At 36.5% G+C, this 64,660-nt stretch overlaps 1 protein-coding gene and 1 pseudogene across 1 annotated transcript; both read right to left on the bottom strand.

Annotated features, from left to right (window-relative positions):
• Nucleotides 1–4,378: 4,378 nt before the first annotated feature.
• Nucleotides 4,379–4,936, bottom strand: LOC149190421 (uncharacterized). Its single transcript, XM_089410509.1, has one exon. The coding sequence runs from the start codon at nucleotides 4,934–4,936 to the stop codon at nucleotides 4,379–4,381; it is 558 nt and encodes a 185-aa protein (XP_089266635.1).
• A 23,431-nt stretch (nucleotides 4,937–28,367) lies between these two features.
• LOC149190420 (lysine-specific demethylase JMJ27 pseudogene) lies at nucleotides 28,368–30,286 on the bottom strand (annotated as a pseudogene).
• Nucleotides 30,287–64,660: the final 34,374 nt, after the last annotated feature.

The following is a 64,660-nucleotide window of genomic DNA, read 5'->3' as shown; positions in this document are numbered from 1 at the left end:
AAAAAATGGGAGCTAATGTTAAAACGAGAAGCCGGAGCCCATTTCTCCTTAAGGCCTGCGACCCCGACTCAACTCAAAAAATGGGGAGATTCCGTATTAAAAAAAAGGCCCACGACTATGTTCTTAAGGCCTGGGGCTGCCCACGTCTCTTCTCTTCCTCGCAAATAGTTGGCCTCCATCTAGACCTTCTCATGTTTAGACTCCCTCCTTCTAGACTTCTAATCTTTAGAGCCTTTTGGGTTCCACCTGTGTCTAACCAAAGGAGGGTGCAACGAAGTAATTTTGGTACTCAGAAATCTCAAGCAGAGAACACCGCTTATCCAATTGGCTATGAATGTCATTTGCCAAAAAGTACCCTTGGGTTCAATGTGATTGGACTGAGCAACTGATTATATAATATGGGCCCCATTGTCTATGGCACAGATGGATTGTAGGTCGTGGAAGAGGAAGAGGCCGTGAATTTTCGATCAGATGAACAAATCATGGAGTGCCTGCGGTAAGCCTGATTGTCTGATACAGTTAGCCTTAGAACATATGGATGCCTGCTCTTGGAAGCTTAGAATTTTAACGTAGTATGAATTTTGTGTAGTCTCACTCTTTGACGAATGAATCGATTTGATTGAGTTAAGCATAAGAGTAGTCAATTCATGCTAGTATTTCCAATTTTCTCTCCCAAACAATCTAAGTTTAAATTGATCATGCGGATTCCCCCTGGGATAGGCAGTCTCTGGTCGGGGCAAGGCCATCAAGGTGACAGTGAGTGGTTTTGCCTATTATGCGTCTAGGCTGTCCCATTGAGGTTAGGCTTTTCCTCCTAGTGATAATTTGAGTGGTAACAGTGAGTTTGGGTGATATTTATGATTTAAACTTTAAAGAATAAGTCGGGATGATTCAGATTCAGCTGATTAGACTCTTCTGTTTCCTCTTAAAACATAGTCAAACTCGCGACTGCCACTTGACTGAAGAGTCTGATAACACTGCCAAGAAGCTTCGTATGGCATATGGCATAAATTGCAGAGCATAAAAGCATTAGTGGACTGAAAAGAAATGTCATACAGATCAACTTGGTTAATAATTTACTCAGTCCATCTATATTTAAGAAGCACATCTATAATAATTGAAAAGCCACTGGACCTTGAAGAAGAGGGGATGGTTGAGGTTCTGTTCCTCCATCTGTTGAGGACTGCAAGCCAATCTACTCTTTTGGGCTTCATTATTCTCACCCACTTCATGATTAATTCAGATGGATCATCCTCTTCTGATAAACAAATTATATGTTTCATCAAGCCATTGCTCCTTCCAGACAACTTTGGAGGCAGAGCTTCTATGAGCCTTTTTTGCCCTTATCCAATCCATTGTCGTCTACATCAGCCCACCTCAATCCCTTGCCCTTTACTTGCTGGTTGTCTTTATCTCCCCCAACATCAGAATCTGATTCGTCCTCTGCATTTTCAACCTCAACTCATAATACTTTTTCTTCTTCCGTTGTTGCTGTTGCTGTCGTTAATGGGTGTCCGGGGCAACAAGGTCGGAGTGCAGAGAATCGAGAATGTAATATTCTGGAGGCACGGAAATTGCAAAGCACGTGGAGCATAAACTGCAATGTACAGAACCCTAGAATTGCATTGCACACATAAATCCTAAGATAAGTCAGCTGGCATCAAAATCAGAAAAAGCATAGCACTTGGAGTGCATTTAATTTTGATGTGTGGAACCTTAAATTTGCATTTGTGCACAACATAAATCCTATTCAGCATGGGAAACCTTTCAGGGAAACATCCTATTACATATAACAGAAAGCGCAGCACCTGTAGTAAATTCCAGGGAAGAATAAAGATGACCCTTGCAATTATGTTCAGCTTTCAATTACACAGGCACACACAAAAATAAAAATAGTTCCATTTTAACCCTCAGTAGATTCAAAGTAGCTTGTGAATTTGAATGATGAACCTTGGGGTCCACAAAAGAAGTGAGTTAAATTTTGAAGGAAAATAATGCTAGAAACAAGATGTGACCTGATCATGATTTCTATTCTGTTATGATACCATTGTCAGGCCAGTGCTTTAAATTAAATTTAGATGATATGATTGCAGGGTTAAATTTTCTTTTCTCATTACCATAACACCCCTTATTTTTTGGCCAAGTCAGGGACTGATTTCCCCAATCTGCTGCTAAAATCTATTCATATCAGAACTTGCACTTCTGGGTATATGGCTGAGAATTCTCTTATTTTTCCTAGGAACCAAACCTGGGCCAACAATAGTAAACTCCCACATGTTTACCATGAGACCATAACTCAGCTGACATGGGACTAAACTTGTTACCAACTTATTATTAGATGGATCTCATGGAAAGTGAGTAACTAGAAAATAAATGTGGTGCATATGACCATAACCATGTACATAGGATAGTACTTCCTATTAATAAATACATTCCTAAAAAAATTCAAAGATGAACACTTGTATTTGCATCTAGAGAAATGACTTCTAAATCAAAATTCTATTACATCAGATCATTGTTATAGCTAAGAGACAGAATGACAATTTATTTTATTTGTCAGATCACCACACAATGCATGGACAATGGGCTATTTATATATGTTTCAACCAAACTAACGTATAAGCTATCAAACCTTCTATGATAAAATACAAGTTCATGAGCTATATTATGCATCCTTGATCTAGAAGGTAAATTCATAATTCAGGTGCAGTTATTTCTCATAGCTCAGAGAAAGACATTTTCTCAATTAAACAAAAACATAGACATATATATTTTTTCTTACATAAATGAACAACAACGTCAAAGAACTCCCTCTGGAATCAACTTTACATTAGAAAATACCCACCCAAAAAAATAGTTTTACATTGTAAAACTGCAAAGTAAACTACACCTAAAGCTCCATGGAAAAATCTCAAATTGAATTTTCGTATACAAAATTCTATGTTGAACAATATCAAATTGAATTTTAGCATATACTATTTTATATTGAACCAGGCTTTTTTTTAATCCTTGAGAGAAAACTAACCAATAAATCAATGTTAAACTAATTTTTTAAGGATCAAAAACCTGAGATGCATACCTCTCAACATATAAAACATAATTTATTAAGGATCAAAAACTTGAGATTCCTACCTCTCAACAACTAATAACACAAATATCCTGCCGGGCTAACATTGATCTATGCTAGTTTATTTACAATTGTTATTTAAATATACACCTTGATTGTTATTCAAATATACAGCCCTGTTTAACAGGATCTATGTTAGTTTATTATTATTTAAATATGAAGTAAAATAACTAATTCATCCCTGATATGGCTCTAATTCATCTTATTAAAATATCATCACATCATCCCCAGACTGGCTTAGAGTAGTTTATTGTTATTCAAATATGACAAGTAAAATAAATAATTAATCCCTGCCAAGATATGGTTCTATTCTTCATTTTATTAAAATACCATCACATTATCACCAGACAGGCCTAGATTACCTCCTTTCTCTACGTGCAATAGCAAAATAAGATCTGGGCCTAGAGCACCTCCCTTATCTATATGCAATAACAAATTTAATAAGGAATAATACATCTTGATTAAGACAATACAGGTTCCAATTATTTTTAAAAGAAGCAGCATAAAGAAACTACAATGGAGATAATAAATGAATTATTGTCCATAATCTTCTCTTAATAGAAGAAGCATGCCGAAATCCCTATCTAATATGTAATTTATGGAAATCTTTCAGCTGCTCTCTGCTTATGACAGCATAGCTACAGAGTTTGGTACAGTGAATACATATTATAGCATCCAGACCACTAACCATGCAATTTCAAAACAATATATTTAAATTTTATCAGAGCAGCGTTACAATACCTGGATTTCACACAAATAAAAGGTCCTTTATATTTCACAAAGAACAACATTTTTTGCAGAATTGGATGCAATTGCCGTGTCCAACAACAACATGCACAGGGCATGGAAACCCTGAAGACCTGTTTGGGACCATAAAAAAACTGAATAATTTCCACATCTGAAACAAACCCAAGCACATGACATTTCTGATTTACAAGCACAAATCCCCTTTAAATGCTGCAATTATCTCAAGAGTAATTCAGGACTTCATATTGCAACTACCACCTAACAGTTATTATAGAAAATACTTTAAATGCTGCAATTATCTCAAGAGTAATTCAGGACTTCATATTGCAACTACCACCTACCAGTTATTATAGAAAATACTTTTCCCGAAGTAATAAAGCATTAGCCGACTTACCAGAACCAATCAATGCACATAATTTTTTTGTTTTAAAGGGGGGGGCTTCTTACCAGTAAGTTCGCATAAACCCTAAGCCCAAAAACCCCGGTGATTAACAACGTGCAGCCTTACTTGAAGGACCTGGCGCTCATATTTCTGCACAAAATTCGAGCGTTCATCTCATTGATGGTATCAATAAGCCCTCCTAAGTCCACAGTTCCAGCGGAGGCCTCGTTCTCCTTGTCTTTCTTCTCCTGGGGTTTAGCCGCTCTACGCTTAAACTCAGTTGCCTTCTCGAAGAAATTCTCGTAGATATACTCTGTCGTGTAGCCCTTGTCCTCATCATAGAGCATGATGTGACCGTGCCATTCCCAGACACGGTAGCCGGGCTCTGGGTCCCCGTGGAACCCCACACAAACCTGGTGCTCGCCAATGGTGACGGCCTGGCCAGAGTTTGCCTTCAATTTATCAGTTTCCCTGCTGGATATAATCTGAATGATATTCTTCTCCAGCTTCGCCTCCTCTCTCTCCAATGGGCTCTTGCTCTCGTCCGCGATGATGCGATCATACGAGTTGGATAGGAAGGTATTGGTGTCCAGAAAAGGGCTACGCATATTTAGCTGACTCATCATGGTGCTCACAACCAGGCTTTCAAAAGAGTTTTTGGTGGAATACTGGTTCGCCATTTTCCCTCCGATGGCTGATATCCACTCTCCAAGACTTCCTTCCGGTGGATATCAATATATAAATTGCAATGGCCAGGCATATGTGGGCTCTCAAGGAATTTAACAGCTTGGGGATTGGAGGAAACCAAAGGGAAAAGGGCGAAAGCAATAAATTTCCTTTGCCTTTATCGCCATCAGAGTATCAGTGTTTATCTTCATGCCTGACAGTTAAACCCCAAAATTAGCATCCTTCAAGTTCATATCCTCTGGCAGCATTTAACAGCTTGGGGATTGGAGGAAACCAAAGGGAAAAGGGCGAAAGCAATAAATTACCAAGAAGCGTAGGCATGGCGCAAGATGCCACGGGCTTGGGACTCTTCTTGACCTTGACGAGACACATACGGCAATTTCCGGTGATAGAGAGGCGGGAATGATAGCAGAAGCGAGGGATAGGCGCGAATGATAGCAGAAGTGAGGGATATCGACCCCCGCTAGGGGCCGATAACAAAAATGCCGACCATTCCGCCTGAAGGATGAAGACCATAACAAAAATGCTTGAACAATTTCCTGCTGAATGTGGACGCCAGGTGTCAGTCTCAGAAACAAAAGGACGACAAAAGTTTCTTTCAAAGGAAGGCCTATCGGCCTAATAATAATCGATTCCTTTCTACTCGTGTTTTGAATTTCTGGAATTTTTATATAAGAAGTCCCATTTTAACGAAAGCTCACCTAAGGGGGAGTCTCCCTAAGCACACTAGCATTTCCTCAGCTCTTGTTGTTGCTACTTGAAGTCTTTTTTCAGAAGTAAAATGCAGTGGCATAGATTATCTTGTGTTCTATGTTCCCAATCCCAATTTTCATAAATATTGTTTTTCCATTGTTTGCAGAGTTGGTACCTATGTTCTAACAAGACTGATTTGAACACTTTACGTCAACGTAGAGTGTTACGTTGGTATCAGAGCTCCCCCTACATAAATAAATCTCACAATCTGGAAGATACAAGTGGAATTGGAAAACCATCTCAGTAATTGGCTAGTCCTCTGTGCTTTTATTCAAGTTGCTCTAATATTTTACCTGGTACAATTATGTTTTGTTCTAGCTCCTTGAATCTCTTGGCTGTATTGACTAAGTTGTTATTTGTAGCATCATGGTAGTTCACTGTGCACTTAATTTGAATTCCTCTTACTTAGGATGCAATCTTTCATTCATTTCATTTGCTTTATTGATATAGCCATATCTGGATTAAATCTCAACCACTTAAAGATTAATATCCAAAACTTACCCTTGATATTGACTGTCCATGGACAACCCAAGAGGGATTCCTTTTTGTGCTAATTGTCTTGAGCAACCCAAGAGGGATTCCTTTCTGTGCTAATTGTCTCGGGTAACCCAAGAGGGATTCCTTTCTGTGGTAATCTTTGAAATGCATGGCAGCAGATAGCATTTAGGGACAGAGTGCCCAACGCATCCATGAACCAACGAACACTTAACCAACTTGGAATTGCATCTGTGTCCATTGCTGAAGTCAGTTGTAACCTCTATAAGAGTAGCTTCTGACCATGCTCACTTTATCAGTTGCGCTTCCACTTGCGCCTTTAGTTAAAAGAGACACTTCCACTGAGCCTGCGATAGAACCATTTCAGTGCACCATATAGTGTTACATCTAGTACCGTAGCACTTAATCTAAAGGAACCCTTATCTGCGGTTCATATCTTGGGCCCGCAAAATCAGACCTCGGTATTCTCTATGCCAAGCTCCTCACTATGGTATGTCACCCCCGGTATAAACGAATCAAGGGCGATCTTAGAAGCATACAGTTTAGTAGGATAAATAAATCATGTTTAAAGCCACACTTGGGTATGAACTACCACCACCCTACTGACCCCTTGATATTGTACTAGCACTGAAACTACTAGTACTTCCTCCTACTACTGCACCAGGCTGACTACAACTGCTAGAATAATGATTGTACCAAGGAAAATAGAAAGCAAAACCAGAAAAAGAAAGTACCATATGACTTATGGATGTCAGAGTGGTCAACACTGGGCTAGCTCTGTGGTTTCCTGACATTACCTCTTCGACAACGGGGGTTCATAATCTCAGCTTCCTTCATTATCAAGAAGCAGACAATTTAGTAGGCTAAAGATTCAATCAGGATTGCCTTACAGTTCTCGATGATAGATTTTTACTGATGAAAAGTAGTTTCATGTTCTAACTCTAATCAAGGCACTATGCTTTGCTAATCATAGCACTATGTTTTTATACACCTATAAGGTGTTATAATATATTCTTTTGGTTCTTTGGACTTCTTTGGAGAGAAAATCTCGTCTGAAGTTCTTTAGTGCAGTGCGTTACTATCACTAGTCTACTCTCAACATACGGATGGAAGCTTCCCTCTGTAGATTTGCAACTTAAGGTCACATTGTTCTCCACTATTCTTTATGGGTTTGAGGTGTGAGGGTCTTGCCTTTGAGACAAACTATGCCAAGATATAGAGTGTAGAGACCCATATGCTTCTGCATGATCAAGAGAAATAAAACAATTTCGCATGCCATTGTTCAGGTAGAGTTTGTGACCCATTCACTCTGGCTTGAGACCATTTTTAGATTGGTCTAGCTGTTGCATCATATTTGCTATATCTTTGACACAATATTTAGTAGGGAGTGTTATCCATACTTTGCTTTTTATACCTATTAGGCCATAGCCTCGAATAGAGACCCATTGATTGGCTTCATCGTTGAAAGCAGACTCGAATAGACCCATTGATTAGCTCCATCATTGATGCTTTCAGAGGTTTCAGACCATCGTCAGTCAATTGGCATCTTGTTGGATAGCTTTCACATATACAGGCAGGATGTATAGGCCTGACTTGACCTACCAAGTGGGTTAAAGGGCAAAATGGCCTTTTTTTAGAGATTGTTCCCTCATATGGTATGAGGTATTATTCTCGATTGATCTATCAGTCACAGTGTATGGTCTCTCCATTTGAGCTACAAGGTGTGGGTCTTTGTTCCGTTGGTAGTTCAAGGGCTGCCCTCCAAAGTTCACCATGCCAAAAGGAAGTAGTCAGATAGTTTGTGCCCCTTTTTTCATCGTTTAAAATCCTTGGAGCATCTTTTAAGGGATTGTAGATTTTATAGATCATGCTGGAGGTTGGTGCAGGGCTGGCATTTTGTTCTGCTTCATGTGCAGCTTGATTCGTGCACACAGTTTCATTGGTGTGCAGGTCTTCTTGGGGTTTTTCGGTGCTTGGTTTCATGCTTTCAGGGGTTTGGGACTGTATTTAGATTTCAGCTTTGATCCACAATCTAGAAGCTTCAATGCAAGTATGCTTGAGGTCAATTTTGTCAATTCTTTTTTTCACTTCTGGCGAAAAGAAGTAGGTATGAAATTATTTGTCAAAGGATACCTCCTAATAAAGGATGCCAAAGAGCTTATTGCTATCACGTACTGAGGTTATTGCTGCCTTAGTTTCTCTTAGGAAGAGGATATGATTCATGTATGTATACACTCTTTTCTTTTGGTTGGTTTTTCTGTTTCAAATACTAAGTACAATAGAGAAAAATTTTATCACTCCTTGTGGACTTCCACTAATGAGGCAAGGTAATTTGCCTATTCTCTATTCTATACTACATATTAACAATGTAAAGCCCATTGCACAGCTTGTATAATAAATTTGCAATTTTTGGATTTTACACTACATATTAACAATGTAAATCCCATTGCACAGTGTTTTTAATAAATTTGCAATTTATGTAAAACATACCTCGGTAATTGCAGAGATCTTATAGATAATTTATAAACCTTGAGTGAGTAATGTGAAGTAGCATTAAAGTCATTTTTTTTCAATATAAAAATTGTGTTTTCAATGGCCCAGAACAAATGGGAGGTGCAAGTCATTTAAGCATTCAAATATTACTGTTGTAAAGGCCTTGCAGGGGCTGGGGGTCAATGTTTTATTGCCTGCTTCACTGTTCGACTATATGCAATTGTTTTCCTCTTACTCATATCTTTAATATCCGGGTTTGCTCTCAGAAAGGAAGGTTCTCATCTACATTTACATCGAAACTCTGTTTTCTAGCCCAACCACAATTTGAGGAATGAAAAAAACTCTTGTGAAAACAATACCTATTTGTATACACTTTCATCAATGCTATTTATTTCCATGATTTTCCTATCTTACCTGTAGTATATCCTTTTTTTCTTCAAGATTTTTATTTGAGAAATGAACTGATTGGTTAGTCCTAAACTACCTTTGAACTATATATATATATATATATATATGTGTGTGTGTGTATGTGGGCATTAAAAAGTAGCTTGAGAAAGTTGTGTTGTTCACAAAATCTGAACATGATCCATTGGCAGAGCTTGTAAGTAAATGTTAAGGGATATAATGGCTTTGACTGTGTCAGAAAATTTCAATGAATAAAAATGATGGCTAGTTTGAACATGTTTGAACGTATAAGAAAATGATCTTTGCTTTTGAATACCGAATTATTCTGAGCTGATTTGTCTGGTTTAATAAGATGAGCATATTCACATAGGTTTATTGTATAGAATATCTATAATCTATTAAGAAAATAAATTATTTGTTGGGTAGGTATGCCGTCGCATCACAGCCTTGTTGTTCTATCGAAATCGTTTTCACTCATGGGTTAAACAAATCACACATTTGTTTTATGGTCTGGGGATAAATATTAAGCAACTTGTAAATTAGTTAACCATACCATCGTATTTACTACTGGCTATAATATTTGACTAGTAATTATACCTAGAGTGTGCAGTTTATATATAGCACACTTGATACATATCTTAACTTACAACCTTGAACACTTTCCAATTTTGCAAAGTAAAAACATCCTAGTTGAGTCAGGTCACAAATTTTGGAGGAAGTACTCCATTTTATTATATTTGTCAATCAAGCCATAAAATCCTGTTGGGCACTAGGACTTCTATTGTGGTTTCACACAGTTTAATTAAAAACAATGAACTACATTATATTTAGATGTTAGCGTTCTCAATAATTGATTAAGATTGAAAACTTTCTTTGAATCTTGCACTTGAGACAAATCAGATGGAAGAAAAAAGCAATCATATTACCATATGAATCTAAAGGGTTATGGTAAAATGGGATCCAGTTATATGAGCAAATCACAATAACAAGTACCTAACAAAAATACTTTCAGGAAAATGTTTATAGGGCTTAAAATGCATTGGGAGTAAAAGGGCTAGTTGGCCTCTTTTCTGTGGTGGATACCTTCGAAGTAGTATTCCACATGGTAAGCACATTCTCTGGCCTCTCTGCACTCTGGCCTCTTTGCAATAAGATATACATTTGCTAAAAATCATTAGAACTTCATAAAATCTTCATTTTCCACCCATTAATCCCCACCCTAAATCCATTTCTCTCTCGCTTCTCAAATCAAAATAATTTAAGACCTCGAAAATATGAGTTTTTTCCCTCAGCATAATAATATAGTTCTGAGATGACACACAGGAGTGATCTGAGAACTTCACGTGCAATTCCTTAATGTAGCACCATATACCTTGCCTTGTATCACTCACTACGTTGTACTTTTCCTTATATGACTTACTGCAATGTAATAGACTAAGCCATGCCTATTATTCTAGCTAGACTTAATTTTATGATTTTGGGACCTAAAAGTTCTTTTAAATCTAAGAACCGTTGTGTATATGGAATTGATGTTGTTCATGGTCACAACAATGTCTATGGGGCTACCGTCTTCCCTCACAATGTTGGGCTTGGAGCTGTCAGGGAAGTAGAGTATCAACTCCATTTTTTCTTCACAACATTTCCTTGCAACTAGAAAATTTCATGGCTAATGATTTAAACAAATGAGTAGGTTGAGTGGTCGGCTATATTTCATGAAAACCCTTTATCTATGGACAATACTAGAGAGCCTGGGCCTATATCCGTAGGCATTATTTTTTCATCGTAAGTAGTATTATGATTTGGAAAGTGCCAAGGGCCACTCTGATTGCAATGAGCAAAATGTTAGGAGACAATGATTTGAAAAGTAACTAGGGTTATCTGAATGATTATGGGCAAAATCTTGAGTAACTGAATTGGGATAATAACAGAATCAGGGTGAAAATGTTGATGTTTAATACATCATGGGAACTTTGGCTTCTGATTACTGCCCTCAAAATCAAAATCTTCTAGAAAGTTTGGCTAACAATTTGTATCAACGTTTTATGGACACAGGGATCCCGATCTGGTTAAAAGAATTAGAGCTGCCATAGATCTGGAAGTTCGATCTACTGGCATTCAATACACATTTTCTCCATGTGTTGCTGTAAGACTCTGGCATGGAAGTGCTCGATGGAAGTTCATTCAAAAATGAGAGTCAAGTTTTCACTGTTTAGAATGTCTTGTTTGATGCGAGCAGGTCTGCAGGATCTTTACAAAGAGGGTGCCGTATGTGGCTGGATAGTAAGTTTCAGACTTTTTGTTTTATCCCTACTTAGAACATAAATTTCTTTGATCAATCAATTGTACCACAATTTCCTATATAATTGGACATTAAGCTGCAAACATTTTGCTTTATCCATGCTTAGAATATGAATTTCTTTGATCAATCAATTGTACCACAGTTTCCTGAAATAGTTTTCTAACCATGTGATTTGTTGATGTTTGTCAGGTCAAATATTGTAGCGTGCACTAAGCACTTTGTGGGCGATGGTGGAACAACCCGGGGTGTCGATGAGAATAACACTGTCAGCAATTATAAACAATTAGTCAACATCCACATGACCCCCTATTTCGATGCCATTGCCAAAGGAGTCTCCACCGTTATGGTTTCTTACTCTAGTTGGAATGGACAGAAGATGCACGCTAACCGTTTTCTCATTTCTCATGTTCTAAAAAAGCAACTTAGCTAATAGAATTCCCAAATCTATTTTATATCGTATTGCATATTGTAGATTAGTAGATTGATCTGAAATTTAATTTTCATTACTGGTTAAAATCATGTACATACTTTTATGACAAATCAACTTTCGTCAGAAGCATCAGTTAGTTAAAAAACAAATGGAAGCCATTAGAATTCTCTGTATTTCAAATATCGGACTAAATCAGATTTGGGCGTCTTAATGTATTTGAATTCTATTTTCTATGCTTCAAAAGATTTGTAGGCTTCAGGCTGTGATATATATCTAGTGCTTTAAGCAAAGACCGGTTTTCAGTATACCTGGACTCATTTCTCTTGTTTGAGGCGATGCAATTGGGAGTGGAGTCCCATTAATATTCTATAATTGCACTTCAAATCTAAACTCCTAATGAATTCTGAGTGCAGGCATTGAGGGTGTCTTCAGTCTCATATATCACTGCGTGGTTCATTATATTATTTTCAAATGTTTGTTAGGATCCCCATTCAGCTTAATAACAACGAATGTAAACACATAATTTAGGAAATTTTAAGGTGTAAATTTCAGTCTGAAATTAATTTTGTATTTTCTAAAATGATTTGACTAGGATAAAAATATTTTACATTAAAAATCTCCAAATATTTTTAAAAGCTATATAAAATCCTAAAGAATTCTAATTTTTTTAAAAACTACATGATCAATCATGTTATTATTAGTATTTTAAAAATTAATATCATAAATTTGGAATTAACTTATATATATGCTAATAGACTTGCCATCTTGAAGCATTGGCTTCTTTGAAAGTTGAAATTCAAAGCCTTTCACACATTCATATGATTCCTTAACCAGAAAACCAAATCCAGGTATTTGGCAATGTATCTACCATATACTTTTCATTTCAATGGCTTGTTAACATACTTGCTATAGGGGTGCAGAGCGGGGTATATAAAATATAATTGGATCCTGCTATACGGGTGCAGGGTGGGTTATAGAAAATATGATTGGATCTTGATGTGGTTTTCCTATTTCATAACCATAGAAGGCAAAAACTATAAAGACACTTGTATCTGGTTGATGTATAGAAATTGCATCAGATACATGAATTGTCAGCACTGTGTGCATATATTTGCAGGGCAATGATAAAGGCACTCAGTACAGATCTGGCATATATTACTATTCAGCTGATCAGGAAAGAGCTGCACGGGAATCAATGGAAAGGCACCAAAAGCCACTGCATAAAGAGATCATGATAGAGATCCTGCCAGCGAAGAAGTTTTACAGAGCAGAAGAGTATCATCAACAATACCTGGAAAAGAGATCAACTGGTGCCAAACAATCTAGGGCCAAAGGATGCAATGATCCAATTCGATGTTATGGTTGAATAGTGACTCGATCAAATTAACTGGACTTCTTTCAAAATTAAAGTATTTGTATCTTCTTGTTTAGTTCAGCTAGATATTACAACAGAGTGCTGTATATGGGAATAGGGGAGTATTATGGTGGTGAAAATTTTGCGTCATGCCTCAACCATCCATCTTGGATAGTGTCATCCGATTTCAAGCTCTTAAAGATGATTTTGATTTCAAGCTAGTAAAGCTCAAGGCTCAAGTATAACTCTATACTTATCTTTATTTGTAATCCTGTTGTCAAAATAAGTTTATCTTATCTAGTTAGCTATGTTGTTAAATGTCATTTGGATTTTAGTTGAAAGAAACAGAGGAAGAGATGAATTGTTTCTGTTCTCTACATATTTATTGATATAATTTGATTCTCTTCAAAAGAAACTTTATGAATAATGATAGTTAATAGTTCATAACTTTAGGGCTATTATCTTCTCTCAGGAAATATGGTTTCTAAGAAAGAGTGCAATGTACTTATATTCTACTCTTGTACAGAAGGAATTCCTATTAGACATTGGAAGACTGTTTGTGGGATATGGAGTTAGACTTACTTGTTTTACTGTATGTTTTTTAACTTGATTAAATATGCCATTAGAAGATTGTTTGTGGGATATGGAGTTGGACTGTTTTCATTTTTTGGATGCAAGAATTGACAATATTTTCTCTTGGCATCATGCCCTTGGGCAGGGACTTGTTACTCGCAAACCATCTTGTTAAAATATCAATCCACAGTCCAAGCGTATTTTACCAAAAAGGGTAAAACATAAACAAAACAAGAGACATGACTGCATGGTGAATAGAACAAGAAATAGGACTCAAGGTTTCTGGTGAATTATAAGCGTAAACCACCTCAGTGACAACGTACATTACCACTATAAAATTGAGTTTTGGGGATACAAAACCTACTTTACTAGAAATAGGAAACATAAACATAACTAGAATCGTGACTATAGAATTTTAACAGATAAGCAACTTGAACCCACCCATCTCCCTGAATATATCATGCACTTAAAGAATGGTGGTGTTGTCAAAATGTAATCCCAACAGAGGAATGGAAATGATAATAGGAACAAGAACTGAATGGAAAAGAGGTATACTAGTCACGCCTCTACTGACATTGATCTGAACAATGTTGCATGTCATTAAATGGGTATGTAGCACAGGGTAGAGAAGTCCATCGGTCAGGGGTAGACCTAATCTTCCATTCATTTCCCATCGTAGTTTTAACAAAAATTTACTTGGGAATATCGACATCCAACCTAAACCGTTCTATTGAATGACATGCAAGCTATTAGTTATTTCAAAAGTGAAAAACTCTACATAAGTCACCAATAAGGCATTGGTTCACTAGTGAGGTCAGCAGAGTTTAACCCAACCACCAGGCTTCACTATCACTGTTGTCCATGCCACCTAAATGACATAACAGAAAAGCACCGGGCGATTTTGGTAGAAAAATTACCATCCAGACTTATCACATAAACCAACGGAAGTCACTCATGGGCAAGTTTCTTGCATTAATTCTTATAATTAAACAATAAAAATAAAATGTAGTTACCTACCTCTTGAGTGGGTTTAGTATCCTCTGGAAACCTCTCCTCTGGCACAGAGCCTCGATCCTGCTTGTCTTAGCTCACATCCATTTCCTCGGCATCTGATTTCATTGCTCCGGAACTCTCGGAACCCTGTGGTACAAGCAAATCTGAGGCCTTTTTTGTCATTGACATTTATAGGGAGGACTGGATCATCACAATCCACCTGTGGCAAAGCATCTAGATGGTGACCTCCTACAGTCTTGGGACATTTTATTTCCTCGTCTTAATCAATGCATTTTTGCTCTCTTTTCTGCTTAATTTCTTCACTGATTTCAGGGTCGGAAAGACACCTGTCGCTTCTTTGGCACATAACACATACCTTCAGCTCCATCTTCCTCTGCGGAATATTGTACATACAGCCTCTTGAGTGCCTCTTGCACTTGTCTAGAAGTATTTTAAAGTTGCAAAGAGTGATGGAGGCTTGGGGATGGGCCATCGCACAAAGAGTGTGGGGGAACCCTGTGCAGATCCCTTCGTAGAATGAAACCACCACGATTGGAGGCACCTAGAATCCAATTTTTTGTATTCAACCAAATGTATCAAATCAAACCTGCGACAACATGGCCGCGGCCTTCCTCTTTCTTCCTTGGAAAAACCCTGCAACGTGATGGAAATGAATAAATTTTGATATTTGAGAAACATAATTGGATGATATGGCGACCTTCCTCCCTGGAACGCGAGGGAAATGAAGAAATTTTGATATTTGAAAAACCCTGGAACGCGAGGGAAATGAACAAGTTTTGATATTTGAAAAGCAGAATTGTCGTGAAACGTTGAATGGAACTTAAATGAAAAGCTTTTGTGTTTTTCAATCGGAATTAAATGAAATGTGTAAGTGTTTTTTTTGGCTTAATGGGGAGGTATTGCTTATGGTAAAGAATTCTATGCAAGAAAAATTATTTGACGGGATTTTAATTAAATTGAAATTAAATGAAATGTGTAAGTGTTTTCTTTGGTTTAATGGGGAGGTATTGTTTATGGTAAAAAATTCTATGTAGGAAAAACTATTTGAGGCGATTTTGGTTGATTTTTCAATGTAATCATGTTACATTAAAGGTGAATTATGGTGACATAAAAATAAGTTGTGTATTGTCAAAAAGTGCAATGAAGTCGTAATATTATAAGATTAATGATTATTTCTAATAAAATGTTTGGTTTAGTAAGGTTAACTAATTTATGGAGATGCTCCAATATTAGATAAGAAATTGTAGATAGAACATAAATCAAATGGAAACAAGGAATTTGTCTAGAGAAGATCAGATGGAAGAATCCAAGAGGAATTTCCATGGCGGTCTAACCCTAGGGTTTTTTCTGGTGCGAAGATGGGTTTTCACCTACACTCGGGAGTGATAACAGCGTGAGAGAATGGTCACAACGCTAGCAAACAAGGGTCAATACACCTGGTTTATATTTATCTGCGGCGGTTTGGCAACTTATGGTCTCGCGAGTTTTCTTGGTCAACTAGTAAGGGGATCTAACAGTGGAGGTGAACGTTTTGTTCAGCTGGGCCAATGTCTCTCAGAGGGTCTTTATTTCGCTGGATTTGTCCACAATTTCACTGTCAAACCCTTAGCGTTAGGGTTTTTACTAAATATATTTTCTTTCAATCCTGAGCTTTACCAGGCTTGTTAAGCTGGAGTGGGTATGCAAAGACCAACAAATTATTAGATTTAGTCATAAGTCGTTGTTCCTGGACCCCGTCTTGTTCGAGGTATCCAGTGATGTTTTTTCCTATGGGAGGAAGAGGGCAGCCACAACAGGGGGCTAGTAGCAATAATACTCATCGCAGTAATAGCAATCACAATGCGAAGGTGCATTAGTCTTGGGGATTTCATGGACCAGGCAATCGGTCCATCGAGCAGAGATCCTCAAATATGGGGAGTGAGTGCATGGCCTAGATAGGTCAAAAACAGGACATTACTACTAGTCAATGAGTTTCTTGTCACCCCTTTATGTCTTCATAGTCCTTGTCATGGAGCCACAATAGCTCACAAGACCACTCACCTTTTATGTCCTCTGGTTATTCCTAATAACACTATGGTTCTAGGTTTTCCTTGTTATCATCAATCTTTAGGAGTCTCATAGTTAAAATTTGTATGGCATGGCCCCATCATGGCACACCATATGGTACCTCAACTCCTCTATGAGTTCATGTATGAGAATCCTTTTCTTGTGTCCAAAATAGGCACACATTGACATGATTGTTTTGATTGAGTTGTGATTGTACCTTGTACATAGAAGTGTGTGTGTTGTTTTGTATCCTTTTGGTTTGATGTGTGATGCAAGAACTTTTCTACTATATAATTTTTGACAAAAAATACCAAAAAACTATAGGGAATGAAATATTCTAGAAAAAATATATGGATGTTGGTTACAAATGACTAATCTGATGCTTTGAACACCAAATAATACACTAAGTATGATATTTGGCAAGTTGGGCTCTAAATATTTGGTATTCAACGATTTGGGAAACTTTTGAGCAGAAAGATCAATGTGCTTTGAGGAGTAATAGCCAAGACATGTTTACCAGCTCTGCATTTACTATTATTTTTTCTGTGAGGCCGATCTTCCATAGTTTTTGCCTAAAACAGGTATGTGTTTTAGCTTTCTGTTTGTTTTCTTAAAAAATAGCTCTTTGAAGATGGGGTGTAGAAACTGCAGGCAAAATTTTTATGTATGTTTTAGCTTCTTAGGCCCTTGAACTTTTTTCAAGGATGAAAACTAGTCCCTGAAGGCCTAAAAGAGGTGTAAGATAATGCTCATGGTCCATGTATAAGCTCCCAAGCCACTTCAATACAACACCTACAAAGCAAATATTTTCCCCACGTATGTTGTATGGAAAATGTTTATTTCCCTTTAGTGGTTAATTCCTATTGAAAAGTGTTTGAAATTTTTCATGTTATATGTTGATGCCTATTGCTACACTTTTTATCTTTCAATCTCTATTCTTCTAGCAATATATACTTGTCTCATATACAACCTCAAGCAATATGCTTGGTAACACCCTTGAAATAATATTTACTCATTTATTAAATATTTTGTATTTCCACTTTTCAACTTTAGTCACAAAGAAATAATAAATCTAGTTAACAAGGAGTAAAATCCATCAAAATTGTTGCCATAACAACAAATGGTTGTACAAGATTCTCCACCTCCTCCTATGGGTAATGTGGGGAAATGGTAATATGGTCCTAATAACAATGCATAGGTCCTCATGTTAATTCTCACATTTATTTTACCACGAGAGAAAAATCATATGACCCTCCTAAGTCAAGTTCTACTTCTAAGGACTTGACCACCCCTTTCGCTTCCACTAGATCTCTCAGATCAGATAAGCCTATGGAACTGATATATCACCCACCTAACAGTGTATTCCAAAAGTTAACAAACAATCCCGATGTGCGGGCTTCCCAAAATTATAGTATTATTGAAGAGTTAGTCGAAGCATCATGTGTCATGTCTTCGTTAGAGGATTTTCAGTCCTGCCTCATGTAGCACAAATCCTTATTGACTACTATGAGAGGGGTAGATCCCTTGGAATATGACTAGGATCATTTTACCACATGGGTTGTCACTCTGCCTATTGAACATGACTCCCTAATGACAAATTTCCTATGGAAAAATTCATCATGGAGGTCATGGATTCACCTATTGACAATCCTAGGGAGATTATGCGTCTTGATACCTCTAGTCTCCCCAAATGGGAAAAAGTAGAGATTGGTAAACTAAATCTCGAATTAACCTAGGGGGAATTTTCTCAGCCATCCTTGGAAGTGTCACCCTTGGACCAAGTAACGTTTTTGGTTTCTAATGTTGAACTTTCCAGTGAATTGTCAAACACACATCCATCATTCAGTGAGTTTCTTGTCACCCATTTATGTCTTCATAGTCCTTGTCATGGAGCCACGGTAGCTCACAAGACCACTCACTTTTTATGTCCTCTGGTTATTCCTAATAACACTATGATTCTAGGTTTTCCTTGTTATCATCAATCTTTAGGAGTCTCATAGTTAAAATTTGTATGGCATGGCCCCATCATGGCAGACCATATGGTACCTCAACTCCTCCCTGAGTTCATGTACGGGAATCCTTTTCTTGTGTCCAAAATAGGCACACATTGACATGATTGTTTTGATTGAGTTGTGATTGTACCTTGTACATAGAAGTGTGTGTGTTGTTTTGTATCCTTTTGGTTTGATGTGTGATGTGAGAACTTTTCTACTATATAATTTTTGAGAAAAAATACCAAAAAAATTCCAGGGAATGAAATATTCTAGAAAAAATATATAGATGTTGGTTAGAAATGACTAATCTGATGCTTTGAATGCCAAACAATACACTAAGTATGGATGTTGGTTAGAAATGACTAATATGATGCTTTGAACGCCAAACAATACACTAAGTATGGATGTTGGTTAGAAAAACTAATTTGACGCTCTCAAAGCCAAACAATACACTAAGAATGAATGGAGGAGGCATATTCCTAGTGTTGAACCAATGTTCGTGCTCCAACAAGCTCAAAATGAAGGGCCCAATATATGCAAAAGGGTAAAAAACATAATGATGACTACAAATAAATATAAGGAAGGAAATTGGTTGATAACACTTCATATTATTTTCTTATGCCATACATAATACACTAGGATTATATTTAAATTTTAAATTAATATTAAGTATAAAATTTATTAGATTTGTAGCATGTTGAGAATTGGGAAAGAATAAACTAATCTGCCATGCATTCTAAATTTAGTGATTAGTCAAAAATTGCGTGGAATTTCCTAGAAGTGTTAGTGTTTGCAAGAGTTCGCGGGAGTTTCCATGGAAGCACGCGGGGAGGGAGCTCCACTCCATCCTATAGGCAAGCAGTGGCTAGTCGAGGAAAGAAACCATTAGAGAGTGTCATAGGTCCTTTAGGTGAGGGGACAAGGATTATAGAAGAGGAACAAGATTCAAATAAGACAAAGGAGAATAACATCAACAAGGAAAATGAGCAAGAAGACAAGGAACAAGGAGTGAATAACAACGCACAAAAAGGGCCATGTAAACCCAAAGCTGAGGTCACTCCCAGAGTAGTTTTAAATGATCCTGCTCTGCAGGCGCATAGAGACCACATGAGGACATATGCTATCATTTGTAAATTCATGGCAATATGGCCCACAGAAAAAGCTTTACAGTCATGGATTAAATATAACTAGAAACCAAAAGGAAGCATTGACCTACATCTTGGGTCTAAGGGTTTCTTTACGGTAGTCTTCACAAATATTGAGGACAAAGAAAAAGTGTTTGAAGGAGGGCCCTACTTCTATGCAGCAGCAGGCCTTTATATGCGACTGTGGATGATGAACTTTGTCCCTGAGAGAGAAAAATTCACTTCTGTCCCGATCTGGGTAAGACTCTACTCATTACCCCTTGATTACTGGCAAACAGAATCGTTATCTGCTATAGGAAACAAGTTAGGGCATTTTGTCAAAACTTCTGAAGCCACCAAGAAGGGTAAGTACACTTCCTTCGCAAGAATATGTGTGGAGATGGATCTCTTTGGAGCTCTTCCGGATGAGGTCATTTTAGAAGTTTTGGATGAAGAATGGGTGCAAACAGTTGACTATGAACATATTCCTTTCAGATGCTGAAAATTCCATGAGCATGGGCACCTATTTAGAAACTACCCTCTTAGCAAAATAGAGAACAAAAGTAAGGCGAACACAAAGAAAGATACTGAAGGCTTTCACAAAGTGGTTCATAAAGGAAAAGGGGGCAAGAGGGGGCTAAAGTAGTAGCAGATAGAAGGACCATAGACTAATCTGAATAGGTTCCAAGTTCTGGAAGAAGAAGAAGAGATAAAAAAGATAGATCAGGTAATGGAAGGAAGCCCAGGGGAAAAGGAGAAAGAGGAAGACACAACTCAAACACATGATAGTATCAAACAGAAAGAGACTATGATGAGCGATGCAGAACCGGAGATGGACCAAGAAATGACCCAAAGTGAGATGGAAACAGAAGATCATGAACTGCAGGAGATTCTTGACAGGGAACACCTAGATCTGGAAGGATTCTTGAAACAGGGGACCATGAGTGGGGTAGACTCTTTACCACCAGAAGAATTTAATAGGGTACACAAACTGGTCCTATGGAAAACTCAAGCTATAGGGCTGGACAAACAAGGAAAAAGTGAAAGGCAGGGAAACGAAGATGTGAAAACCATGAAAACACATCGGGATTAGCTCCCAGTATTCCAGGAAAGAAAAGAGGCAGGAAAAAGCATAACGAGTTATTAATGGAATGTGGAAAGCTAATGATAGATTCAGGTAAGATGAAAGATCTAACCAACTACTCCTTTACAAATCTTTAATAATGAAGTTTACATCTTGGATAGGTGCACTTTTCAATTTTCCAATTTCTCCTTAGCATCATTGCCATCCAATATCATGTTTAGCATATTCACCTTCACATTACACTGTTTCTTGTAGAAAAATAAGGACACTTGTAGCAGTTTGAAACCTGACTTCTAAGCTTGCCCAAATTCACATGAAACACATGATTTTCCTTAATGCTCTATACATACTTACTGTCTCAATACTCGACACCTAACATACAGATGAGCTTGTAGATTGAAGCCCTAATTTCTCAATACCCAATATCTTGAAAGGCCAATGGTCGAGCTATCAAGCCACCGGGCCCTCAGGAAGAGGCTAGAGAGTGTCATTGATACTAATTAGTTGATATCTTAACATCCAAAACCCCAACATCCACGTCGTCACTATATGGTTACCACCTATACAACACCTCAGTGCCAAGTCAACCTTCCATTTCCATGTCAACATGCCACATTGGTATGCCATGTCATCTAGACCCACATTGGTGCCACATCATAATGAGACGTTAGCATGTCAAATCAACTGCCACACAATTGACATGCGGTATCCCTAGGTCCACATCCACTCATCACATCATTACTCTATCGTTATCAAGGTTTCTTGTTGGCGACTAGTGTCCTACTTACTAATGTCTACTACCCAATATTGTGACATTTTGATAGGTCGATGTACAAACAACTAATACATTTCATTAGTGTTGGTTGACCTTGAGGTGTCCTTAATACGGTTAGCCCGACATTTGACCTCTTAATGGACTATAGTCCCCAACCATCAAGTGAGAGTCCTTGAACCCTCTATCTCCATGAGCTAATGGATAATGTAGGATAATATGTTAATATCGAGGACATCTAACCTAGACTAGGTTAGTTGGGGCTTTTTGCACAATTAGGTGATGAGGAGCACTATTTGCCAGCATTATAAACCATAGGTATATAAATGTTGTATGGGTGTTAATGTGAGGATTTTCCCAACAAAGATGACTTTTGTTGGGGCCTTGGACATCATCTAAGAAGAAACACCATTATCATCCTAGGGCCTATGAATGGTTTTTAAGGTTTAGCAATAATATAAATTATGCACATTGTACAAAACCACTTCCCGGTGCCTCTAAGGTGAATGGTTTATAGAATGCAAATGTGTGTTTATATAATTTATAAGATGCAAAGGTTAGTTAATATTATATGGTTTGTATTAATAAAATAAATGCGCAAATTAATAGCACTGCTGGCAAATGAACATTTAAAAAATTATTATGATGAAGACTTTTCAAACAATTTTGTGAGAAAATTCAAAATTTTGTGGGAAAATTCAAAATTTTGTGGGAAAATTCAATTAATAGAACTACTGGCAAATGAACCTTTAAAAAAATATTATGAAGTAGACTTTTCAAACATTTCTGTGAGAAAATTTAAAATTTTTTGGGAAAATTTAAAATTTCGCTTATCTCCTTGGCTGGGCTTGATTCGGCTCGAATTGTCTGTTCTTATCTCCTTGGCTCGAAGTCCCACGGCGTGAACATTATCTTCCAACGATTGATTAAGATGTCACTATCATGGTTCACACCCAGTGGGAAAGCTTATTTTCTGAACCAGCTATCTTATATTATTATATGATATTTGGCAAGTTATCTGGTATTCAACGATTTGGGAAACTTTTGAGCAGACAGATCAGTGTGCTTTGAGGAGCAATAGCCAAGACAGGTTTACCAGCTCTGCATTTACTGCTATTTTTTCTGTGAGGCCGATCTTCCATAGTTTTTGCCTAAAACAGGTATGTGTTTTAGCTTTCTCTTTGTTTTCTTAAAAAATAGCTCCTTGAAGATAGGGTGTAGAAACTGCAGGCAAAATTTTCATGTATGTTTTAGCTTCTGGATCCTCTCCAGTGCCATTCCTGCCTCCTCTGTAGCCTCCTCTATATCCACCTCATGCACCTCCTTAGTTGTTCCTGGGGTCACCTCCTCAACTCGAAAATAATTTCTTTTGAATCATTTTTCGATTGTATGGAGGGCGCAACAGTTGTTCCTGGGGTTTTCGATTGTATGGAGGGCACAAAAGTTGTTCCTGGGGTCACCTCTTCAACTCGAAAATAATTTCTTTTGAATCATTTTTCCATTGTATGGAGGGCACAACAGTTTTCATTAGTATTAGTATTTGGAGGGCATTTCTCTGTCGAGGCGTACCATCCCACTTTCTTTGGTTATCAAAGAGTTTTCCCTGATCAGTTCCTGCCCTGCAATCATCTTTGACATTGCTCACATGCCCATCATAACTAAAAATGGGCGGATGAATTCAAAGGCATCTCCACTTCCCCTAAATTACTTTTTTTTTTGCACATCAAATCGAAGGTTTGAGGAGATGATTGATCAAGAGGGGGCACATGTACGCCTAGTGCCGATTTTGGTGGAGATTAAGAAGGGGACCCTCCGCTCTCAGTTTTTTGTAAAGTTATGATTATGCTTAGGGCATATCTTATGAATCATTAGGGGTGATGGATCCTTTGGGTAAAAAACCTTGACAAATTAAATCTCTTTTGTGGAGAGTAGAGTGAAGGTTAGCCATTTCGTCTACGGATGGGGAAGATTTGCGATCGCACACACATAAATTTGAATTGCAGAGACGGAAGTAGAAGAGACAGGGACCATAGCAGAATGAGGAAAGTAGAAAAGACGCACAACAAGCGATATCATAGCAGAACGAGGAAAGTAGAAGCGACAGGGACCATATCAACTTCCTCCCACTCTAGCGAGAATCATTACATCCCGTCGTATACCCTACCAGATTCCCAGTCATTGCAGATTTCATCATAACCTGTCATCTCAAGGTTAAAATTATATTAAAACACCTGTGACTTTTGACCTTCCAAAAAATCATAAAATTTTTGTTCTTGGCACTTCTGCACTTGCTAAGACAACGATGAAGGAAAAAATACTGGTTGTGGCTGAGCAGTATACGGATATCTACACCGCAACCCAAAACTGGGTGAATCTAGCCGATCTTGCATTGCAAAACCTTGATAGGGGTATACCGATTTTATCAATATGATACATATGTTTGTATAGTTTTTTATTTTCTTAATCATATGACGAAAACCAGAATACAAGAATATGGGTTTCAATGCTTCACAACTGTTAAGTTCTTGAGGCTCGGTTGCAACTTGGAGAACTAGGAATATTTTGAGAAGAGTATATATATTTTTTTTAATTCATGTCCTTGCCTTGCAGGACATTGAAAGGGGTATATAGATTCTTCTCAATGGAAAACAATTGTCGTTTGTGTGGTTGTTTATGATCTTTCCATTTATTCACGTATTTTTGTAATATGTAAAAAGTTGCAACCTCATTAAATGACACTTACACAGCTAGAATACACCAGTGCTACCTCTAGAGAGATAAAATCAGCTGCGTTCATCTGATTCCTCAGTGCTCAAGATACTGGCCCATTGTATACACATAATCGAAGGGAATATCCTTCGCTTTGACAAGTGAAATAGCCAGTAAACTCAAGGCAGCAATATCAAGATGAGTCCATATGTGCTACATTATTAGATTGACTTGGTAAACTGATATCTTGTTGTCTGTTCAGATTGTTGGGGCTACCTTTAGATTCTTTCTTTTTTATTGTACAGACTTTAAACACATACCCAACCCATTTCCTTGTAAGCATTACTAAGCATAGGATGATAATATGGGGCATTTTCTTGGATCGGATTCCAGCTTAGTTATTTCCTCTGCTTTTGGGCATATGTAAAGTTAAGTGCATTTTAATGGAATGTGATTGCTTGTTTCTGTGTTAAGATATCTGCAAATTTCCTTGCTGACACTTTCACATCAATGTAGGAGAAGTCCTTATAATCAAATGGGTATTTATCCCAGGAGTTTATTCTTGCGCATTCTCAAACTTTCAAGGCTTGCATATGTGCCATAAATCATAGACAAGTACCCAGACTTGGAAGAAAACTCAAAGTTAGAACCTCTTTTGACAGCGTATAGGTCCTCCTCATAAGACAGTTGTAGAGACTTCTCCCTTCAACACGATTATGCATTTGTTGTAGAGAAAGACTTAGTTACGGATTTGTCTGTCTCAAAAAACAAAGGAGTTTTTTATATCTAAATATGGAGGGAAGTAGGGCCTTTTTTGGGAAAATTTTCTTTCAATCTCATAATATCTGACCACTAGATTTCAATTTTATTCTTCAATATGTTATTTAAAACCTCCCACGACATTTTTCATTTAGTGTAATAGAATTTGGCCTTTGTTCCCAAAAATATTTTCTAAATAGAGTGCCACCATTTACCAGTCCTAAAATTTGAGTGATTTCCTCAATATTATTTCAATTGTAACCTTTAGGATTAGCTTTCTGTTTGCATCATCTTTCATGCCAACATTAGAATTCGATATTTTCCTTTCTAATGCCAGCCAATTGTTCTTAAATATTCCAGCTATTGTCACAGTTATCTTTATGTCATCTTGCATACCTGAAAGATATACTAGGGTTAATTATATGTTGCAACATTACAATTTTCATCAGGCTTAGAATTAATAATATATAAAACAATATAATGATAGCTGGCCAAACCAAAATTTTGGACTCTACCTACATCATCTCCATGTCTGATTTCTCAATATTTCCATGCATTCTACAGGCGTAAAGCAAGGAACTGTAAATACTTGTGAAAGATAGATTTTCAATAACACCATATGCATCATTCATGCACCCACTTAGACTGTAAAGTTTAACCAAGGGCATATTGCATTGCTCTGGGGAAAATTCCATAATATTGACTTATGCATTGAAATAATGTCAGTTCTCATCAAGTAAACCTGAATGGCTACAGGCAGAAAAAGCACCAAGAAAGTGACATGATTGGGCTTGATGTGCTATGCTTAACCTTTTCAGAATGAAAAAGCTGAATATTATTATATGAGGGATATAAAGTTCAAAATTTACATCATATACACTCCCATTTGTAGAGAAAACCAGATGAAATCACCATGGGAGAATTCCAGTGAATAGCTAAGGAAAATTTGACTGAAACATAGTGTTCTGGGAGATCTCCAAAACAAAACATGATCACATAGAGAAACAGGAAACATATGGATGTACAGAAACATCATGTACACCATCCATAAACAAGATGATAAAAGAAACAACCACATAAAGATCAGAGACCCGTCCATGGAAACCTGTGAAGAAAACAGAAATGAAACTAGAAGTCCGGAAAAATAAACTCTTGGATTTGATAGCTTACTCCCTCAGATAGAACCTGCAAAAACCAAAAACCAGTAGCATCCTGTAGACCTGTTTTAGACAGTGAATTTGCCAGATAATTTTTGTCTCTGCGAATATGGTGGATAGAACTACCAACCATGGAATCCCAGAAAAAACTGATCCTCCCCATCCAGCCAATCAAATGTGGAACTGTAATATGGATCTTACCAGAGATGTAATCGACCATAACCTTCGAATCCCCAAAAATGGAAACATGCTGTAGATTAAGGAAGAGGCAAAATTTTAATAACCCTGCGAGAGCCAGGCCTCCGCTTTACTATTAGAACCACTCCCCCTGTTCCAGTGAATGGAGAACTGAGTGCTTTCATCTACCATGATCAAGATGCCACAACCACATGTGCCTTGCTATTCCACACCGTCGAAATACGCCTTTGGGAAGGGAGAGATTTCCAAAGATTGTTCAGTGGATTCGCCCCTTCTTTGGATAATAGCTTTCTATGGAAGGACTTCATAAGTAGCAACGATTTTAACAAAGATTTTTGAGCTAGCCATTTTTGAATCGTTAAAAATGATGTAGTTCCGCCATTTCCAGATGTGCCACAGGGTAGAGATTATTATCCTTCGCCAATTTAACTTATGTACGCTGCACCAGAGGAGCATATCCATTATTGAATCATGTGCCTTGAGTTTAATTCCATAACTCTTCTCCAGAAACTGCCAAATTTGCTGAGAACGATAGCATCTTATGAACAGGTGATCATTATTTTCCCCTTCAGATCTGCACAGAGGACATATGCCTGGACCGATCCATCCGCGCTTCCTCAAATTCTCCCAGGTTGAAATCTTATTATGAAAGGTGAGCCACGCGAAGTGTATCATTTTCGATGGACAGCCATCCTTCCAGTAAATGTGAGGAAATATCGGATTGATCGGGGATTGTTTTGATTGCAAGATGTGCTGATATACTTCTTTGACCCTTATATTATTCATCTCCTTTGAGTGGCTCCATATTAAAAAGTCAGATTCCACATTGCGAAATATTCCACAATTCCTAAGACTCACCCTTATGAGATCCCACTGATTTGCTGTCGAGTGAGGCACCTGAAGTGTGTCTGCGCTTTTCCATAGTGGAATAGGCCCCTGCCATTCATCAATCAGACTATCCCAATAGAAATATCCCCTTCTGTGGAAGAAATTCAAAAGAGATTCAGGAATTTTAGACACCCCGCTGCTTCCCTTAAAATGATCTTTGCCAATAAGAATCTTGCTACCATTTTGAAAATGCCAGATATGATTCTTCAGAAAATAAGATTCAATCTTGCGGAGGCTATTCCAAAAAGATGATCCATATGGCACCCCGATCATTCCTTTTCTGTACCAGAAAATAAAATCCTTCCTTTTTAAATATTTCGCCTGATTCATGTTACACCATGGACCAACACCATGAACAGCTCTCCACAAAGATTTGCATAAAAGGGCCCTTCCAAAAGATTGCATATCAAGTAAGCCCCAACCGCCCATGTTCTTTGGCAAAGAGATGCTGGCTAATTTTGTGAGATGAAACTTCCTCTTGTCTGCTTGGCCTCCCCAGATGAAATTGGCAGACAGTCTATTCAAGATTTTAATAATGCTTACACGAATAGCAAATAAATGAGCCCAGTAGATCGTGAGCTGGTTCAAAACTGATTGTACAAGAACTACTCTTCCCGCCAGTGTTAGACACTTGAATTCCCATGCTGATATCCTTCTGTGGAATCTGTCAAGGATCCAACTCCAATCGGATTTTGTGTAGCCATTTGCTTTGATCTGGAAACCCAAATACTTCATACCACAGCTGATAGGTTGCGCTTTGATTCCAAATAGTTTTGATAACCATTCTATAGCTTCTTGATTATTTTCATTGTGATAAATTGCAGATTTCTCATTGTTGACTATCAAGCCCGTAGCCATCTGAAAGTTTTTAATAATTTCATAGTAACATGTCCAGGTAACCCTTCAAGTTTCTAACTTGATGAGGACATCCAGCTGGAATAAAAACTGCCTCACCAAGGTGTTGTTCAAATGTCCATGGCTCTACTTGGTATTCCTCTTTCAATTTCTTTTTATGACCTTCATTCAAGCAAAAAGTTTGATCATGAATGGGGTGGACAACCGAATCAACCGATACATTTCTGCTATGTCTGAAGTCTTGACAGTGCTTTAATAAATAATCCTGTAACTTTGGTATGTCCTCTCTCCGAAAAATGTCCCAAAGAGCCCCACCACGTGTGACATCTAAACTATTCTCTCTATTGGCAATCCTTCCTTCCACCTTTGTTGGTATTGTACCAAGATCCTTTTGTTCACTACTATGAGCTTTCCACTTTTCTGAAGCATCATATTTTGCTCCATCTATATCCCAATTTTGCTCTTCCATATAATCAAGAGACTTTGCCCTCAAACTAGATTCAATGTCATTATCATTAAGGCATTCATCAATAGTTTGACTTGAAGAAACTTTTCTGTTGCTTTGAGACACAGAAACATCAAATGACGATGCCTCAATTTTAGTTGTTTTTCCTCTCTCTTCTTCACCAAAGGAATTTCCAATCCTATCTGAGTCTTCATAAAGTTCTTCCGAGTCTAATGCTCTTAATGATCTTTGAATTTTATCTATCTTAAGTTGCTGCCACCCTGGGAACTTGACTTCAGCTGTATGAGTCAATACATTTACCACATCATACATATCACAGTGCAGCTTAGTAACAGAATCACCTCGGCCAAGTTCTTCACTTGTCCCATAAGCAATGTAAGTTCTGGGTCCTATATCAGGCTTTAAGCAATTATCAGGAAGCTTTGCTGCCAGATTAAGAAGGCCCCATTCAGGATGTGTGTACTCATGAAAGGGCAATGCATTAATGAATTCAGCTCTATGGCGTCGTAAACGTTCTTCAAAGAAATTTCGTGGTGGCCAATCCTTCAGCTTCAACATCAAAGGCCAACCATTTTTATGCATTTGACCATCTGCGTACGTTGACGCTGATTTCAATTTCACACCAATTTAAGCAATCAATGGCCTTTATCTTTGTCTCCTCATTAAACTTGCCATTCATAGTCTCTCGAACAGGCCGCAACATGACCAATGGGTCCCAGCTCAGACTGGAAGTGCCTTCAAGAACATTCTGCACAATGACCGGTTGACCTCTAATCCAGTGTTTCTGGAAATGCTCAAGGCCTTCTTCTTTAGTATCCTGTACAGTTGGACAGTACAAATAATTGTCACTGTTGTCCTTCCTATGAGCTGCTTGGCGTAAATTCCTTTCAGAATATCCATTTTTCCCATAAGAACCAGACTTGAAGCATGAGGTACAGGAGTGAGAAATTTTCAAGCCCTCTGCGACTTTGCAGCTGCTGGCCATTTCCTCTGCCTCTTTGTCAAGTTTTGCAATCATATTCATTCTATAAATGCGTTTTAATTCTAATAAATGACAACCACAGCCACCATATTCGGCATGGAATGCTACCATCACTATTAGCCTTCCAATCTGGTAATCTGTCTGTAGGGTCTACAGTGCTATTGCTAGTAACCTGGGAGTGAAGCTCCCAACCTGATCTTCCGCCCGACACCTTTGTTTGCTTATTTCTTGGTAATCCCTCTCTAGAATAACCTCTATCTGTAGACTGCTGTTGGGCCAATTCTGCTTTACCACCACCTGGTTGACAACCTTCTCGAAGCCCCCGACAACAACTGAGACAAAGATCATATGAACAATATGGGCATTTCCGATGGTAATCAACAATTGATGTCTTGCAGTTGTCACAGAACAGATGCTCATCTGCATTAAGTTTGGCTTTAGGAATCTCCGGCTTTATTGTTGGTTCACCTAATGCCTTATTATTATATTCCATAACAGACATCCAAGAATATATGTGTGACATCAATTTGCTTGATTGCACATCAATTCTATCTTTAGCGGAAGAATGTGCTTTTAGCATTGAGAAGACGTGATCGTTCAATGTTCTCGACTTCTTTGCATTTTCCAGATCCTACCCATAATTCGTTGGTTTTGATGTTTCTCTTGATGTCAAATATGTTATTACTACATTATCCACTTCTACAGCATTAATATTTGTATACACAAAGTCAAATAGGTCAAAGTGAAGTTGTTCAAAGTGAAGTTGTTGACAAAGCAAGTATATTATTGTACAACCTCCCCAAGCTACTAAATCACCAAATCGTTGTTGATTTCCTATTAAATCTTCAATCATCTCTCCACAAAATACAAATTGAAGGCTGCTATAAATCCAATAGAAATCTCTTGAGGAAGTAATGTCGATGAAACCTTTCTTTAGAGTTGGATCCCATTTATCACGCACCATGTCCAAGGCTACACTCATGAAAGCAAGAGTGTAGTCTAAAACACTTCCTATCTGTATATTGCTGATATAGAATGAATAAGTTGCTTCAACTTGCTTGGACATGGTATGAATGATGATGGCTAGAAGCAAAGTGGATGTGACAAAACTTCATTTGTTGCAGCATTAAAAATAGTTACAATAGAATTTTTACCACCTTCCAGAATTATTTTCTATTTTCATATGGAGCATATAGATTAAGGATACGAAATCTTGTCAAATAAGCCCGACAATATCCCGATAAAATGATGCCAACGAAGGATTTGTAAGCCAAAGGGAGAAAATTTTGGGATTCCATATAGCGGAAAGACCTCCAGAATTCCTTAGTGGATTGGTTGTGTAGACCGCCCAATTTGGGCATAAAATCAAGAGGATATTCTGAACTTTGTCCCTATCTACCATTGTTTTCTGTAACAACACCAAAGCAGGCTTTCTGGTTTGAATTATATTATGCAGTGTTCGACAAGACTGTAGTGATCCAAAACTTCTGATATTTAATGACATGATCCTCAATTAGATTGGGTTGCTACGGGATAGTCTTCTATAAGGACCTGTGAATATGAGGTCTTTGTTTCTTCGTATTAGTAATAAGAAGTTCCTAGATCAATGTTTGGATAGAGAGTTGCTTCATTGGTTTCAAAAAAGTAAGTGTTGAGCTTTGACCCAACTCCATTACATGAGGATATATTTTTGTATTTAGTATCCTTTTTCTTCTTAGTTGATCCATTTCTAGGGAAATCCATATTATTAAAAGACTTTGTCTCCTGAAAAAGGTCTTCTTAACTGATAACGATTCAAGGCCCAATGATTCATCCATTTTTAGATTTTCCACATCAACATCAATTAAGACAGGGGAAGTATTTGCTTGTATATTATCATGTTGAGAAGGATATGTTGCATAAGGCCTCAATTTTGGATGTCAACTGGGTTCATTTCCTTTTGTAATATATCGAATTTGGCCAACCTCCGGAGTGAAATTTTTTATCTTCATTATTCACCGAGTTTCCCCGTCCATATGGCCTATCTTGGGAATCTATTTCTTGAGTATTAATTCTTGGAGTCGACATACTGTTATCCTTTCTACTACTATTGTTTATAGGAACTTATTCTAGCGCAGGCACCTACACTTCATTTGGCAGCTCCCAAGGGGCATGTTCTTTCTTGGGAAAAGTATGATTTTGATTTATGCCTATAGCCTTACCATACATTTTGATGTCATCCCAACCAAGTCTATGTAGGAATTTCGCTATTAGATGTATGGTATTATGGCATCCCAAACATCTAAAAGGGGTTCCCCAGTAATCCACTCGTTTTATGATAGATTGTGTACTCTAATAGATATCAAGGGTAGCCGGGAGACCTTCTATGGAATCTGGTTCAATGAAAAACCATGCTGCTCATTTTTCTAGAAGGCCAGCACACCCTTCATCGACATAATAGAATTTTCCTATCTTGTTGGCAATTTCCATGATTTCCTTCTTGGTCCATAGTTCCAAAGGAAGGCCAGGGAGTTTAACCCATATGTATTTTCGCTGGGGATCTTCTTTAATAGGATTAAATCTGACCGTCTAATTCTACAAGCATAAATATCCCCTACCTTTCACGCATGAGATTGAGCCAATCCTATCTGCATCTTCCATTGTCATGAAGTGGAATCCAAACCAACTATTGAGGAGCATGCTTACCTTCGGTCTATTTCCAACAATATAGAACCAACATTCTGCACCCATTCTTTCATTTGTCTGCTAGACATCCTAATGTGTTCCCAGTGGTCCACCAATACCTTATGCTTCATCTTTACCACATTATCCCAATATATATCAATACCCATAATGAGTTTTTGTATCTGTTCTTGGGTCTTGATCGATTTCTTTTACGTTTGTCTATTTTTTTTTGGATCGGGTTCCATTTGAAGATTCCTTTCCAAGATATGTATCTGAGTCCTCATGTTGGGATGTTTTCAACAGGCCAATGGATGTGGGAACTTGATTTGGTCTTCCCAGTCTCTCGCAAATTCATTTTCTATGACTATCGATACTTCTATAATTTTCCTGTCATCATAAATCTATTCCATAGAAAAAGATTGACCAACCATGTCAATATTGACTATTAGAACTGCATTACTTTTTAAAGCCAATGTATTGGTCAGCACAATGCTACTACATATGGGTTAAAATCAAATCCAAATAAAATATGAAAGTGTGACCGATTTTATTTGTACTATAGAACAAAGGCTAGTGGGTTAATCTCCTAAAACAAGGTGTTAACATAGTCTGTTGAGAGGTACATTTTGCATCAGGATAACCCCTAGATTGCTATCTTTTTATGAGAAAGCAAAAACATGGAAAATGTTTGGTTAGGTAGGAATACAACTTGTCAATTTGGTCTAGCTTGAGTGATTAAAAGAGAAGGTTGTCAGGCTCTCCACCATTTCATGGATTGATATAGTGATGAGACAAAAGAGGCTCTCTCTTGAGACTTGACTAGGTGATTCATAACAGTTGTGGTGTTGGTGCCTTAACTTAGCCAGAAAATGCCAAAACTCTATTGATGCACAAAATTTATTACTGAATCTACCTTAGAGTATGCCATAGTCACTGAATATGACATGCATGGTTTTACCAACGAGGCCCTAAACTTTTGAACAATGAAACTTTACATTGGTATCCTGGCAGTAGCTGCATTGGTCTTATTAGCATTACACCACTTTTAATATGGGTCTTCACAACAAAGAATCACCATTACACTTTTTTGATTTGTGTTAAAAAGAAACATAACACGCAATAGATTTCTTTTGGCATGCAATGTTGTTGTTGGTAGTTTTCTTGTATTTGTGCCACATGTAAAGCTAACATGCATTAAATTTCTTTCACCTTGCAATATTTTTATTGGAAACGTGCTTGTGTTTGGGCTATAAACTATGCTAGATTTCTTTTTCTTTTCAATATTGTTGTTTTCAATTTGATTGTTTATGATAAAAGGAAATCTAGCAAGTGTTAGATTTCCTTCACCTTGGCAATGTTATTGGAAATGTTGTGCTTGTGTTTGGGCTAGAAGTTGTGCTAGATTTCTTTTGCTATGCAATATTGTTGTTTTCAATTTGGTTGTTTATTATAGAAGGAAATCTAACACGTGTTAGATTTCCTTCACCTTGGTAATGTGCTTTTGTTTGTGTTAGAAGGAAATATAGCATGCACTAGATTTCTTCTGGCATGAAATGTTGTTTTTGGTAGTATGCTTGTATTCATGCTACATGTAAAGCTAGCACGCGTGAAATTTATTTTACCTTGCGCGTTGTTATTGGAAATGTGATTGTGTTTTTGATAGAAGTTGTTGGATTTGGTTTTCCATACAATGTTATTGTTCACAATGTGCTTTTGTTTGTGCTAGAAGTAAATCAAGCGTATGCTAGATATCTTTCACATTGCAATGTTGCTTTTGGCAATGTCATTGTGTTTGTGCTAGAATAAACTTTAGAATGTGTAAGATTTCTTTTACTTTGAAATGTTTTTGTGAGTAATATGCTTCTATTTACGTTAGAAGGAAATTTAGCATGTGGTGGATTTCCTTCGCCTTAGAATATTCTTATTGACAATGTGCTTGTTTGTCCTAGAAGGAAATCTAGCACCTGCTAGATTTATTTGACCATGTAATGTTGCTTCTAGCAATATGCTTATGTTTGTAGTAGAAGGAATGATATTGATTGTTAGCTCTCATTTGAGGAAACAATGTTTCATTACATACAATATTACTACCATACTATTTTAATTTTTGCATCTATATTACTTTTTTCGTAAGTTGTGTGTTTTTGTGAAAATATAAAGTCACACTTTACACGGTTCAACCTTTTAATTACAAGTTACAATTTAATTGTTGTTACAGAATTGATACAAGCTACAATGGAAAATATAATTTTGGCAAAAGGGGACTATGTTGATCTCCTTATTAATGATCAAGTCATTGGGCTAGGAAGGGTTGAATTTGCAGAGTCTGGAACTTATTATGTTGGAGAAAGGGTTAATGTTGGTTATGTTACAATTTTGATAATTGATGTATCTCAACCACATTTGATTGATGAGGATGTTAATGAAGGGGACATACATCCATGGAAGATCATGGGTTTGAGACACAACATAGGTAAATCAAAATATTGAAGCATGTACTATATATTATTGATAGCATAATAAATGTTTTTTTCGAGTAAATACTAACCTTATTTACATTCGTTTATAGGTGCAAATGTTTCTTCCACATTTTCTATTGGAGCCAGGGTAGATCTTCTACAACATGGAGTGAAGGTGGGCGAGGGCTACATATTCAATACAGAGCTTGGGCATAAAGTGCATGGAAAGATGGTAAAGGAAGGATGCATAGTGGTTAAAATCGAGAAGGTGTTAAAACATAATGCTCCTCTACCAGGATTTGAGCATACACTTGGGGGTGCATTAGAATCTTATGAAATTTGGCCAGAATCAGATTTGGAGCCTCACTGTCATGATCATGCCACAAATATTCCCCAAGATAGGGTTAGATTCATATGTACAAAGGTTTCTCTTACACATGAATGCATGGGAACAAGCATGTGCATTGCCAAAGGAATGCTAGTTAATGTCCGCGAGGATGACATTGTTGAGGGTGAAACACTAGGTGAAATGGATTTTGGTGTTTTTCTAAAAGAGATAGATGGAAATTGTGAGATATGTAGAATTGGGGATAAGTCTATATAATGTCTGGTTAGATGGCCAATAAATAAGTTGGTGGACAACAAAGGTGTGATATTAAGGGTTAAGGAAAAGTTCAAGGAGCCACCCAAGGAAATGGTGATATGGGATGTTATAGAGGACACAAATCCCTTAAACAATTGGGATGGGTACTTTTGTAATGAAAAAGATAGAAACTCAATTGATATGCATGTAAAAAGGCCATATAAAAGGATTAAACGAGTTATGGCTACAAAAAAAATTGCAAAATGTCAAACAAAAATAGATGAAGAGAAAGAAATTCGAGTTTTGGCAGCAGATGTATGTTGTAGAAAAGATTGTCTTCAACATGTGGATAGGAAGGCCATTGCAGGTGCTAGAAGGGATATGAGACAAATAAATAAAAATGGTACTAAAGAATTTGTCTTGAATTCACTCATGTCAAACACAGTCATGTCAAAGGGCCATGGCCATGGCCATGGCTTACCACCTATTGCTAGAAATGTAAAGGACATGAGATTTAATGGGAATATTATTTGTACGAAAGCATGGTATAAGATACATAAAATTCCTCAAAGAACATTCTATAACTACCAGCATTATTTCCAACATGGACAGATCAAAGCTATTCATGGTAAAACCAACACATGCAAAGCAAGAACTCACACAGTGGCAGCCATAAAAATATTGCACAAAATTGTAATGGATAATTCAGATTTTTCACCAAACCAAACACGTCAAGTTGAAGAAGATGGAACATCTGCTCCTTTAATATTGCTTCCTTCGACTTACACACAAAATTCTTTGTTAAAAGAGATCAATGAGGCTCTTCAAAAGCTCAGTTACCCATCAATATCACAGTCAACAATGAGCAAGATTTGGAATACTAAGTTTTGAGATGTGGCATTTTCAAAGAACACCAACTTCAATAAATGCAGTGAATGTATTGTGTTGAAAGCACAAATGAAGTCAGCAACTACAAAAGAGTTGGAAGAAAAGGCACGAGGTAGGTTGAAGAAACATAACAAGATTGTTATGTGTGGAAGATATTGCTACTATGCGCATAGAATTATGTCAGAGCGGTTTCCAAAGGAGTATTTGAGCATTATCCATGATAAAATGGACAAAACAAAGACTTCAATCCCAAGGCGACGTGTCAAATCAAAATCTATTGTAGGAACAAATTTAGGTTTGTGATTGACATGTATGCTTACACATGGGCATAAGGCAGGAGGTTTTGGTCATTTCTCCTTACCATTTGTCCATATGGGATCACAATTTACTATTACATCTCTTGCAAAGTGCTTAAGGGACCTTGAAGACCCACAAATGGATATGTATGGTGATCTACTTTATGAAAGTGGAATTTCAAGAAACCCACTTACAAATGCATTAATTGACTCCTCTATTTACTCAAAATGTCAAGGGTACAAGGATGATTTTATATCTCATGGAAGTTCAAAAAGTCAAAATGTTGATTTTAAACCTCTTCCTCCACATTTGCAGTTGGACAATGCAGTAAGTGATAATAAGAATCGCTATCTTTTCATGTTTCTATCGCTTTTAACTGCACCTGGTGTCTTCATCACTATTGAGGTTGGGTTCTTGCCTGTGGGGCAAACCCATGAAGACATAGATGGAACCTACGGAAGAATGTCTTCCAACCTAAAAAGTAAAGATATTTATTCTTTACCTGAAATGATGGTTACATATCGCACAATTGAAGAAAATCGAGTGTTTCCACCTACACTTATTGACAAGGTCTATGACTTCAAAAGTTTCCTTAATGGATACATCAAGGAGGGAAAAAATGCACTAGATGGACATCTTAATGTCCAATACTTCCAATTTCTTGTACTCAATGATGTTCCAGTACTAAGGTACAAAGAATCAATTAGAGATATTGAGTGGTCAGAACCAGTGGAGTTATGGAATATAGATGATGAAGGCCGACCTATAATTCCCATAGGGAAGCCATCTTTCTTAACTTCCAAACAAAATTATGTCTATTTAAAAGAACTAAAGGAAGGGATAACATCATACATAAAAATGTGGAAAGACACTATTGGGAACGAGGATTCACCAATTGTTACAGAGGAATGGAAAATAAAGTAGTGTATTGGGAAAAAGTTCTTGATACATTAGATGGAATCTATAATGATCATAGAATAATAGATGGAAGTGATTCATCTTCTGAGGGTTTATGGCCCAGGACAAGGCACATTGTTGATGTTGATCGTAATGCACTCCAAGTAATGTCAAGTATTATGGATGGAGATTTTGATAATGTGATAGATGAACCAATACATGTTGGACCCAAATGCAAGAAGCCAAAACCAACTTTCAATCCGATGATTGATGTTGAGAAAGGAAAGATGTTGCTAGTTAGATCAGGAAATGAGGATGTAGGAGAGGTGATTTGGATGGCAAAATCCATCTCAAATATCTTTAGGGATAATTAAAGTGAGAATCTTCATGTAAAGGTTGACTGGTGGAAGCCTATGTCAGGGAAATTAAAATTTTTAGAGAAATATTGGGTACCAAATCCTGATGACACAGAACTTGGCTCTATTCCAATTAATACCATAGTGTGGGCATGGATGCCAAAGAAAGAACATTGCAAGAAGACCAAGATAAATAAATATGGTGTAGAAGCCATTCTTGATCTACTTGAGCGAATATCTTAAGAGTAGGTTTATATGATTCATGAATGTAATTTTTTTTGAAGGATCTATTAATATACATTCATACACACTTTTCCATATTTTTTGTATATCAAATATTCTCTTCATATTCTTTTTGGAGGAGTTTTATATTATTTAATATTTCAATGTAATCATGTGTTATACAAATTACATGACAATGCCATAAAATATTTAAGTTTTCAAGGATTTATTTGACCAACATGACTTCTCACCATATCAAATATGCATAATCAAATTCAATAATGCACTTAAAAACATCTTCTAAACTTGGTTTATTAAAAAAACAATGGAGTACCTAATTAGTATTCTATTTAATATAAACCATTTAAACACTTAATGAATAAATGCTAGACACTAGATATAATGTTTGAGGTGAGTTTTCCTTAATTTTCCTTATTATAATTGATATAAATCAAATTCACTATTTTGTTGCACTCTAATTTATAAAAAAAATATTTTGATCATTGAACAACACAACTAGAATTATAAAATATTTCCTCTTATAGATTTTGAAGTGTCCCAATATTGTACTAGTATAATTAATTTGTACTCAACGTAGGAAAAATAGTTAGTGTCAATTTAAAATGGTCAATAATAGTAAGAAAAACAATATTAGTATATTCTTAAATAACTTTATAGGTAAGTTTTTTTTTGCAAAATTTATTATTCACGAGTCAAATTTAATACATGAATATAAATGTTAATGATAACAGAAATAATGTAAGGAATATAAGTTTTAGTTGAATATTATTCATGAGTCAAATTTAATACATAAATATAAATGTTAATGATAATAGAAATAATGTAAGGAATCTAAGTTTTAGATGAATGTTAATATGTTCTTTTCAATATAATATCCTTAAACACTACAGGAATAAAAACTAAACATTTGTAATAAATAACTTAGTCAATTTTCTCTCTTTCTTGTTGTATTTGAAAATAATCGAATTGTACTACTTTGTTACTATTCTAATTCATGATTGATTTTGATCATTAAAATGATTAGTAATTGAGATGAGAGACTCATTTTACAACCCAATATGGGGGGAAAAATAAAAATTATGTTCTAAATAGAAAAATAAAAGAAATGAATATTTTGTAAAGTAATTAGAAGTATATAAAATGTGTGAATTAGATGTTTAAATTTTATATTTTTCAAAAAAAAATCAGCTAGAGATATAGAGAAACAATTTGAAGATTTATGTTAACTAATTTATGTCAATATCAACTTCATATATATCTATATATAAGAAAAAAAAAATTATGGTTAAAATTTTTATTTGGTGGTATATCTACTCTATTTAGCATTAAAAAATACAGTTTCAACAATGAAAAATAACAAATTGTATCTTTCATTGAAAATATTTGCACGTGAAGAAATTTGATCCCTACATCTGCACTTAAAATGGATCTATGATGGTATATATTGGACACATTACTATGATCATTTGTCATTAAATAACTTTATACTTAAGATATAGCTTGCATATTAATCTATTATTCATTAAGTAGGCCTCAAGTTTTTAACATAAAAGTACAAATAATAAATAAAAATAAATTATGCTACTACTTGCATTCAACATTTAATTTGATCTTAAAAAAATATTTTCTCCTCAACTCTTAAATGGTGCAAACTTCCTACAATATTATGTAATGTTGATGGTGATAATGATGATTATCATCCACTAAGACCAAATATGGTATATAAGAAGGTAAAAAGATATTACTAAATGTTATTTTGAATTTTATTGTTATGCTAAAAAAACATTAAAAGAAGTGTTTCAAGATCATCATAATTTTGTTTAGTTAAACAATCTCGAAGGTTGGTAGTGTCACAAATATTTTGAAATTTAATTCCAATATGAGTATAAACTGTATGATCTATGACAGTTTTTAAATCTTCAACCATATTACTAGTGTTGCAAAGGTGATAGCCTTTTTATTGTGCTAACACTCTTTTAGTAATAATCATAACTTAACACATACATGATATTTTACTATATATTAGATTATAATTAAACGGGTTAATAATAGCAACATACACATCATTATTTTCATAAAATAACCTTAACAAACTTATCTTTTAACATAAACCATAAAAATATTAAAAATAGATAATGTAAGGAATCCACATTAAGATGTGAAAGATTTGCTTTTGCAAGTTTATATAAATTTGTTTTATAAATTTTATCATGATAATTTTTACACAAAAAATGGTGAATATCTACATTAAAATTAGTGAACTAAGTGACTTTCTAATTCCTCATTTCGAAAAAATTTAATCTAGTTAATGTTCTAAATAATGGTATATATTGGACACATTACTAAGATCATTTGTCATTAAATAACTTTATGATATATATTAATATATTATTATTTAAGCAAGCCTCAATCTGCTACTCACATTCAACATTTAATTTGATCCTAATTTTTTTTTTCTCCTCAACTCTAAAATAGTGCAAACTTCCTACAATAGTATGTAATTATGATGGTGATAATGATGATTATCATCCACTAAGACCAAATAAGGTATATAAGAAGGTAAAAATATATTACTAAAAGTTATTTTGAATTTTATTGTTATGCTCAAAATGCATTAAAAGAAGTGTTTCAAGATCATCGTAATTTTGTTTAGTTAAACAATCAAGAAAGTTGGTAGCGTCACAAATATTTTGAAATTTAATTCCAATATGAGTATAAACTGGATGATCTATGAGGGTTTTTTAATCTTCAACCATATTACTAGTGTTGCAAAGGTGTTAGACTTTTAAATTGTGCTAACACTCCTTTAATAATAATCATAACTTAACGCATACATGATATGTACTATATCGGATTATAATTAAATGGGTTAATAATAGTAACATACACCATTATTTTCATAAAATAACCTTAACAAACTTATCTTCTAATATAAACCATAAAAAAATATTAAAATAGTTAATGTAAGGAATCCAAATTAAGATGTGAAAGATTTGCTTTTGCAAGTTTATATAAATTTGTTTTATAAATTTTATCATGATAATTTTACACAAAAAATGGTGAATATCTACATTAAATTAGTGAACTAAGTGACTTTCTAATTCCTCATTTTGAAAAAACTTAATTTAGTTAAAGTTCTAAATAATGGTATATATTGGACACATCACTAAGATCATTTGTCATTAAATAACTTTATACTTAATATGTATCTTGCATATTAATCTATTATTCATTAAGCAAGCTTCAATCAACTTTTTTATTAACATAAAAGTACAAATAATAAATAAAAATAAATTATGCTACTACTCACATTCAACATTTAATTTGATACTATTTTTTTTTCTCCTCAACTCTAAAATGGTGCAAACTTCCTATAATAGTATGTAATTATGATGGTGATAATGATGATTATTATCCACTAAGACCAAAATTAATATATAAGAAGGTAAAAAGATATTACTAAAAGTTATTTCGAATTTTATTGTTAATATGCTCAAAAAGTATTAAAAGAAGTGTTTCAAGATCATCATAATTTTGTTTAGTTAAACAATCAAGAAGGTTGGTAGCTTCACAAATAGTTTGAAATTTAATTCCAATATGAGTATAAACTGGATGATCTATGAGATTTTTTTAATCTTCAACCATATTATTAGTGTTGCAAAGGCGATATTGTGCCAACACTTTCTTAGTAATAATTGTAGTTTAACACATAGATGATATTTATTATATTTGATTATAATTAAATGGGTTAATTATAGTAAAATACACATCATTATTTTCATAAAATAACCTTAAAAAAATTATCTTTTAATATAAACCATAAAAACTATTAAAATAGATAATGTAAGGAATCCAAGATTAAGATGTGAAAGATTTGCTTTAGCAAGTTTATATAATTTTTTTTATAAAGTTTATCATGATAATTTTTACACAAAAAATGGTGAATATCTACGTTAAAATTAGTGAACTAAGTGACTTTCTAATTCCTCATTTTGAAAAAACTTAATCTAGTTAAAGTTCTAAATTCTAGATCCATTGAAAACTTCCAAATTTAATGAAATTTGTGTTCATTATTAATATTTTCCGAAGTTTAACTTAGGAAAAATAGTTAATTAAATTAGATTAATTGAGATAAATCAATTTCTCTCTAGTGACTTCTATAAAAGTCATAACAAGGGTTCAAGATGTTCTTAACCATTGATTGGAGTTAGATCATGTTCGTTGATTTGTCAATGAGATATTATAAAAAGAAAGTAAATGGGGCTTTGGGGATCATTCAAAGACAACGAATTACAATAATGGCAAGGGCACAATGGAGGACACCAACAACTTGGTTTCGACAAAGAGATTGAGGAGATAATTTCCAAAGAGATTCTCCACAAAGATTCCAACATTTTGAGAGAAGGAAGGAGGATGAATTATTATACAAGAGTGGGGTTGATTCAGCTAGTGTGTATTTCCAATTTACCTAGTATGATTTACGAAAGCTACAGTTCAATTACCAATTGTCAGAGATAGACAACAGAGGAGGTCTGAGTTGCTTTAGAGTGTTGTTATAGGAAGTGTGTTTGTCAGAAATAATTTCCAGAGGCTAAGAAAATTTCCAGAGAAGGTTACGCACATTTTCTAGTTTTGATTGCGAGTTGCAAGAGGAGGTGCAAGTAGCCTGGGAGAGGCTGAATTGTTTTTGCAGAAGGAAACCTTATATTTCTAGTTTGATTTTGCTAGTGGGAGTGAAGGAAAATATTTGTCATAACTTTTCGAGTGAGAAGCAAGGATATTGTAATTCTCAATTTTGATAAAGATTTATTAGTAATATAAACCCTCAAATGTAGAATTGGTTTTCCCCACATTGGGTTTTTTCCAAGGACAATTTGTCCAAAAATATTAGTGTTCATTATTTTGTGTGTGTGCATTATTTCTCAGTTCCTATTATTAATTGTGAAAATTTCAATAATGTTTTATTTTTTATTTATCGTGATTAATTTTTGAATTTATATAATATGCATAAGAGAGAAGAATAAATTATGTAACCGCAATTAAGAAAATTTCACATGGTATCAAAGCAGATCTAAAGCGCTGAGGGTTTGCAGGATTAAATTAGTGCATGGCATAGGAAGAGAAAAGATGATGGTTTACAACCCATTTTATATTCTTTACATTTATTTTGGCTTCGTTTTATTACCAAATATTTAGGTATGGTCATAGAAATTTTGAGAGATCACGAAATATTGGATGGAACCTCTAAATCTGGCATTTGGAAAGACATAATGTCTATTCTATTGTATGAACATGGACTGAAGGAGTATGCAACAAATGTTATAGTTGTACTGATAGATCCACAACAGCTGGAAGCCTATAGAAAGGAGAATGCCAAAGGTAAGAGGATTATCCTTGACAGAGTCAAGGACCATATATTTCCTCAATCATAGAGAATGACACAATGAAGGAGATGTGGGATGAAATTGTAAATATGTACTAGAATCCTATGGAAAATGAGAAATTGATACCTAGAGAAAATTTGAGGACCATTAAAATTCTCAAGGGCAAAGACGTAGTTTCCTATCTTACCAGAGTTTGACTTTTTAGGGAAGATTTGGATGTAGTATAAGATAAGCCAAGTGATGATGAGATCATGCAAGTGGTCTTGAATGGGTTTTCTAGGTAGTGGGATGTATTTGTCCAAGTTATTAATGGATTAGAAACCTTACCGAGTTGGGGGAGGCTATGGAGTGATTTCACTTAGGAGTATCCTAGGCTCAGGTTGGTTAGTGGTAGTAGCTGCAATGAAAAAAATACTCTAAAGGGTGAGGAGAAACTAGAAAGCGTAGCCTTATCAGGAAAACAGAAGGCAAAGAAGGGATCCATAAAAGGACTAGGCCCAAAAGGAGAAGAGAAGAAGAAAGACTTCAGTAAAATCAAGTGCTTTGGTTGTGGTTAGTAAGGTAACTATGTCAACCAATGTCCTAACTGAAAGAATGGAGAAAAGAAAGGGAAGTAGACAACAAATTTATTGGACATTGGGGATTTGTCTTCAAGGCTAGAGGTCGAATTCACTCTCATAGATTGTCTCTCTAGCTCTACATCCATAGGCATCTAATATATCGATAGTGGAGCATCAACACATATGATGGGAGTTAGAGAATATTTTTCCAGTTATAAGGAAGAGGAGATGTAATTTCATATCCAAATGGTAAACAAGACTAAATGTACTCTAGTTGGGAGAGGGACCATTAACATTCAGAGGGAGCCAAGCAACAACAAGTGTTACAAGTGTTCTACACATGCAAGATTTAGGCATGAACCTGATTTCAATTTATGCACTCCAGGACAAGGGTTATGGTCTCTACTTAGTCAAGCAGAAGGTGTACATCAAACACCAGAGTTGGAAGAAGGTCAAACAGATTGGGCTAAGGATAAACAAATTGTATAAGTTGTAGATTGATACTTCAAAGGAACTTATTAGTAGAAATAGTAGCAGATACTTGGGATAGTTATGGCATAGGAGGATGGGACATTTACATCATGGAGCACTCAAGTTGGTTAGGGAAACCATAATAGGAGTTCCAAAAATTAGCACAGAACATGAAGATGTGTGCAGAGGGTGCATGCTTGGGAACTTTGTGAAAGCAAAATTCCCAAGGAGTGACCCTAGATCCAAGGGCGTGCTTTAGTTGATACACTCAGATATATGTTGCCCATTGTCTACAAAATATCTCAGGGTTTATGAATATTCTGTAACCTTTATTGATGATTTCTCCAGGAAAACATGGATCCATTTCTTGAATACAAGGGATGAAGTCTCCAATCACTTTAAAGAGTTTAAGGATCTTGTGGAGAACATGACAAGAAGAAATATCAAGGTGTTTCAAATAGACAATGGAGGCAAGTACATAGATAATGCCTTCACAGGGTTCTGTGTGAAGGAGGACATAAGAAGAAAGTGGACAACTCCATACAACCCACAACAAAATGGGTGCATAGATAGAAATAATAGGATGATAGTTGGGGTGGAAAGGGAAATGTTATGTAAACAGGACATGCCTAGATTTATCTAGCAAGAGGCATGTAACATAACAATGTACATTTAGAATAGGGATCTGTTGAAGCCCCGAAAATCGGGTCGACAACAAGGGGGATACCCACCCGGTCCGGACCTTGGTTGGAAGCTCCTTATCCGTTTGGTATATCGGGTCCAACTGGGGATAATGGGACCAGTTTCCCAATCTAAGTGTGTGTGTGTGTAGAATTGGATGATGCTGATCTAAGAGCACTTAAAGCTAATTTAATTCAAACTTTTAAACTAACTCTATGCTATTGTAATCTAATGAGAAACAACACATCTAATCTACGCTAACCCGGGGCGAATTTCTTCTATTATGCGATCTAAAGAGATTTCAAACAATAACTGGTAATAAAGATCATTCAGCTATCATAAGAATAGAAATCAATTAAGATAAACCACTTTGCATAAAAAGTTAGGCAAAACAGTTGTGAACAGCATATCGCATAATAAGTTATTCATATATCAGACATAAACAAATGGCTCCACCGTACAAAAGTGCCAAATGGTAACTCATACATTCATGCAATAACATATAAACAACTAAAAACTGTATATCACTTTAAGAATATAAGCAGAAATGGCCAAGAGATAAAAGTACCATTTATGACTAATCCTACCCATAAAATTCAAGCAAAAACGATTTATCTCTACTTGTTCTAACATCTACTAAGAGTACAAAAGTGCAACATCAGTAGCAGACATTAAAATGCAAACATTAATAAATCTCGATCCATCCATTCATCAAAACCTCCTCTGAGGGTGCAGAAGTGCATGTTTCGAGGACAAGTTTTTGACAAATTTCTGGACCCTTCTCCAAATGCAATGAGAAGGGTTAAAATACTACTTCCTAATTCTAATAATAGTGTTTTTACAAAATTTAGGATGCGGTTTTCAAATGACCGTCCTTTTTCTAATCTAATTTAAAAGAAAAAAACAACATTCTAAAATAAGGCTACTTCTGAACTTGGTCCTTAAAGCTGCAAGTGTTCATCATGGGCTTGAGGAGAGTCGGCTGGCTGACTTCTGCGTTGAGCTGGGCTGTGAAAACAGAATCTATGAGAGCTGGCACTACTTTTTCGGCCGCGTTTATGATGCATTTCACAGTCATCCATTGACTATGCGGCTTGACCAAGTATGCCCAGTAATACTCCCAATTCAACCTGTTTAATGCTTGGATCGCTTTTCCCTTTTCCTGTGCCTTTTGCTTCCATTCTGCTTCCAGTCGTAGCTTATTTGGTAGGTACCCTGGGGTATTCTCTTCATACATCATTCTATACAAGGGTAAGATAAGCCCGTGGCAAATCTAGTAGAAGTGTGGGACGAACTGAGAATCCCATAACACCTTATGATAAACATGGATAGGTAATGGGTCCTGGGTAGTCCATTTCCACCCCGTAGTGGGAAATTTAGACACATAACAAATAGAATCCATAACATAAGCAGACAGATAAAAAGGAGGATAGATCCTTTGAGACAAGGATCTTTTAGACCGGTAATTGATAATAGCCGTGTATAGATTATCAGAAAAGATCTTAGCCCAATCCATAATATCGGCATTTGTGGCAGCATCTATTAATGGTAGCCATTCAGACGAAAACTTATTGATAGCTAGCATCCCAAACAATCTACAAAGCATGGCCGCAATAAAACAATACGAAGAGGTGAGGGAACCAGTGCTGTACATACCATTTTTATCTTTTTTGAGCGGCTCCTCTTTTCTGGACCAATCTTTGGTGGTCTCTGCTAGGCTTGGGTTTTCTGCCGCAAATTTCTTAACGAATTGTGCATTGTAAGTTGCCTGCAGTTCAGGAAGATGATACATAAGCTTTAAATCTTGCGCAGCGAATGATCCGAGGAGCCCATGTCCTTGAACCTTGAATTGTCTGTTGTTCATCTCTGCATTGTCAAGTATCCACTTGATCATATCCGTATATGGTAGAATTTTGGGCCTTGCTGCTATCCGGTGAAGAAATGAACATGCTAGCTCCTCTAAGGATGCCTCGGAAGAGAGTTGTGAGCCCGCGACGGCATCAACCTTCATTATTCTAGGATTTTCTTCTTCAAGCAGCCTGTACATGCTTTCCCATGTCGATATCCCTGCGTCTCTGTTACAGGCTATGTCTGTATACAAAGGCGCCATCTCCTTCGTCTTTTCCTTCGCCTCAGAGCCTTGAGCTTTATTTTTCTTTCCCATTTCTTCCTGCGTTTGGCTTTGAATCGTCTTAGCTCTTCGTTTCTGCAGATTACGAGTGAAATGGAAATGACTGATCAAGAAAGGTGATGGGAGAGTTTTAAATGCAACAGATATATCAAATATGCCACCTTACGTGAAGTAATTCTTTACAAAAGCATGCGTCCTCATTTCATTTAATAGCTGACAACTAATTCATTTACTGTCATTAAAAACGCATGATCTTGAGTCAGATTATGGTAAGTGGATTTTCTTTGAATAGCGTGCCAGAAGGATTTGTGATGAAGTGATTTATGATTTGCTTACGTAACATCGCAAATCGTGCGAACATAATATCCCAGCGATCACAACATCGCAGGTCGCAGAAGTTTAATGTTTGCCGAATCTTTCCAGCTCATTTCTGCGATATGCGATCTTGCGATCGGCGTTATCGCAGATCGGCAAATCTTGAAGTTTTTCGTTATGAGTATTACTTTATTGCGATGCGATATTATGATTAACACGAGAGTCTTGTGCATACCGATATTATAGAGAAATGGAGGCATTTCCTATCTTTTTGAAACGTGGCTTTAAAGATATTTCCCTTATCATAGACTTAGTTTAAAAAAAATATTCAAAGGACCTTTCTAAGCTTACGATGGTAACCTTATTTTGAAGAAAGGAAACTCTTACTTTTTTCCTAAAATTTAACTAAGGGTCCCCATTCATTTAGTATTTTGGACAACACTAAAATGAACAAGGGGGGGGGGGGGGGTGTTGCTGGCCACAATAGGATCCTAACAGAGCATTGGGGAAAATGACACCTGAGGAAAAATTTACAGGAAGGAAGCCAAAGGTTGGACACTTAAGAATATTTAGTTGTATAGCATATTGCCAGGCGGAAGATGAAAAACATATCAAGTTGGATCATACCACAAAGAAGGTTCATTTCGTTGGATACATTGACACTTCCAAGGCATATAGGATCTATATTCCTAGTAACATGAGAATTATCGTGAGACATGATGTTAAATTCCAAGAGGATAAAGCCTTTAAAAAATATTGCAAGTTTCCAATAGATGATTAGAGTGGGCTAGTATAAGCTCAAATGGTTGGGAAGTAGTCACAAGGATAACATAACACACATACATTTACCAATACACACACTAGCTCATGTGCAGATGGTCCAGTGAATTGACAATATACAAAGAAATAAGGGTAGGTTAAGGAAGTTGAAGCTCAAACCACCACTAGCAGAGGAAGAAATAGGGAGGTTCTTCAAACATTGAAGGATGCATAGTTCGTGGGAAATCCTAGGGCAAGCACTAGAGAGTGTAGAAACCTAGACATGTATAAGGAATTAGTGACAAAGGTCAATTATACAGAGCCTTCCACCTATCATTGGGTTGCACAATATCAGCCATGGTAGGACGCAACGACAGAGGAGTAAAAATCCATCATGCTCAATGATATGTGGGAGGTCATCCCTAGACTAATGGATAGGTCTGTAGTTGGATCTCATTGGATTTATAACATCAAGTATGTTGTAGATGATAGCGTTGATAAATATAAGTCTAGGTTCATGGCCAAAGGTTTTTCTTAGAAGGAGGGAATATAATATGAGGAGACATTTTCTCTAGTGACAAAATACACTTCCATGAAGGTTGTGATCTCATTAGCAGTGTAGATGGGATGGAAAATTTACCAGATGTATGTGAAGACAACTTTTGTGAATGGGGTGATAGAAGAGGAGGTGTATATCGCGTAACCACAAATATTCGAGATACATAGGTGGGATACTCATTATATAGGTTAAAAAGGGCACTATATGGACTCAATCAAGCTCCCAAAGCATGGTATGGTCAGATCGATAATTACTTGCAGCAGACGGGCTTCGTGAAGAGTGAGGCAGATTCCAATCTCTATTTTTAATGGTAGGAGGTGAGCCGCTCATTATCATACTGTATGTGGATGATTTATTTCTAATAGGGGCATTACCATTCATAGAGGACTACAAGAGGGACTTGGAAGTAGAGTTGAAGATGAAGGACTTGGGACTAATGCATTATTTCCTACGACTTGAGTTATGGCAGATAAATGGGGAGATCTTCCTTGGACAAGGGAGATAGACTATGGATATCTTCAAGAGGTTTAGGATGGAGGATTTTGGACCCAGGTTTACACTGATTAGTACCAACTTGTTATAGACATTTTTGTGCCTTACAGCTCTAAGCATGAAATGTCCATAAACCAAGGGCTCCTAAGTACCTAAAAGTGTTGTTCTAACTCCTAAAGGAACAAGGTCAACAAATTACAGCTTCTCCCAGAAGTTCTCCACCAGAAACTACTCAAAATTGGTCAAAACTGGATCAGTGCACTTGCTCCATGGCCAGGGTGCTATGCAGCGCACCTTGTACACACAGGAAGTGCATTGATCAGTGCACCTAAATACACTGTGAGGGTGCGATGGACGGGAAAAGACAAGTGGCGGAGACAGTTTGCGAGGTGGATGATCATGGAATCTTCCAGAAACTTCTCATGGGACACTTGCCTCTCAAAATCGCCCAAGGATGAGTAAGAGATCAATGAGATCTCCAAGTGGCATCAAGAACTATCAGAGAGAAGACACTAATCAAAAACCTAGAGCTAACTCACACCTCTGCAAATATCTATATATAGATCTCTCATCCCATAGATCCAGGGGTTGGAGGCTGGAATTTTGTACATTGCAGAGAATTGCTGTTGGTTTTGAGATAGAGATCAGAGTATTGGGTGATTTATGCTTTGTTGGAGGTGAAGAGGGGATTCCTTTGTTGGGGGGTTGATGCTGGATCAGGAATCATCGGTTGTAACTCCTCCTGGACCTTCTTGTTATATCAATAAAACTATTTGAGTTTCTCCTACATGCTTGTGTATCAATGATGTTTTGTTATATTTGCATGTTTAGCTTAAATCTGATCCTAAGCTATTTATGAATATAAATCCATGTCTTTGTGTAGTTTTCCTCTTCTGTGATCTTGCAGGAACTTGGTGAAGCTGGGCAAGTAAGAGAGTAGGTAGCTGGAAGCTGTCAAAGAGAAGAGAGATTGGATCAAAGGACTAGCGCAAGACACAGGTTGGTTCATCCTATTCCTCTTCGTTTATAGTTCATAAAGAAGAATACGAGAGTAGTTTTCTCTGTTTGTTTCTAAGGTACTGTCACACCTTAGTGGGATAGGGGCGTTCTGAGTAGACACTTTTCCCGTTAACAAAATGGCGACTCCACTGGGGAACGTGTCTAGTTAGTTTGTTTGTGTTTCTCTTGTTGTTTGTTTCATAAACACAGAAGTAGCAATCGAACTGCATTTGCCATTATCAAATGCAAAGTAGACACCTGCTACTTCAATCCATTCACTGGATTTGTTTATGATTTGAACAGCTGATTCACAAATGATCTAATTACCCTTTGTGATAGCTCTTAGACCTCCTTTAAATCCACCCTTTGATTGTGCATTATTGATTGCTCGGCCAGAAACCATAGATTAAACTGCAAACCATGACCCAGAACCCGGATAGAAGTCTCGTTTCTGCCCCAGCGCAGGCTCTGTGAAGAGATTTTGCATTTCAACGTAGTTCCCGAGAGGGCTGCCTGTGCTGCAATCCTGTTTCTCTGTGTAACAGGTGCGCTGATCAGCCTAGCCCTATGCAGCTGAGGTTCTTTGCTTCATTTTTTCAGTTTTGTCTCTGATTTTGCAGCCTGTGATCAGTGTGTGTCTGTTTAAAAACCCCTTTTCTTTGCCTTAATTCCACCTCCTTTGTACAAAAAGACTTTAGATGTTCTTTGTGTGTTTGTTACATCATTTACAGTTTTCCATTGAAAGAGTAGAATAGTCATACTGTGGTCCTTGGATTTAGATCTGTCGTAAGTGTCGATTTTGATCTTAGGAGAAAGTTTGTTTGCTGTTGACAGTTGATTATGCTTTTACTTTTGCCTTTGGTTTGAATTTGTCACTTTCTAGTGTCGAAACGAGTGTTTATTTCAAAATCATAAAGTGTCGTAATCTTCTCTACCTTTTGATTTTGAAAAGAAGCTTGTTTGTGTTTGTCGCTTGAAAGCAAATTCAGATTTGTACATCAACTTTCTTTTTAGGCATCAATATTAAGAAAGTGAAGACAAATACATGCATATGTGCATTTGCATATTGATAGTCTGTTTGGCTTGATTTAGGAAAAGTGCATTTACAGTGTGCTCTTTGCTCTTTGAGAAAAGATTGTGTCTTTCTTTTCCCCTTGTAGCTAGGATTTTCATTGCTGAAAAGAGATAAAAGTTTGCTTATCATCTTTAGATTTCATTTTAGGAATTACATCTACATCTCGTGGTGATCCCAAAAAGGCAAAATTCTAAGAAAGATCAACTTAAAATAAATTGAATGAATCTAACAACGCTTTGGAACTTAACGCACAACATTTAGAGGTCTAGGCTAGAGACGTATTCCGGCGTCGTAAAGCCTGGTAACTGTTGTCCTCACTGATGGTTGGGTGATTCCTCCACTTTGAGATGATAAGTGCCAGTACGGACTTGTGCTCCCACGTACCGTCGAGTATATATTGGGAGACCCCTATAGGCTTAAAACCTTTTATCCATAGGAAGCCGTGTCGGCCGCCCTACTAATCGCAATGCACCGAACACAGCATTCAGGAAGATTGACTGCCGTACCGTAAAAATTATTCTGTAGTTTTGCGATTGGTTTGGTACTCCCTCTACCTAGACCTCTAGAGCAGTCCCTTTTGTTCCTTTTCAGACTCCTTAACGGAAAAGGTCCATCTGAGCACTTGTCACTTCAGGCTCATTAAAAATCGAAGGAGACTAGAGTCACCTTTTATTTTTTCTTGACTCTTAAAAATTGAAAAAACAAGTTGTGTCAAAGCATCTAAAATTTATTTTAAATGGAATAATAATCACCTTTCCCTTGTTGATCTTCGAAGTTAGTCTCACTTCATCGCAAGTTCTTGTAGAATCGCTAGAAAATATTTTGGATAGACTAGATATGTCTGAACAACCGTCGACATACAGGACTGTGTCGTCTGATACAGCAGTGGCACAGCCTCGTACAGCTACTCCAACGATGTTCAATGGTATACCATCTGTCCCGGCAAGTTATCAACAACAAGCTGGAGTCCAATCAGGGACTGCTTCGACGACATGGTTAGTTCCTATTTCTTCATCCAGATTATCATCTGGTATTTCTTATGTTGAAACTCAAAAAATTGATCCAATGTGTCTTCAAAGGCCAATCTACCCTTTAAGTACTAGATTGCCACCATATGGAGGGCAGTATGCCTTTTCATTGTTCCCTCCCAGAGAACAACCATATGGGAGTTTACAACAAAGTTCAGGTCAAACTGGAATTACATCCAGTGGTTGGGTACCAATACTGCCTCAACAACCAAGGGTTGTATATTCAATGCAACCAGTCCACCCTGTGTCGGATATTCCCACTATACCTGCTATGGTGACTGCATAGCAAGTACAAGCGCTACCTGTTGAATGTCAACCCCAAGTTTCTCAGGTTGCAATACAACAGCCTCTTGTCTCAATGACTCAATCACAACCTCAGGTTAGTGACTCCTTATCTGGAGTGACTCAGGCTCAAACAAGTACTATGACTCCTCATCTTGGTCAATCATCTAGTATTGGACAACAACAAATGGTCCAACAACCAGGGTTGATTCAATCTCAACAACCGCAATTCCAGCAATCATATCAAGGACCTGAGCAACAAGTCTTTGTAAGTAATGGGCAACTGCATTTCCAAAGCGGTTATCAACAACCATACTATAATGGTTATGCCCATCAACCTTGTCAAAGCTGCCAGCATCAAATACATTATACTGGTATGCAAAGACCCACTGCTCAGGCAATTCCATCTTATCCTGGGTATGCTTCGCCTAACCTGAATCAATAGTTGCCCTTTGTAGCAACTCTAGAATTACGAGATCTAAACCGGCTGACGAATGATCCAATTGCTTATGCCCCTTGGTGGCCAGCGATTCCGCATAAAATTCCGTCAGATATTCCTAAATTTAATGGAAATACGGGTGAAGACCCGTCGAATCATGTGATGACATTTCATCTGTGGTGTTCATCAAACACCCTAAACGATGATTCGATTAGGCTTCGCCTTTTCCAGAGGACGTTAACTGGTCCGACAACAAAATGGTATATTGAATTACCTAGAGCTTCGTTCGACAAATTCAGTACCCTAGCTACAACCTTTTTAACCCATTCTCAATTACCGATAAGGTACGAAACGGGAACCGAACTTCTTACCAACTTCAAACAAACGACGGCCACTCACATATCTGATCATATACATGAATGGCGACGTCGTCGTAGAATGGTGAAAACGTATGTTCCCGATCAGCTTTTAGCTGAATGGTTTATTAATTCATTACTGCCTTCCATCACGGAAGATGTGGCAAAAGGGGGAGTCGTCACAGAAGAGCAAGTTATCGCTCGTGCGCAATATTTGGACTTGATTTACACTCAGTCCGGCACGCTCTACGATAAAATACCTGACGCCCCTAGACGGGAATTCTCAGTTCCTCCTCCTCCTAAATCAAACAATGACTCTCATGCCATTGATGGCGTGATTGGCGCGACAGGCACGGAATCAACAAAGGCTACATCTGAAAAGGCCTGTAAGATTTCTAGTCAAAATGCAAATGAGGAACTTCTTGCCTTGGAAGTAAATGTCGTGTCGACTGACAAGGGCAAACAACTGAAGCAACCAGGGGGCAAGAAGAAAAAGAAAGGGAGAAAAAGGAAGCAGGATGAGTCATCTCCTGAAAAGCCTTCTACAAACACTTCTGGGCAAAGGAAACCCCCTATGGGGTGTCATATATGTGATGAGGATCATCAGACGAGAGATTGTCCACATAAAGTTGAAGTTAAGAAACTCTTTAAGAGTTCAAAAACCTCAGCAGTATTGACGGATCCGTTTCCAAGCCCGGGAACCAAACTGGTTGCTAATCAAAATGCTTCCCGATCCCAAGTGCTTATGTTGTCTATCTCAAAGCAGCAAAACGATGCTTTGGTAAGGAATAAAGATTACAGGAATCCATAGGTGTCGAATAACAAGGCTAATGAACAACCTAGTAGTTCGACAACAACTTTGACCAAAGTTGTGCCACCCATCATTCCTGAACAGATGATAAAGTCGCCAAAGGGAGTAGTGCACAAATCGACATTTAATCCTCGTGCAAAAATAGCACAGAATTATAATATAATAGAGGACCTGTCCCAATCGCCGTCCGCTATGTCGACACTTGAGGTACCGCAAAATTGCCTCTCCCAAGAGCAAGCTTTATTATCAACAATAGGTGGGATTGACCCAATGGATTCCAATCTTGTGGCCTTTAATCATAAAGGATATGACCCTCAGTTACCAGCTCAACTAGCTTTCCTTATTCAAGTGAAAGCCCTCAACAAAACTGTTCATCGAACAATTATTGATGAGGGGGCATCTACATGTATTATGTCGATGAGTTGCTAGAAAACTTTAGGATCTCCAACCTTGTCGCAGTCTGCGACGACGTTAAAGGCATTTGATGGAAGGACATATACCCCATATGGTATCCTAAATAACTTGAAAGTTGAACTAGGAGGGAAAACAGTAGAAATAGATGTTGAAGTCATAGATGGGAATCTTGATTACAACATCCTACTAGGAAGACCATGGATATATGCCATGGCAGCTGTTGTGTCGACCTATTTCAGAAAGATTGCATTTCCCTTTCAAAGAGGGATTACAATCGTCCATCAGCAAAACTTCCTCCCCAATGGTTCTCAAGTTACTGGAAGCATTCCAATGATCCATGGAAGCAATCATTCGCTCCAAAATATCGGAGTAGGTCTCCTAAAAGACCCTAACTTAATGGGTACTTTTGCCCTACCGCCTCTGAGTAATCTGGCGGAAGTGGCCACAGTGGAATATGAAACCTTCTATATCTAATGGATTTGGACTCCGAGGATGGTTCTTATCTCGTGTCGACCTCGTTAAAAAATGAAACAAGGAGTCTTGAGGATGGTTCTTTTACTGTGTCAAACTCATTAAAAAATGAAACAAATCCCCTTTCTCAAAGGTAAACCTTCATTCCAACCACCAAGTTGAATGCAATGAAGCTTGGGGGGCATGCACCCTGATTTGCGTTATTATGCTAGGGGCATGCAAACTTATCACGAGCAGTGTTACTGTAGGGTTCAAGCTCGTTAAAAAATAAACTCGCCATGAGTAGTGTTACCGCAGGGTTCAAGCTCGTTAAAAAATAAACCCGCCTCGAGCAGTGTTTACCGCGAGGTTCAAGCTCGTTAAAAAATAAACCCGGACCGAGCAAATGTTTCCACCCACGTTTAAGCTCGTTAAAAAATGAACTATTCCCTGGTAAATAACCACCGTGAATGTAGCATCTCAGCCATTAAAGCCTTGGTCGTGTTTGCACCATCACCTCCACTTTTCATTGGCCGATCATTCACCTCCATTTGATTGTTTACCCATTTTGAGGAACAGCTGCAAAGAGTGATTTCACTAGCCATCCTTGTGACACTACCGTGATTGGAAAATTCCAAACCTTACCTGGAATCAGCTGCTACCCTTTTTATCACTCGTTCCTCAAAAGACGAGTCTTCTTTAAGCTCTTTTCAACTGACTCGTAAAATATGAAAAGATTGCCGAGTTTTGGCCTTCCAGCTCGTTAAAGCAACAGGAAGTGCTATCCCTCCTCTAGATTTTAATCTTTTTGGACCTGAGGGATTATTGCACAAAAAGATCGAGCGCTTGTTTTGTTCGGCTCGTTAAAACTATCGAAAATTCATCCCTTCTGTATTGTTTTATACTTTTTCGGATTTAAGGGATTAGATGACGAAAAAGGAATTTTGGAGTTACCTTTACGTACCTTTTCAGACTCTCTAAAAATGAAAAGGACCGAGTTATCTTTGTCGTTAAACTCGTTAAAAAGATTAATAGTGACAAACTTGTCTTTAGACGAGAACGAGTTTCACTATCGCTAGGCTCGTTAAAACATAGCGATGGGTTTGCCCAAAGGGAAAATTATAGAACAAGCATATGTTATCCTCCTCAAGCTTGAAAAAAATAAAGAGGTACTGGTCAGCAATGATTGGGGAAAAATTGGGAAGAAAACTCAAAGAATCTTTATTGGTAGCAAGTCGCTCTTGAACATGACACTTCCACTCCGTGCCTGAGTCGGGTTGGGTTGTTTCATTCACCGGTCAGATCACCATGGTCACGCCATACCATCCACATTTGGGGTAAATGCTACCAATCCATCACATAAGTGTCGCCGACATGTTCAAGAGAAGTCATCCAGAGAAGTCACCTGTCTCCCATCCACTACCATACATTATACTTCATTCTTTCATGACCGCCATCCTGAACCGTATATCTTCAGATTGTTTTCACCTCCATCAAAATCATTTGCTCCGTTCCATGTCATTGATGTGGGATTCATTAAGGCCCTCCTTTGACAGATCGCTTCTTGTCGACATCAGTTCATTATCCAAGAAGTTGATCTAGGAACACCCCATTCAGTACTTTGAAACTTGCATGCCTCAATGGCAAGTTTCTCACTTCCGGCGATAGGTATACATCAATGACCTTCGACTGAAAGATTTTGCGTGGTGTTCGACGCCAAATCCTTTATTCGCACCACGAGAATTGTACTGTAGTACCTTGAGGGTCATCATCATTATCGGTGATTCCTCTCGCGCTTGTTAACAGTTTACATCATTGACTGGTAATCAAGCGATGTCTTTCCATGTTCGACTCCAAAACATTTCTCACATGGATCGACTTGTACTTCGAGTGAAGATCGGACGAGATTGAAGACCCCGGATCTAGTTTCATCCATCTGGGCTGCGATATATATTCAGGAAAATAAAGACATAGAAATGTACAGCATTGCAGCACAGATAATCATCCTACCAAAAGGATGATGGCTCTATCAGAATCATCAGTCTACCATCATACGGTTGTTTGTCCTATGTACATGAAAATGAATTTATAAAGCTGAGCATGGGAATGCCCACCTCAGCTAGATCATGAAAACAGTATGAAGATAATGTATTGTATTGTATCTTATTACAGGTCTCCTCCCAGCATTGAAAGAACTTTGGATCCTCCTAATAAAGCATTTCACCCGATAAACGGCCTCATACTTTAGGGGGCAACTGTTATAGACATTTCTGTGCCTTACAGCTCTAAGCATGAAATGTCCATAAACCAAGGGCTCCTAAGTACCTAAAAGTGTTGTTCTAACTTCTAAAGGAACAAGGTCAACAAATTATAACTTCTCCCAGAAGTTCTCCACGAGAAACTACTCAAAATTGGTCAAAACTGGATCAGTGCACTTGCTCCATGGCCAGGGTGCTATGCAGCGCACCTTGTACACACGGGAAGTGCGTTGATCAGTGCACCTAAATACACTGTGAGGGTGCGATGGACGGGAAAAGACAAGTGGCAGAGACAGTTTGCGAGGTGGATGATCATGGAATCTTCCAGAAACTTCTCATGGGACACTTGCCTCTCAAAATCGCCCAAGGATGAGTAAGAGATCAATGAGATCTCCAAGTGGCATCAAGAACTATCAGAGAGAAGACACTAATCAAAAACCCAGAGCTGACTCACACCTCTGCAAATATCTATATATAGATCTCTCATCCCATAGATCCAGGGGTTGGAGGCTGGAATTTTGTACATTGCAGAGAATTGTTGTTGGTTTTGAGATAGAGATCAGAGTATTGGGTGATTTATGCTTTGTTGGAGGTGAAGATGGGATTCCTTTGCTGGGGGGTTGATGCTGGATCAGGAATCATCGGTTGTAACTCCTCCTGGACCTTCTTGTTATATCAATAAAACTATTTGAGTTTCTCCTACATGCTTGGGTATCAATGATGTTTTTTTATATTTGCATGTTTAGCTTAAATCTGATCCTAAGCTATTTATGAATATAAATCCATGTCTTTGTGTAGTTTTCCTCTTCTGTGATCTTGCAGGAACTTGGTGAAGCTGGGAAAGTAAGAGAGCAGGTAGCTGGAAGCTGTCAAAGAGAAGAGAGATTGGATCAAAGGACTAGCGCAAGACACAGGTTGGTTCATCCTATTCCTCTTCGTTTATAGTTCATAAAGAAGAATACGAGAGTAGTTTTCTCTGTTTGTTTCTAAGGTACTGTCACACCTTAGTGGGATAGGGGCGTTCTGAGTAGACACTTTTCCCGTTAACACAACTGGAGGAAAATAAATGCATCATAGGACACATAAGTGGACCCAAACTTGTATAGGTAGCCCATTGAGTCTCTGATGTATCAGATCAACACAGGGCCAAAATTTGTTTTGTGATCAACACTCTCATTCATTTCATGGTGGAACCTAAGAGAGTACATTGGGCAATAGCAGGACATTCCCTTATATATCTATGAGGTATAGTCAAGTATGGTTTGAGATGTGCTTGAGGTGATGGTGTCATTTTAATGGGATACACAGATGAAAACAGGGTAGGCCGTTTAGTGGGTGCAAAAAGAACCTCAGGATGTTGTTTAAATATTGGATCAAGGATTGTCTCTTAGTGCAACAGAAAGTAGAATTCCATGGCAGTGAGTTCTATAGAAGAAGAATACATGGCAGCAAGTGTGACCACATGTGAAGCTACTTAGATTTGGAAGTTGCTAGTGGAAATGTTTGATCAGTGATTGGATTTGACCAGTATTTACTATGATAACTAGATTTGCAACAATATTTGAGAATCCAATATTCCATGTTAGGTCAAAGCATATCAACATCAGATACCTCTTCATCAAATATTGTGTACAATGTGGATCAGTTTGGCTACAGTGTTTTCACACATATTAGCATGTTGCAGATATTCGCACAAAGGCCTTAGATAAGGAAACGTTTGTCTACTTCAGGGGTAAGTTGGGAATAGTGGATAACACCTTCCTTGCTAATATGGAGTGTTAGTTTTTTAGTATCCCAGACATGTGTTCTAGTCTCTATTGGTGTCTAAGAGGCTAAGGACCACAAGAGGATAATTATCTCCAATACCCTGCAAACTTTTCTAAGGAAAATTCCTTAATTAGATTAATTAGAAAATTATTAAATATTTTCCTAAGTTTAACTTAGGAAAATTGGTTAACTAAATAATTGTAATTGAGGTAAATCAATTTTTCTCTAGTGACTTCTAGAAAATTCATGAGAAGTGGTCAAGATGATACTAGCCATCGATTAGAGTTAGATCATGGCCTTTGATTTGTCAATGAGAGATTATTAAGAGCAATTCGATGGGTCTTTGGATATCATTCAATGACAATGAATTATAATGATAACAAGGGCGTAGTGGAGGACACCAATAGTGGGGTTTTATCAAAGATATTGAGGAGAGAATTTTCGGAGAGATTCTCCATAGAGATTCTAGCATTTCGAGAGAAGAAAGGAAGCTAAATTATTGTGCAAGTGGGAGTCCAATTTAGCTAGTGTGCATTTCCATTTTACCTAATGTAAGTTGTAGAAGCTACAGTTCGATTTCTAGTTGCCAGAAATAACTACCAAAGGAGGTGCAAGTGGCTTTATAGTGTTACTATAGGAAGTGTTTTTGTTGGAACAAATTTCTAGAGGCTAAGAAAATTTCCAGAGAAGGATGTGTGCATTTTCTAGTTGTCAGTGAGTTACAGGAGGAGGTGTGAGTAGCCTGGGAGAGGCCAAATTGTTTTTTCAGAAGGAAACCTTGTATTTGTAGTTTGCTTTTTCCAGTGGAAGTGGAGGAAAATATTTTCTAGAGCTTTACTATTGAGAGGAAAGTAGATTGTAATTTTTAATTTTGCCGAAGAATTACTAATAATATAAACCCTCATCTATAGAGCTAGTTTTCCCCACACTAGGGATTTTGCATGGAATTGTTTTCCAAAAATATTAGTGTTCAATATTTTTTGTGTGTGAATTCTTTCTTAGTTCTTGTTATTAATTTTGAAAATTGCAGTAGTGATTTATTCGTTATTTGTCATGATTAATTTTTGAAGAAAATTAATCTGCATAAGATAGGAGAATAAATTTTGGTAACTGCAATTAAGGAAATTTCACATGGATCAAAGTAAGAAGTGTAGGCTCAATTATCATAAAATGAAACAATTCATATGTAGAAGAAGAATATGCAATGAAATATCTGATAATGTCCATGAAACAAACAAGAATCCACATCAACAACCTATACAATCTACATATAGAAAAGCATATTCTAAAAATAAGAAAAAAATGTTGTTTCTTGTATACCAACACTCACACACATGTAAAAAGGAAACATGTAAAAAAATGATATGCAATAGTCCAAGGCACACCTATAAATACATGCACAATTTACAACAAATTGTATTTTTCAAAAAATACCACATGCTTCACTAGAAATCTACAAAATGAACACATGAAGTTGACATTGAATGATAGAAACTTTAGCTATGAAACAAAGTTTGATTCTTGCAAAAGAACACTTCAAAATGGAAAACTTCCACAATTTGCAACACAAACAAATAAAACACAAAAATCCATTACCAAATACAAATACACTATCAAATTAAGAAAAAAGACTTGTGTCCCTAAGGATTTCATTTGCACATATTAGACAATGGAGATAAAAATGAATGAAAATGGGCTTAAAAAGATCAATTATCCATTTACTGGTTCATGTGGATGTTGTACAAAATGAATTGCCACAATATCTTAATGACACAATGACAATTATAATTGCATTGAAAAAGTGATTACAATACAAAATTCATACCAAAAAATTAAAGTATGTGCATGTGTTTTCATGAAATCATTGAAATAATTATGTTCCAGAACTCCATATAAGGTTGAGAACATTTGCATCAATAAATGGAGCCATGATTTGAAGAAAACAATGAAAGCACCATATAAATTAAAACGATAATAGTGAAAGTGATACAAACAATGAAGAACATACCAAAACATTGATACATGGATTAATAGTCACAACTCATCCATGAATTGTAAGACAATATCATTGAATTTTCATCCACTAAAGGATAATGAATGCCTGGGATTTTCATAGATAAATATGCAGAAGAAATGTGACTACTATTTCATAATAGAGTTCCAAAATAGAGGAAATGAGTATGAACATGGACTATTGTTGATAGAAATGGACCAATATATAGAAAAAATAATAATTTATAAATTGATAACTTTGTGGACAAGTATATAACTTGTGATACAAACCATTTGGAGCCAAATGTTGCTAAATTACCTGGTCGTAATCATACAAAACGCTATAAGAAATGAATGAGTTCACATTGTAGAGACAATTTCCTTATGCTACCAATGAAAACAACAAGGATCATTGGATTGATCACTTTCGCTAATAAAAATCTCATATAGAAATGAAAATCACTTTCCACAATTTTGGAGCAAACAAACTACAATGACTCCATAACCCATGAGGACTTCTTAATAGAGCTAGGACTATCAAAAAATGGGAACATACAACAATTGAGATGCAGAGAAAAGAAACTAATAATTTTTCTAAAATGAAAACCTTCACACATTTGGAATGATAGTTTCGCAAAGGATATCCTAGCTCTATGGATGCAAATATAGATGCATAATTTGTGTTGGATTCATATGTTATGACATCATACTATATTTCATACATGACCAAAATTGAAAAATCTGTGACAAATGCATTTAGGAGGGTACACAAAGAGCATGACAAAATGGAAATTGATGCTATGCAGATTATACATAATCTCCAAAATACATTACTTAATCTTTAGCAAATTCCATCTCAATAAGTGATGCATATAACACTTTCATTTCAATTGAGTTGTAGTTCATGAGAATGTGTATTCATAAACATGTATCCACTTGATGAGTGCACATTTATGCTTAAACCACTTATTCTCTTGAAAAAATAACCTAACAATTCAAAATATGTGATGTGCCACTCCTTGATTAACTACTACATCGAATGTCAACATTTTATTAGAAAAATCTACCTTGTGGATTTTGTGTCAAATTACAAGAAAGAATATGGAACACACATATGAAAGAGAAAATAATGAATATTATATGATTTTTCAAATACAAAAAGCATAACGATGTTGAGAAATTTTGTAGAGAGAAACTATTGTTATATGCCCCATGAAAAATGTGAAAACACGCTGACACAAGACTTGCCTACATGGCAAGCTACATATGCTTTACATGAAAAAAATTCTAGACCAATGAAGTTATATTTACATACAACATCGGTCTAGTATGGGGTGATTTAGAAATTGAAACAGAACAACTAAATAGCTTATGAATATTAATCAAACAATTATGGAATGCCAAAAAAAATCAATTTATGTTGTGAGGAATATGTCTTGCAATCAAACTTGTAATGTACAGAAAAATCTAAATGAAAAAGGAATCAATATTGGGTTTCAAATAATTTCTCATCCATTCTTAATCGAAAGCAATGAATATAAAAAAATTAGAAGAATGTTGAATAGAAAACAACATGAAATTGTGAAAGAAATTACAATAAATAAACAAAGAAGCATAGATAAACCAATTTACCTATTTCTTACTAGTGGAGCAGGAATGGTTCATGGATCTTCACAGAAAAAATAATTTTTCAAATGCTTATATGAATATATGATTCACACAACACAACTAATCCTGTGAAGCCAAACAATATAATATTGGCATATACAGGAAAATTTGAATGTAATGTAGGTGGAATGGCAATCAATTTTACATTGCTAATGCCTCTTAAAAAGTCCCATATCATTCCACTTAACAAATAAATACTAAATAGATTATCAAAACTATATCAAGAACTACAACTAGCTTTCATAGATGAAGCTTCTCTAATCAACTATAAATTATTATGTTCCTTTGACAATAGAATCAAAACATAAAATATTTATAAACCAAATATTTTGGAAACATCGACACAATATTTTGTGGTGATTTATACCAAGCACAACCTATACAAGAGACTATGATATTTGAACAACCTACAATTAACAATCAAATAATAACACTCGAATTATGGAAGCACAATTTTAAGTGCTTCAAATTCCAATGACAATGTGACAAAAAGATGAAATATTCAAATATTTTTAAATAAAAGTTAAAAAAATAATCAAACATGTGATGATATAACATATATTAATACAAATTTCATATGCCCTGCAGCAAATGATCCAACATTTCCCTATCTATTTTAGAAAAACAATCACATTGCAATACATAACAAGCAAATGCTATCACTCATTCCTAGAAAATTTTGATATATTAAATTGATAAAGATGAATAAAAACATGGCAACATTCCAAGCTATTATAATACAACTAATTTTCCTTTCAACTTTTCGTAAATTCAAATATGGTTGTTGAAATGTATGCTTGTAATTATGATGCACAAAATGGCCTAGTAAATGGTGCAAATAGAGTACTAAATCGTACACCCATACAAATAAAGTTGATTATCCATGGATTAAGTTCCATGACCCTTATATTAGTCATTGATAGTCTAGAAAACGAGCTTATCTATATACTTAAAACATACCATAGGAGTGGAAACCAATACAAATATCAAAACCAATGTTTACAACAACAAAGATAGGTCATCTAAAAATTTGAAAACAATTCATCAATTCAACAAGAAGGTGCATGCAGAATGCACAGTTCCTAAGTTTTAACATTATATGGCATTGCATTCAACCCTACTAGAGTACAAGAAATTTAGTATACATAGCAATATCCCACGTAAGAAATATACAATCATTGTATTTCCTAAATGCTCCTACAAGTGATAATTTCAAGGTTAAGAAAAACATATATTGTGAGATGTAATGTATGTAGAGGATTGGAACATGACAATTAGAATACAAATCCAATGATTATTACACACACCTACAACCTTCATTCACATGTTAATGACATATCCAATGATTATGACACAATGAAATATAACATCCTTTTCTTGCAAGAAACATATAAGTCATTATGCATAGAAAATGAACACTTTAGAAATTTCAACTACATATCAAATTGCATTGAACATGGATTGATGATACTAATCAAGAAATATATAACAATGCTAAAACACGTGCATTTCTATAAATGCTAAAACACGTGCATTTCAGATAGAAATAGAAGAAAAATTATTAGCAAAAGTAATAGTTCATAGATCAC

The sequence above is a fragment of the Pinus tabuliformis genome, chromosome 3_1, assembly GCF_031772625.1.
Source record: "Pinus tabuliformis cultivar Carrire ecotype Pingquan chromosome 3_1, CPIR1, whole genome shotgun sequence".
Classification (NCBI taxonomy): domain Eukaryota; kingdom Viridiplantae; phylum Streptophyta; class Pinopsida; order Pinales; family Pinaceae; genus Pinus; species Pinus tabuliformis.
This window is presented reverse-complemented; position numbering and strand designations above follow the sequence as displayed.

Bases quoted from the DNA above. Each gene is read 5' to 3' on its own strand.
- LOC149190421 (XM_089410509.1), bottom strand. From the start codon at position 4,936: ATGGCGAACCAGTATTCCACCAAAAACTCTTTTGAAAGCCTGGTTGTG.